The 72,089-nt window shown below is 44.2% G+C and overlaps 2 long non-coding RNA genes across 3 annotated transcripts; both read left to right on the top strand.

The window, feature by feature from the left end:
* The first annotated feature begins 26,062 nt into the window (after positions 1-26,062).
* On the top strand, positions 26,063-29,793 carry LOC119815059. Its single transcript, XR_005285494.1, has 5 exons — positions 26,063-26,157; positions 27,899-28,308; positions 28,639-28,811; positions 29,305-29,537; positions 29,642-29,793. It is a non-coding gene; the product is annotated as an uncharacterized LOC119815059 (long non-coding RNA).
* A 219-nt stretch (positions 29,794-30,012) lies between these two features.
* On the top strand, positions 30,013-36,628 carry LOC119814906. Of its 2 annotated transcripts, none has more exons than XR_005285475.1 (5): positions 30,013-30,155; positions 31,855-31,928; positions 32,250-32,338; positions 32,430-33,864; positions 36,227-36,628. It is a non-coding gene; the product is annotated as an uncharacterized LOC119814906 (long non-coding RNA). The 2 variants fall into 2 exon arrangements; XR_005285474.1 differs by lacking the exon at positions 36,227-36,628 and adding an exon at positions 34,368-35,168.
* The last annotated feature ends 35,461 nt before the right edge of the window (positions 36,629-72,089 follow it).

Raw genomic sequence — 72,089 nt, 5'->3', positions numbered from 1 at the left:
TGGGATCACCTGGAACTGGAGGCGAAGGTAGCTGTGAACTTCTCAGATGTGGGTGCTGGGACCAGAACTCCCATCCTCTGCAAAAGCAGTAACAGGTTCTTTACTGTGGAGCCCTCTCTCCAGCCCCAAGAGTTGTATATTTCTTAGCAGTAACGTTGGTCACCAGGAGACAATGAAGCAAGTATTTTTATAATTCTGAGAGAAAATTTTAAGATTTATTTATTATGAATACAGTGTTCTGTCTCCATGTATGTCTGCATGCCAGAAGCGGGCACCAAATCTCATTACAGATGGCTGTGAGCCACCATGGGGTTGCTGGGAACTGAACTCAGGATCTCTGGAAGAGCAGCCAGTGGTCTTAGCCGCTAAGCCATCTCTCCAGCCAGAAAATTATTTTTTTCAACCTAGATCTTTACTCAGCCATATTATCAGTCAAGTCTGGGGAATAAATAAAGATCTTTCCAGACAATGCAATGATTTTAAAAAGTGTCTCCTCCAAATATATATAACTTTTCTCTGGGTACTGCTGAATGATGCATTTCACTAAAACAAAACAGGAAGGCAAAGGCCTCAGGGAACAGGGTGAGCCTAGGGAAGCATGAAAAGCAAGTCCTAAGATGCCATCCCACATCCGCCCAGGAGCAGACCAGCCTGGAGGAGAAACACTCCTGCGGAAGCTTTCCGATTAAGCCTGGTGGGAAATCTGTGATGCTTGACTGCATTGAAAGGAGCTTGAGCATTTTTACATTTTTCTTTCAGGTTCTGAAAGAATGAATGGTTAATAACATTAAAAGTGGCAAATCAAAAACTGGGGTATTTATTCCAAGAACAAAAACTACAGACCAGGAAATACAATTGTAATATGAATAATTCACTTAAAAAAAGCCACATGTATAAAGTCATAAGGCTAGATGCATCTGCTTAATAAAAAATATGAAATGTTAATAACGGGAGGCTAAGGGGAGGGAAATACAAAACTGACTCCTCTGTTAGGTCTCACTTAACATTTGAAAATCAATAAATTTCAGTATAACTGTGTATGAAATTTTTTGAGACAGGACTTCTTGAATTCCAGGCTCATATCAAACTTGCTATAGAGCTGAGGATGACCTTGAACTCCTGACCCCTCTGATTCCCTTTCCTCAGTGCCGTGGTTATAGTCACACATCAGCACACCTGGTTTATGTGGCAATGGGGATCAACTCTGGGGCTCTGCCCATGTTAGGGAAGCATTTACCAAATAACAAAAGTCCTCATAACTGTCTGATTTAGGAAAATGAACAGAAGCAAGGAAGCGTTTCAGGGGATGCTTCAGGCTTTGGGAGCCCCTCCTCTACCTTCAACCTCCCCATTCCCCAACCTCACCCCTACTTTTAAAAAATCATTTTGAGCATGACCATGGTAGTAGTTCTACAAGACCCTGCACTTTGATAATCATTTAACATGTAAAGAAACAGGAGAGAGAATGAATGTCTCGAGTATCTATCTAATGTGATATATATATACTCTCATATTATATGTACACATACATGGCATCACATTATACATACACACACACACTCAGCTATCTAAAAATAATACAATAATAACTAGACTATTTTATTTGAGATATCACAAATAAAATTTGTTTTTGGCATATGACAAGCATTGCCATCACGGTGAAGAACTGACTCAAATTTTAAAACTGTGAACTACATCAATGTCGTAGAGGCTCTGGAATCTCCATATGGAACTGGGAAATTTAGGCTCCTTTCTTTTACTTACTGGCCAGGTGTCTCTAGCCCTCTCATTTCTTCTATTTTCCCCAGATGTCACTACAGTGAATAATATCCAAAAAGAACTGCTTCCTGCTAAATGCTTCTCAATTGCAAGTATGTCCCAGTGCATTTATTAGGAACGATTCCATCTATTTTATTAAACTATAAAAGCTTTAAAAGTACCAACTGTGTCTTTGCTCCTGAAATTTCCCACACACTATGACCACTAGTGCTCCGCTTTTAATGGCTACTACGTAAGTGATGCTTATCTGTCGATTGTTATCACAACAGAGATGTCAGTAAATATTCTTATAATTCCCTCTTTAGAAATGAGAAAATTCCTTACTCTCAAGGAGGATTCTATTTTTATAGAAAATTTATAATTAAGTTGGAGCTAAAGAACAATGGGAATGTTTTCTTCCTGAGCAGCTTTAATGATTTGCTGTTCTATAAAAAGTGATGATTTTCTTTGTGAGACAGGTCTCACTCTGTAGACCAGGCTGGCCTTGAAATCACAGAGATCCTCCTGCCTCTGGCTCTTGTCCTAGTTAGGGTTACTATTGCTGTGATTAAAAAAACAATGACAAGCTGTGTGGTAGTGGCGCACGCCTTTAATCCCAGCACTCGGGAGGCAGAGGCAGGTGAATCTCTGTGAGTTTGAGGACAGCCAGGGCTGTTACACAGAGGAAACCTGTCTCTAAAATCTAAAAAAAGAAAATTACCAAAAGCAACCTGAGGAGGAGGAAAGGGTTATTTGGCTTACACTCCCATATCACTGTTCGTCATCATAGGAAGTCAGGGCAGGAACTGAATGAAACAGGGCAGGAACCTGGAGGCAGGAGCTGATGCAGAGGCCATGGAGGGTGCTGCTTACTGGCTTGCTCCCTTGCTTTGCTCAGGCTACATTCTTTTTCTTTCTTTCTTTCTTTCTTTCTTCCTTCCTTCCTTCCTTCCTTCCTTCCTTCCTTCCTTCCTTTCTTTCTCTTTTTTTCAAGACGGGTTTTTCTGTGTAACAGTCCTAGCTGTCCTGGAACTAGCTCTGTAGACCAGGCTGACCTCGAACTCACAGAGATCCACCTGCTTCTACCTCCAGAGTGCTGGGATTAAAGGCCCTTTTATGTGCCTTTCCTGCAGTCCCTCTTTCTTGAAATTGTTTGTCCAAGGTGAGACAGGCTGTTCCAATAGACTCTCCTTTCTAGGATAACAAATAAAGCTGGACAAAGAAGCCCATCTGTCTGTCTTCTAGGAACCCTCCCTGTTTCACCTACCAAGGCCCTCTAATGATCGTGAGCAACCAGACCTGGGTGCTGGAAACCCAACCAGGATCCTCTGCCATAGCAGGACACGCTCTTAACTGCTGAGCCATTTCTCCAGCCCAGTAAACATCAAAAACAAAACAGAATCCCTTGTCCGCTAAGCCAATTCCTTTTATAAATGTTACTGCCCTAGTTAGTTGGGGAGGAAAGGGCTTATTTGGCTTCTACTTCCACTCCATAGTCAGTTTATCACTGAAGAAAATCAGGGCAGGAACCTGGAGGCAGGAGCTGATGCAGAGGCCATGGAGGGGCACTGGTTGCTGACTTGCTTCCCCATGGCCTGCTCAGCCTGTCTTTTTATAAGCACCCAGGACCATCAGTTCAGGGATGGCACCGCCCATGATGAGCTGGGCCCATCCTTATCAATCACTAATTAAGAAAATGCCCTAGAGCCAGATGTTATAGAGACATTTTCTCAACTGAAGATCTCTCCTCTCAGATGGCTCTAGACTGTGTCAAGTTGATACAGAACTAGCCAGCGGTTACTAAGAGCAGAGTCGTATTTATAAAGAAAATCTTGTTGCTTTAGGCACAGAGAATTGGGTTCTAGTTTTACATTACTGTATTAAAATCTAGCCTTAGACAATCCCTTAGGTAAATTTCTATTTTGAAACATCTATTAAAAAAAGAAAAATAAGCCACTTCAAGTTTATTCGTGAAATTAGCGTAAGGCATCAGCCGTCTGCAAGCAGCCAGATGGTTGGGGTGAAGGAGCTGGCTCGCTCATGCCCATTCGCCTTCACAGTGGATGGCGGAGCCCTTCAGTGTTAGGGCTTTACAGGGGCCTGAGCATCTCTGGACTAGGGAAGGAATAGGAGCAAGAGCTCCAGCCTGGATCTGGGCCTGGGGTAGAGCTGCAGCACTGGTCTTGTTTGGGGACTTTGCCTTTGGTTCGCAGTCTTTGACCCTTGGTATTTGAGGTATAAACACAGTTTCCAGGCTTGGGGTGGGCAATGAAACCAACTCCATGGAGCTCACAGTCATACCATTTGTAATCTTAGACTTCACCTCAGGCTGTACAAGGAACTCAGTATAGTGCCTACGGCCTTCATGTTCCTTACCTGAGCCCTCTTCAGGTTGCTTTGACCGTACTTGGAAAAATGAATTTTTCTGAGGAACACTTGGGGTTGAACCCCATAAGAAATTAATCTTGCCAGTCAGTGGTGGTGTATGCCTTTAATTTTTTAATTTCAGCATTTAAGAGGCAGAGGTAGGCAGATCTCTGTGAGTTCAAGGCCAGGCCAGCCTGGTCTAAAAGAACTAGTTCCAGGACCAAAGCTACAGAGAAATGTTATCTCAAAAAACCAAGAGAGAGAGAGAGAGAGAGAGAGAGAGAGAGAAAATGAATATCTTTGTGATCAGGGTTTCTTGATGCTATTTCTGTATTGTACATTTGCAGGGCTGGTTGTATGTAGTGTGGTTTTGGATTTGATCATGTTTACATGGAACTCACAGCTCTTATACCCTATGGAGGGAAAGAGCTATTTTGAAATATCTTTATAAAGTTTTTGAAAATAGCATCAATACCCATAAACAGATGTGTGACCAGGTGCGTGTGTGTATTTTCTCAATTACTAAGCAAAGCTATAAAGTGACCATTAAAAGATGTCAGCCGGGGCTGGAGAGGTGGCTCAGAGGTTAAGAGCATTGCCTGCTCTTCCAAAGGTCCTGAGTTCAATTCCCAGCAACCACATGGTGGCTCACAACCATCTGTAATGGGGTCTGGTGCCCTCTTCTGGCCTGCAGGCGTACATACAGACAGAATAGTGTATATATAACATAATAAATAAATATATAAAAAAATAAAAGATGTCAGCCTGCCAGGTTTGCTGTAAAGATTTGTCACTTGAATTGATTTAATAAAATGCTGATTGGCCAGTAGGCAGGCAGGAAGTATAGGCGGGGTGACCAAACTAAGAAAGCTGGGAAGTAGAAGGGTGGAGTCAGGAGTGACCAGCCAGATGTAGAGGGAAGCAGGAGATGAATGTGCCATGCTAATTAAGGTACTGCCATATGGCAGAGCATAAACAAAGAATATGCATTAACTTAAAATGTAAGAGCTATTTGGTAATAACTCTGAGTTATTGGTCCAGCATTTATAATTAATACAAGCCTCTGAGTGGTTATTTGGGACCAGGCAGTTGGGATAAGAAACATCTGTTTATCCAAGTTGATGTTACGTGCCTTAAAACCCAGAATTTGGGAGGCAAAGACAGGTGGATCTCTGTGAGTTCAGGGCCAGCCTGGTCTACATAGTGAGTTCCAGGCCTCTCAGAGCTACATAGTAAGACTTCGTTTCCCTAAATGAGCCCTGATTCTGTTAAAAGCCTGACAAAATTAACAGGAAGCAGAACACATTAAACTATTATTTTTTTAATGCTAGCCCTCTTTAAGTTTTTATTAAAAGCAGATCAATATTCTAAGAAAGTCTAATTGCTTTGAATATAAAGTATTTGAATATTAGCAGGATTTTCTTTAAAATTACATTAATTATATAAACAAATATTTTGTATAAGATTTATTTCTCTATAAACCTCATAAATTATGAATAGCATTTATAGATGTGACCATTATGTATTTATTAAAAACATAAGCTGGTCCTGGTGGCACAGGCCTGTAATCCCAGCTGCTGAGGCAGGGGTCACAAGTTCAAGGCTCACTTGCTCATACAGTGAGTTCAAGTTTAGTCTGAACACCTCAGTGAGACTTGTCTCCAAAATTTTTTTAAAACGTATTTTATGTTTATGTATATGTTTGTATGTCTGTGGGTGCATATCATTTGTGCAGTGCCTATGAAGGCCAGGAGAGGGTTTTGGATTCCCAGGAGGTGGCATTGCAGATGATTGCGAGCCACCCAGCATGGGTGCTGAAAACCAAACTCAGGTCCTCTGTAAAGCAGTAATTGCTTTTAACTACTGAGCCATCTCACCAGTCCCTCAAAAAGTTTAAAAAGATTATGGTGCTAGGGAGATAGCTCAATCAAAAAAAGTGCTTGCCTGGGTTCAGTGCCCAGAACTAACATGTAAAAAGGGTGCCAGGTGTGGTGGCCTGTGCTTATAAGCCAGCGCTGGAGGAGGAAGTGACCCTCTGGGGTCTGTGGGGCAGCCAGACTGGACTACTTAGCAAGCTGTAGGCCGGTAAGAAATACTGTGTCAAAAAGAAAAAAGGCTAGCTTACACCTTTAGTCCCGGTGCTGGGGAGGCCAGCCTGGTCTACATAGAGAGTTCCAGGCCGGTCAAGGCTATGTAGTAAGACTCTGCCTGAAGCAAAAACAAAAACCAGAGTGAATAGTGCCTGAGAAATGATATCTGAGGTTGATGTCTGCCTCCACACACGTATGTACATGTGCATCTGCCTGTGCACACGTGATTACCTCTCATATGAGAAGAGGGTTTGAATCTAATGTGGTGGTATAGCATTTATATGGTATGCTAAAAAAAAAAAGAAAGAAAAGAGAAATAACAAAAAAGTATTTGAAAAACCATACAAAGTAAAGTCTTCAATATGTCTATCATGCTGCTTCTGTCAGGGACTTAATATCATCATACTATGTAGTATGTCATAAGAACATTTTCTGTCGCAACACAAATGTTGTGTCTAATAACCCAATGAACACAGAGTTCTAGCTCAGACTGTCTTTTTGTTAGCAATACTGGGTTTGTCTATCTACTGGCAATGAATTAATGTTGAGGGACAGCTTTATTATTCCAAGAGTTAAATCAGCCCATCTCAACACAGACAAAATAAATCAATATTTCACATGGAACAAATCCCAGAAACTATGCAAAAGTTTCTGTTTTTATAAGCCAGTCCTAAGTTCATTTCTTAAAATTATATTTTATTTGCTTGGCAAAAAATTGTGAGCATTTCTGAACTTTTCTTCTTTTAGGACAAGCCTTGATTTTCTTGCTTTCTGACTCCATGCTTGTGCCTCCAATGCTCTCACTACGGTTTCTGCTTCTCGATAAGGAAGCACACTTGACCTTGTCTCGGACATCCTGAGCATACACAGGATAACTGCAAGCCCTGCTGACTGCTTCTCTGTTTTGAATGGTCTCACGAGGACGCAATGAAACCATCCAAGTCTGCCTAGGCCCACACCACATGCAGATTTGGGTGCTTTCCCAGCCTTCTTGATATAAAGGTTGCCAGGGGTTCAAGACACTTAGCTTTGCTAGATCTAGGCTGAAGTGTAGGAAAACCTACAACAGTGTGTCAAACACAGGGCCATTCTGAGGGCCTCTAAGCATTGTCCCTGGGAGACACTTTCTGAACTTTTAACAAAAGAGATTTTAGTTTTGTTTATATGTATGTGTGTGTGAGAGCGTGCATTTGTGGATTCTAGTGCAGTTCCGGCAGATGGCAGAAGAGGGTGGCAGATACCCTGGAGCTGGAGTTAGGAGCCATGTGCTCTGGGCATGGGACCTGAATGCCTGTCTTCTGAAACATCAGCATATGCTTTAGCCATTGAGCCATTTCTCCAGTCCCATGTTTTAAAAATTTGATCACCCTTTAAATGCAAGATGTTGGCAAGCTCTCTTTTTTATAAGACTTAATAACATGGTCCTTCTTCTAGAACATACAGGGTAAGTTCACCTAGATCCTGAATATGATTGTTTGTACAGAACATATCTCCTATAATTCTCAATATGAAAAGAAAATTTAGTATAAACATATTTGACAAAATATATATCATTTTCTATGTATAATAGCCTTAATTTTAGAATTTCATTATTATCAATAATATTTATTGATCTATTATTCCCAGAGAGTATTCCCAGAAAACAAACACATAGGAATAATCTAATAAAAGTGTTTTTAATGTACATTAGGAGCATTTTTGTTAATATAAATGTTATATCCTCTCATTTGCTTTTAAATTTGACTACTTAAAAATAAAAATTAATCTCTTTCTAGAATTTGTTTTTCAAGAAAGTGCTAATCAAAATCTATGTAGTCAATACAGAATTTGTAACTAATAGGCTGTGTGCAATGGTTTATGCTGTAATTCCACTTGAGAGGTAGAATTTAAGTTTATCCTCAGAGACATAGAGAATCAAAGGGTAGCTTAGACTACATAAGACCCTGTCTCATTACAAGAAAAATAGCAAACAAACTATATAACTTAACACAATTTTATTTTATAATTCTGAGGAATGCTGTTTTATATAAACAAAGTGAACTTTCAGTAAAGCATTTTAGACATTTATTGTCCCTCTAAAATACTTGCTTTAGGGACTGGAAGGACAGCTTAGCAGTTAGGAGTGCTTGCTGCTCAGTCATGAGGGCCAACCAGAGTTCAGACCAGCAAATACTTCTAACTCCAGCTCTGGGGAATCTTAACACCTCTTAGCCTCCTGGTGTGTACCTGTACACACATACACAGACACACACACAGACACCACCTCTGGTGTATACTTGCACACACACACACACACATACACACACACACACAAACACTCCTGGTGTATACCTGTACACCCACATACGCATGTACATTGTGATGACACACACATAGAAATAAATAGCTCTTTTTAAATTTATTCTTTGTCTTTCACATTATTCATCTCTATCCCATTCAGTTCCCTGTTCCTTTATATCCGCCTTCTGCCCTTGCAACCTCCCCTCCAACATAAAATAAAATTTAAGAGGAAAAAAAGTCATTCTCATCATGGAGGCTGCAGTGTGACACAGGGGGTCATGCAGTAAACCCTTTATCCATCCATCTTTACTTGCAAGTGTTTATTGCAAAGAGTCCTTGGTCTAGTTCCAGGCCTCTGATTTCAGTCCCAAAGAAACACACAGAAACTATATTAATTACAAACTGTTTGGCATATTAGCTCAGGCTTATTATTAACTAGATCTTTTTAAAAAATTTAAAAAGAAAACAAACTGTCTTTTTCATTTTACATACCAATCCCTGTTCCCACTCCCTCCCCTATTAACTAGATCTTACAACTCAAATTAACCCATAATCCTTGTCTGTTAGCTGTGTGGCTTGGTACCTTTTATCAGTGAGACATTCTCATCTTGCTTCCTCTGCATCTGGGTGATGACTGCAGACTCAGCCTTTCATTTTCCCAGAATTTTCCTAGTCTGGTTTCCCCACCTATACTTCCTGTCTGGCTACTGGCCAAACAGCGTTTTATTAAACCAATATGAGTGACAAATCTTACAATGTACAGAAGCATTGTCTCACAGCAGATATCTTCCTTAATCTCCTCTCCTCATTATTATTAACATTACATAATATCACAAGGTCAAAACTGGAGCTCACTTTTTTCCTTCTAAAATGTGTGGCCAGAAAATCCCTGGAGTCCACCCCCTAGGCCTGAGGTTATAGGAGTGTGCTGCTGTGCCCGAGGACCCAAACTCAGGTCTGCATTCTTGCTCAGCAAATGAGTCCTCTACTCACTGAGCATCTCCCTAGCCCATTTTCATGCTGTGCTTCAATCATGTTTTATGAAACATCAATAGAACCCTGCTACTATTTTAATAGATTTTAAAGAATTTAAGATTGCCGAAATTTATAAGGCAGTAGAGACTTATCAGTTTTTAAACACTCAATTAAATCTGAACTATTTTATGACAAATTAAGATCATCTGATTTTATTTTAAATCTTTGTTATAAATCATTTTACTTCTTGTAAATCCTGTAACAATTTTTTTATCAGCTTCAGTTTTTAAAATTAATATTTGGAAGCACAGAATCAAAACAAGCCCAGTACCAGACCATAAACATTCCGCCAGGAAGCTCAAAATTAACCTTTTAATATCTACATTTCCATTATGCCTGAATGAGACAAAGTCCTTAAACCACTAATTTTTTCCTATCCCAAACTCTATAGTTAATGCCTACCTTTTTTTTAAAACTAACCACCTTTTCAAAGGAAGAGATAAAATAAAAACCCATACATGTAACAGCTCCCTTGTGTTAATATAGCCCCCAAACCATTCCACACACACACACACACACACACACACACACACACACACACACACACAGAGAGAGAGAGAGAGAGAGAGAGAGAGAGAGAGAGAGAGAGAGAGAGAGAGAGAGAGAGAAATAGAGACAATAGAGACACAGACAGACACAGACTTATACTCGCTTGATGGAGGAGGGTCATCTGTCTATGTGTTACTTTCATTGGTTAATAAAGAATCTGCCTTGGCCCTTTAATAGGACAGAAAATTAGGTAGGCAGAGTAAACAGAACAGAATGCTGGGAAGAAGGGAAGTGAGGCAGTCGCCATGATTCTCTGATCTGAGACGGACGTAGGCTAGAATCTTTCCCAGTAAGCCACCACCTCGTGGTGCTACACAGATTATTAGAAATGGGTTAAGCAAGATATGAGTGTCAGCCAAGAAGATGCTAGAACTAATGGGCCAAGCAGTGTTTAAAAGAATACAGTTTCCATGTAATTATTTTGGGTAAAGCTAGCCGGCGGCCGGGAGCCTGGTGGCAGAACGCAGCCCGCATTTCCTACTACACTCACTTTAAGTTAAGCATCTAAGTAAATTTAAAAATACAAAAGTAAAATGGTAAGAGGTTTGTCACTCAGATTTTTCCAGGAACCCTAAGGGCGGATGTCCATTACAAATAAAAGCAATGCATTGATTCAGAGTACACTCTTAGATACACACTGTAAACTTAGAGGCAACTAATCAGATTGCTGGTAAGGGAGGGGTGCACACCAAGATAGCACAGACAATATATTACACAATTGAAATTGAAGTCTCCTCAATGCTCTTGTTTCTCTGGGTTTCAAATAGTTTATCAGAACCCCAATAGCTCCAAAGAGCCTCCAAAGACTAACACATTCCAGCCTTCCCTGATAAACAGCAAACACCTAAACAGTTCATTTGCTGAATTTGCTCAAGAGCTTCCAGACTGACAATATTACACCATAATGACCTAAATGGTTCAACACAGCCCACTTGACTCAAATGAGCGTTCAAATCAAAGGAAGACAAAGCCCAAGGTGCACTGAGTAAGGAGAATTTAACAAAGGTGAGACGTTAGGGCCTGCAGAGCCCAAACACTCACGTCTCGGGTCTCTGATTCACCAGAGGTAGAAAGTAGCTGCAGCCAGCTGAAGTGGAGAGATGAGAAAGAGCCTCTGGCATAAAGTGATTCTGGCAGCTAGGTAGACTGTTGATTAATTCTTCTCCCTCTAGGATCAACCTGCTAAGTGTTGCCACCCAAACTGTCTTTTTCTTCTGGCTAGGTATGCCAAAATTATAACTGGAGTTTTTAGGTTCAAAACCTGGTCTTAGTAGCTCCAGCAAGTGAGGTTTGGTGCTTTGTCCTCAAAATGCCATAATAAAAAGCAGAGAAATGAGATCTGTTTAATGTGACCTCCAAGTCCACCTTCAGGGTGCTAACATGATGTTTAGCTTAACTAGAGGGCAAGGAAACTGTAGTGAGAATTCTAATTGGTCTTAATAATAAAAACCTGGAGTCAGATAGTTGGTAGATGCTGTAAGATCAGAGAGACAAAGGATCAACCCACAGCCACCTCTTCCCTTGCTAACTCCTCAGGGAAAAGGGGTCATGCTCTTGTCTTTGTCCTGCCTTTTCACTTCCTCTCTCTGCCCAGCCACATTATTTCCTGTTCCCTCCTCTTCCAGGTGCTGGGATTAAAGGTGTGTGCCACCACTACTTGGCCTCTGTGGTTAACTAGTGGCTAGCTCTGCACTCAAATCTCCAGAAAAGCTTTGTTAGAGCACAAACAAAATATCACCACATTCCCCCTTTTTTGTCTAAAATAAAAAGGTTATAAGTAATATAAGAAAAAAAACTATATACAATAAATACAATAGCTGGGCAGTGATGGCACATGTCTTTAATTCCAGCACTCAGGAGGCAGAGGCAGATGGATTCCTTCTGTGTCTAGGTTACCTCACTCAAAATAATGTTTTCTAGCTCCATCCATTTTCCTGCAAAATTCAAGCTGTTGTTATTTTTTTCTGCTGTGTAGTACTCCATTGTGTAAATGTACCACATTTTTCTTAACCATTTTTCGAATAAGGGACATTTAGGTTTTTTCCAGGTTCTGGCTATGACAAACAAAGCTGCTATGAACATAGTTGAGCATATGTCCTTGTGGCACGATTGAACATCCTTTGGATATATATATATACACCCAAAAGTGGTGTTACTGGGTCTTGAAGAAGGTTGTTTTCTAATTTTCTGAGAAATTACCACACTGACATCCAAAGGGGTTGTACCATCTTGCATTCCCACCAGCAATGCAGAAGTGTTCCCTTTTCCCCACAACCTCTCCAGCATAAGTTGTCATCAGTGTTTTTGATCTTGGCCATTCTTACAGGTGTAAGATGGAATCTCAGAGTTGTTTTGATTTTCGTTTCTCTGATGATTAAGGATGTTGAACATTTCCTTAAGTGTCTTTCAGCCATTTTAGATTCATCTGTTGAGAGTTCTCCATTTAGGTCTGTACTCTATTTTTTCTTATTAGATTATATGATCTTTTGGTATACAATTTCTTGAGTTCTTTGTATATTTTGGAGATCAGATCTCTGTCTGATGTGGGGTTGGTAAAGATCTTTTCCCATTCTGTAGGCTGTCGTTTTGTCTTGTTGACCGTGTCCTTTGCTTTACAGAAGCTTTTCAGTTTCAGGAGATCCCATTTATTAATTGTTTCTCTCAGTGCCTGTGCTGCTGGGGTTATATTTAGGAAGTGGTTCCCTGTGCCAATGTGTTCAAGTGTACTTCCCACTTTCTCTTCTGTAAGGTTCAGTGTGGCTGGCTTTATGTTGAGGTCTTTGATCCATTTGGACTTGAGTTTTGCGCATGGTGATAGATATGGGTCTATTTTTATTCTTCTACATGTTGATATCCAGTTATACCAGCACCACTTGTTAAATATGCTTTCTTTTTCCATTTGATATTTTTTGCCTCTTTGTCAAAGATCAGGTGTTCAAAGATGTGTGGATTGATATCTGGGTCTTCTATTCAGTTCCATTGGTCCTCCTGTCTGTTCTTATGCCAATACCAGGCTGTTTTCAGTACTGTAGTTCTGTAGAGTTTGAAGTCAGGGATTGTGATGCCTCCAGAAGTTCTTCTATTGTACAGGCCTTTGCTTTTCCTCTGTGCATGCTGAGATGCCTCTTCTTTGTCTCCTGCTTCTCAGGGTCCTGTTTTGCCAACACACAGTATCCCCGATCTTCTAGTAGATAATTCTAAACAAAAATGACATTTCAGTTGTTTCATTCTTTTTAAGAAGTCTTTCCTTTTCCTCTCCGGTTCCATTTTCTCCCATACCTTCAATAGGACAGCTTGTTTTCTCCACTGAACTCCCACAGCACATTATTTATGCTTCTGTTATCATTCGTGGTGATGTCTTCAGCATCATAGTTTTCTGCCCTAGTTCTAGAGTAAACTCAGGGTCTGACTGATAGATTTTTTTTTTATTGAACCTTTTTTTCATTTTAAAATTACATTTCATAATATTTAAAGGCTCATTTTAAAAAGAATTTCCTGTGTTATTTTTATTTTATATGTATGAGGTTTGTCTGCTGGTATGTATGTGTACCATGTACATGCAGTGCCTAAAGAGGCCAGAAGAGGGCATTAGATCCCCTGGAACTGGGGGTACAGACAACTGTGAGCCACCAGGTGAGTGCTGGGAACTGCTCTGTAAGAACAAGAATTGCACTTAACTAATGAACTATTTCTCTGGCCCCAGAAGGTTAATTTTGATATAGTTTTATCAGTGAGCATTTTCTCTTATCTGAATTAAGTCTTTTGCCCCAGAAAGGTTTGCTATTTGCTCTCATAAAAGGTTTCATATACTGCCAACTTTTTAGTTTAATGTATATATGCATGTGTGCGTGGGAGGTGGTAACATTCTTTTTGTTGCTGTTGTTTTTTGTTTTGTTTTTCAAGACAGGGTTTCTCTGTCCAGCCCTGGCTGTCCTGGAACTCAGTTTGTAGCTCAAGCTGGCCTCAAACTCAGAGATCTGCCTGCCTGTACCTCTCGAGTGCTGGGATTAAAGGCGCATGCCACTGACACCTGGTGGCCTTAAGACTATGATGACAGAGTCTTAAGAAAGGTGTTGCTTTCCTGTAGAGCAAAAGTGTGAGTCACATGTCCTTCTCATGTGAATATGATGGGAGAAAAAGTCTAATTCATTCTCTGACCGAAAGTCCATATTCTTCATGGGGATCCACTAATTTCCTGCTTCATTTTCTGTCCCTGAATTTTGCTGTTTGTTGTTTATTGGCTTTTTAAAAAGAATATATTTTTTTATACTATGACAATTTTTAAAATACAAGCATCAGGTTCTCAATTACTGCATAACCAATGTCCTCCAGTTCCTCACCCATTCTAGTTTGTGTTTCTCCTCCAGTTTTAGGACCCTCAATTTTTTTCATCCTTGGACAGAGAAAGTCAGACAGAAATATCCTGGACTTCTGCTTTCTTAAGAGTTCAGTGTGCGGGGCTGGAGAGATGGCTCAGAGGTTAAGAGCATTGCCTGCTCTTCCAAAGGTCCTGAGTTCAATTCCCAGCAACCACATGGTGGCTCACAACCATCTGTAATGGGGTCTGGTGCCCTCTTCTGGCGTGCAGGCATACACACAGACAGAATATTGTATACATAATAAATAAATAAATAAATAAATAAATAAATATTTAAAAAAAAAGAGTTCAGTGTGCACCTAAAATAGCGCTTTTATGATATTGTAATAAACAGTTGTGGTGCTTTTATGTAGCACGAGGGTTTTCAGAACAGCCAGATTTACATTTGCTGGACACAGCATGCAAATCATTTCTGTGCTGGCCAAACTGTTCCTTTTCTCATCTTTCCGCTGCTCCCCTCTGCAGGGGGAAAATGTGGAATGAAGATGTGAGGCCTCTCCAGTCACACAGACTTTGATGGAGTCTGAGGAGCCCCAACAGTGCAACATAACTTTTTTCAATAACATCCTGTTTATTCTTTGAGGATTTTATTAACATTTGGTTTTGCTTAATTTTACCCACATCCTTTTATTCAGAAATGAGCATTATGGGGGTTCTAATGGCTTCTTGAACATCAAATAGCTCCTAAAAGTAACCATGATGGATTGAGTATGAATGAAGCAAACAAGGGTAGAATTCCTCTTGAAATACATATGGATTTAATAATTAGCAAGAAAGCTCTTCATAATTAGAAGAAAATGTCTGGGGATGATGTTGAAGATCATGAGAATGTGCTGTGCTGTAGTACAGTGGCTGCCTCCCTCTGGAGCTCTGATGCCACACACAGAAGCAAATGCTCTCGACCGAAAGCGAAAAGTCTACTTTAGTTTCTGGCGGAGAAGCAAGGACAAAGGGTTTTTTTTTTTTTTTTACATTTTAGATTTATTTTTAATTTAAAATTATGTATGTGTGTATTTGTGTGCACACAGTGCAGTTACTCATAGAAGTCAGAAGGCAGCATTGCTTCCCCCACAGCTGAGTTACCGGAAGTTGTGAAAGCCCCCCAACATGAGCCTGGCAGCAGAACTCCACTCGTCTACGAGAGCAGTGGGAACTCTTTACTGCTGAGCCATCTGTCCAGCCCAGATTGCTCCTTCAAAAAGAAAAAATCTCTCTCCTCCCACTCCTCTCCCCTCTATTTTTACGTGTATTTCGCTGGTTTTGCCTGCACGTGTGTAAATGTACAGCTACATGCAGTGCCCTGGGAGGCCAGAGGAGGACGTCTGATCCTCTGGAATTGGAGTTACAGATTGTTCTTAGTCTCCATGTAGGTTTTGGGAACTGAACTCATGTCCTCTGGAAGAGCAATCAGTACTCTTAATTAGTGAATCGTCTCTTCAGCCCAGGGGAAGAATGTTTTTCAAGACAGGGTTTCTCTGTGTGGCCCTAGCTGTCCTGGAACTCACTCTGTAGACCAGGCTGGCCTCAAACTCACAGAGATCCACCTGTCTCTGCCTCCCAAGTGCTGGGATTGAAGATAGGCCACCAGGCTCCCCAAGTGTTTGTTTTAAATCTCCATTTCCCAAACGATTTTGTTCTATTGTTTTGCATTGCGTGTAGCCCAAACTGGCTTCAAACTTGCTATGTAGCCAAGGATGGCCTTCAGCTTCCTGTCCTCTTGTTTTCCCCTCCCATGTTCTAGGATTACAAGGTTGTGTCCCAGGCCTGTGTTGTGCTGGGAACCAAATCTAGGGCTTCCTGAATGCGAGGCAGGCACTTTATTAACCAAGATACATTCCCAGCATCATTTCCCAAATATTTAAACATCCAGAGTTTATTTCTATGAAAGAAATTTCTTTCACACTTGCTTTTAGGAGTTTCCACTATTGTAAAGAAGTCAATTACAAATAAATAAAAACAATAGAACATTCAGGGTCTAAGGGACAGAAAGACAGCAAAGATGCCTCCACCCCTCAAGCATGTGGGCTTAAATTCTGAAGAAAACTTCTTGCATGGTGGACTTGGGTCGGCAGCGGGAGAAGCCCCTGTAAGGAAACAGAAGAAGGCGGCTTAGAAGCATCGGAGAACTGTAGGTACCACGGTGCCAAAGTCCTGGAGAAGAGACAGGTGCACCGAAGGATGGCCCCACAGCCAGAGCCTGGGGACTGTGCCAAGCTCCTAGGCTTTATCCTGAAATGTCATTACAGCTACTCAGCGCTTGTTTTACATAGATATATCGAAAATAACCATTAAGTGCACCTGGTGATTTGAGCGTAGGCCTGAGACTGACTGTCGACAAATGTGTACATCTGTGAAATCACTACGGTTCAGTCGCCAGGATTTGACCATTACCTCTACCTCTACACTTCCTCTATCTTTGCTTACAGCCTTCTACCTCTACCTCTACACCTCCAGGCAATCAGTACAGATGCGTCTTTTCTGAAGAGTCTACTAAATGGAACCACACACCGTCTTTCTGGGTCTGCCTTCTTAGGGCAGCTTCCTGTTCTGGAAGCTTACTCAGGTTGAAAGGCTGACTCCCTTTGAGCAGAGCTTTCGTTGGATTTGTGTAACAGACACTGTTTATCTCGGCGCCCACTGACCACACACTTGCGTCATGTCCAGGCTCTGGCTGTGAGAACATGCTATGAACATTTGTGTGCAGACCTTTGTCAGTGCTCACTGCCACACGTGTTGTAGCTAATAAGTCTAGAAAGACCCCACCCCACCCCACTAGCCAGAGGAGACTGTGGGGCTGACAGCAGGGGAGGAGGAACTTTCCTCAGGCCTGGATAATCACAGTCCCTCTGGCTCCTAAAAACAGCAGCTGGTGCGAAGAGCTGCCTGTGACCCACAATGGTGTTCAGAGTCCTTTTTCTGTAGCGGCGGTCGGAGGATTTTGGGAATAACCAAAAATAGTCCTTTTAGAATAAATCAGTTTTAATAAAGGGAGAAAATGGAATAAACTTACAGGGCCAAGGTTCCAGGGAAGAGCTGCGAACCAAGAGGAAAAAGAAAAAGACCGGCCTACCCCAAACCCGGTTCTTTTAAAGGTATCCTCCGCCCCTGGGGTGGCCACGCCCCTCATACAAGGGAGTGGTTAGCCGCCCCAACATTTTTCTGAAGGGAAGATTTGTTTCCCCACTTGGGTACTGAGATGCTGCCATTTAAGCCTGAAGCTGCCGTGCCTTTCTACCCTGGTGACATAGAGGAAGGTTTACTGTTGTTGTAACTGTATAAGAGAATTAGTACTCCGCAGAGGAAAAACAGGCTGGAGAGAGAGGAGAGAGAGAGAGAGAGAGAGAGAGAGAGAGAGAGAGAGAGAGAGAGAGAGAGAGAGAGAGAGAGAGAGAGAGAGAGAGCAAATCCCTGCCTCCCCAGGAATCCCCCTGACAACAGCACCCTTATGGAGACAGAACTGGGAATCCAAAGCAGCCAATGAGTAATAAACCGGAGGTCACAGGGAAGGACATGGCAGACACAGCTCAGCTCCTAAGTCGTGTTCTCAATGTTCTGGATTCCACGGGGCCAGCCCTTCCTTAAACTTGAGGTGAGACAGGTGCTAGCTTGAGGTGGTAGCATAATGAGCAGAGGCTCTTCATCTGTGAGGACAGAGAAGACAGCAGGGTTTCCCTGACACCTTCCCTTCCGTGCATGCTGAGTTTGGCTTGACAGATGTGTGTGGACAGTGCCCATTCCTGTGCTTGTGATGGAACCTGAGGAGAGGCAGATGAATCACAGTCTGCCTTCCAGAACCTCACACATTAATGGAGGAGGGGAAGCTCATGCTGCCTAGGGTGAGGGCAGTAGAGGCTGAGACTTAGAAGATTAAGTGAGAAGCAGACAAGAGCCGAGACACATTCAGTGCTCCAGACAATATGAAAAAGGTGGGGACACGCTGGAGATGCCACTTGCAAAGCAGCACCAGTTGGGAAATCCCACATGTCACGCTAAGCTTATGCTGTAGACGTTGAAAACGAAGCCAGGGCCACCTTAACAAACACCGTAGACTAGGCAGGGGGCTAAACAGTAGAAATGGTTCTTCTCACTAGTGTGAGAAGCCTCTCTCTCTGTTCAGTAGACGGCTGTGCTTTCCATGTGTCTCCATACTGTCTTCTCTCTGTGTGTCAATGTCTGCATTTCCTATCTCATAAAGACGTCAGTCAGAATGGGGTAGCATTCACCCTTATGACCTCTTTCTAGCTTAATTATCCTTTTAATACCCACTCTTCAATACTGACTCATTCTAAGATACTGGGGGTTGGACGGCTGTGTACAAATTGGGAGGGGCACAATTTATAGCCCATAGCACGAGCCATTAAATGAGTTTAAGAGGGGAAGGATATGAACAGATTCTATACTTCTGACACACTCCTGGTGACTGTGTGTAGGATGGATTGAAGGAGACAAGACCAGACATCTGAATGCTTGTTCAAGGCTTTGGGGATTGTCCAGGCAAGATGGTTATACTACAACCAACATGGGAGATTCTAGGACCCTAAAAACATTTAAGGAATTCTTGCTACAAACATGTATAAAATCCCGCAGTAGCAGAATCATCTCTATGTCCTCTCATTCAGTTGTGAGACAGTCAACCTGGAGATACCACCCATGACACAGGTTGAAGGCACACTTCTAAGGGCCCCCAATAATCTCACAGTTCCGATGCTAGTTACAAGTCCTAAGTTGTTTTCCTTGTGGTTCTGATGAATCAGCTGTAAATGGAGGTTCCCACATTCCTCTGCTTGGGTTTGATTGGTTACTGCCAGCAGCTCTCGGAATCTAGAAGACCCTTAAATTCACCACTTTGCGAGGACAGAACAAAGGGACAGAACCTCTGTGCTCTATGCTCACATCAAGATCACACATGTTCCACTGTGCAAAAACCCTCCGGCAATCCTTCTGGCTTTTTGCCTGGGCATGGTTGTGAGTGCACAGACTAGGGACACCTAGCAAGGCCTGCATATCCACATTCTTCTTGCCCTCTCCTCAACATTCCTTCCTCCTGGATTCTTCTGGAATGAGGAGGGTCTGATGACCTATTGTCAGACAAGGTAGGTTAGAGAATTTGATTATGATGAATTGAAGGCAGGAAAGTGGGGGACGATTAGAGTTGCTGTAGTCCTCCATGGGGAAGAAAATTCTAGCATCTAATACCTCCCCTGGGAAGGGAGTTGCTAACAGAACTCATGATCAAGAACAGAAATAAGATGCTCTCACACGGCGGTGGTGGAGAGATCTTGACAGCCTACTCCAGATACTCCTGATTAGCAGATCAATCACTGAAGCGTAGACTGCTTCTGAGCAGCTGCTGACGGCCCGAAAGATGCTTCTGCTCACTCTCTGCGGAAGGGAGAGAGAGGTGGTGTGAGGCCGGAGAGGTCCAGGAAGGACCTCTCATTGCCGCTTTCCCAAAGCCTTCTGAGCTCTTAGTGAGGATCCTGTTTTGTAGCTTGTCACAGTTCTATGTTCACTCTTGTTTTTGTAATGCAGATTTATTTTCAGTGTATCATAATGGCCACATCTTTCATAGATGGGATTCTTGGAGTCTACTGATGGGGCAGTTAGTAAATAGATGGCTAATTTGGGAAGTTTTATTTTTTGAACCTCAGTTTCCTTATATGTAAATGAGAATGAGCATTTGCCTTGCAAGTGTGTTGGAAGAATAAAATGAGATAGAGAATGAAGTTTTTTTAAAAAATTGTTTTATTTGACATGAAGTCCCATTTAATGGCGTGAGGCTCTCCATGTAGTTACCAATGGCTTTGAACTTACCTTCCTGCCTCTACCTCCCAGATGTTGGAGCCAAGTGGGTCCTAACACATCCAGTTTATGTGCTATTATGGATTGAACCCAGGGCTTCAAATATGCTAGGAAACAATTCTACTAACTGGCCTATATCCCCAGCTAATAATAAAAAATTTTTTATTGGGTTTGTTAATTCCAAGACAGGGTTTGTCTGTGTAGGCCTGGCTGGTCTAGAATTTCTTCTGTAGACCAGACTGGTTTATCTGCCTGCCTCTGACTCCAGAGTGCTGGGATTAAATGCATATGCCACCACTGACAGGCAATAAAACTATTTTAAAAGGCTATATAATTGATATTTCTTGTACTTGGCTACGCTAAAAACTGCATTCTGTCCTTAGGAAGGAATAGGAGGCAGATAATTTTTACAGAACAAACTAGGGGCTGCCATCTGTTCAGTTGCCTACAGTGAGTGCTGGCTATGAACTCTCACGAACCTCTTTCTCCTGGTCCCAGATCACAGAGCTTGGTTGGGTCGTAGTTGTATCAATACATGAGAAAACAGGACTCTTCTCTGAGATATTTGAATCAAATTACTAGGAAAGGAAAGAGGAAACGATGAAGCTTGATTTCAGTAAATGCTGACTCTGGGCAGCGTGTGCGGTGCCACTGAGACACAAGGAAGGGATCGAGTAGACAAACGCAGAGGAAAGGATGGAGAGCAAGACAGAATGGTGATGTGAAAATGAAGCCCAAATCAGACCAGGCTGGAAAAGCAAAAAGGCTTCCCCAAAATGTTATTTCACACATAGTATTCATGCCTCATTTTCTTAAGTTTAAGAACCTCGGGGGAGAAGGGAGAAGCTGTTCTTTGTAACATACTTGGGTTTTATGCTTGGTTATCATCAACTCATTATTAATAATATTGTTGTTTGCAAGGAGTGACCCTAAGAAATTTTGACAGGTTCATCACCACATACAATATGTTAAAAATCTGCCTGCAAGCATGGTCTAGATGTGCCTCCTCTTTTTCTGTTCTATAGCCTGGTCTGTTAGCTTATGATACAGCTGGGACCCTGTAATGTCTTCTTTACTGCCTCATCTAAATCTAAAACAACTCTTCATTGTACCTAAGAAGCAAAGGTTGTGTATTTTGCTATTCTTATTGCCACCTTCACAGAAGTATTTTGGCAAATATATCAGGACATCAGAGCCAAGCTCTATTTAATGGCCCTAACCTTAGATCAGCTACCTCCATACAGAAATCAGGTGTGGCTGGGAAAGTAAGATCATTTTAGCCTAAAGAGACAGGCAATCAGAGAAAGAGTGGAACTGTATCACTTGTTCCTACTTGAGGGCTCTTTGTTCAAGACTGCACAGCCGCACATGTCAAGAGAACACAGGCCCCGTGCTCCCTGAACATGACAGCAGGGCTGCTCTTCTCTCTCAGCTCACATCTGGGCATCCCCGCTGGAAATCTCTTTGTGCAGACCACCTTCTCTGCAGATGTGGATGAGGTTAAGTTTCTAAGCAAGTGGGGAAGGCCCAGAAACAACACTTCAAAGTACAGGCTGTCAACATCAAACTAAATGGAGAGAAACTTCCAGCAATTCCACTGATATCAGGAAGAAGACAAGGTTGTCTACTCTCTCCATATCTATTCAATATAGTTCTTGAGGTCCTAGCTAGAGCAATAAGACACCAAAGGGAGATCAAGGAGATACAAATGGGAAAAGAAGAAGTCAAGCTCTCACTGTTTGCTGATGATATGATAGTTTACATAAGCGATCCCAAAAATTCTACCAAGGAACTTCTACAACTCATAAACATTTTCAGTAATGTAGCAGGATACAAGATTAACTAAAAAAAAATCAGTAGCCCTCCTGTACATGGATGATAAAAGGGCCGGGCAAGAAATCAGAGATCAACGCCCTTCACAGTAGCCACAAATAGCATAAAATATCTCAGAGTAACTGTAACCAAACAAGTGGAAGACTTGTATGACAAGAACTTTATATCTTTGAAAAAAGCAATTGAAGAAGACACCAGAAAGTAGAAAAATCTCCCATGCTCTTGGGTAGGCAGAATTAACATAGTAAAAATGACAATCTTACCAATAACAATCTACAGATTCAACGCAATGCCCATAAAAATCCCAGCAAAATTCTTCAAAGACCTCGAAAGAACAGTGCTCAACTTCATATGGAAAAGCAAAACACCCAGGATAGCCAAAACAATCCTGTACTATAAAAGAACTGCTGGAGGCATCACAATCCCTGACTTCAAACTCTACTACAGAACTACAGTACTGAAAACAGCCTGGTATTGGCATAAGAACAGACAGGAGGACCAATGGAACTGAATAGAAGACCCAGATATCAATCCACACATCTTCGAACACCTGATTTTTGACAAAGAGGCAAAAAATATCAAATGGATAAAAGAAAGCATATTCAACAAGTGGTGCTGGCATAACTGGATATCAACATGTAGAAGAATGAAAATAGACCCATATCTATCACCATGCACAAAACTCAAGTCCAAATGGATCAAAGACCTCAACATAAATCCAGCCACACTGAACCTTACAGAAGAGAAAGTGGGAAGTACACTTGAATGCATTGGCACAGGGAACCACTTCCTAAATATAATCCCAGCAGCACAGACACTGAGAGAAACAATTAACAAATGGGACCTCCTGAAACTGAAAAGCTTCTGTAAAGCAAAGGACACGGTCAACAAAACAAAACAACAGCTTACAGAATGGGAAAAGATCTTCACTAACCCTAAATCAGACAGAGGTCTCATCTCCAAAATATACAAAGAACTCAAGAAATTGGATACCAAAAAATCATATAATCTAATAAAAAAAAATGGAGTACAGACCTAAACAGAGAACTCTCAACAGATGAATCTAAAATGGCTGAAAGACACTTAAGGAAATGTTCAACATCCTAAGTCATCAGAGAAATGCAAAGCAAAACAACTCTGAGATTCCATCTTACACCTGTAAGAATGGCCAAGATCAAAAACACTGATGACATCTTAACGCTGGAGAGGTTGTGGGGTAACGGGAACACTTCTGCATTGCTGGTGGAAATGCAAGCTGGTACAACCCCTTTGGATGTCAGTGTGGCAATTTCTCAGAAAATTAGGAAACAACCTTCTTCAAGACCCAGCAACACCACTTTTGGGTATATATATATCTCCAAAGGATGATCAATCATACCACAAGGACATGTGCTCAACTATGTTCATAGCAGCTTTGTTTGTCATAGCCAGAACCTGGAAACAACCTGGATAAGGAAATTTTACACAATGGAGTACTACACAGCAGAAAAAAAAACAACAGCTTGAAATTTGCAGACAAATAGATGGAAGTAGAAAACATCATATTGATGAGGTAACCCTGACCCAGAAAGACAAATATCATATACACTCACTCATAAGTGGACATAAAACAAAGAAAAACCAGCCTATAATTAACAACCCAGAGAACCTAGACAACAAACAGGACCCTAAGAGAGACATACACAGATCTAATCTACATGGCAAGTAGAAAAAGACAATCTCCTGAGTAAATTGGGAACATGGGGATCATGGGACAGGGTAGAAGGGGAGGGTGAGGATAGGAGGGAAGTGGAGAAAAATATATAGCTCACTAAAAGCAATAAAATTTTTTTTTAAAAAAGTCAAGCTGGGGGTGGATAGCTGATCTTGTTGTTTGGTCGTTGGGTCCTCCTGGCAGGACCAAACAGGCAGTAGAGACACTTGGAGAAGGTGGGGTATGGCTGTGAGGGACTGGAGGTCAGACAGTGACAACAATGAGAGCCTTAGCAGTAGGAGATGGCTCAATGCAGGTGGCAATGGCTGGTATTTCTGAGACATGAGATCTCAAAGGCCTGGAACTAGGACAGCACCAACTGTACCAGGGTTTGGAATCCACATGGACAGAGACACAAATTAGAACTAAAGTCATCAAAGGGGCCATGAGAGCTAAAGGAGTCTAAACATACTCAGAAAAGTTACTTCGGAGTTGCCCTAGCTCGGAGGTCTGCTCTGAATTTTCATTTGCATTCTCAACTATTTTGGTTGTTATTTGGTTTATTTTGAGAGAATTTCCCTTCTACTTCCTTTAAAATGTTGGCCCAGAACATCAGGTTTCATTGAAGAAATCACACGTGCCTCCTCCTTCAGGGGTGCTGATTCCAGGACCACTGATGGATTTTTTTTCCTCTTATCACTTTGAACATATCAACCCACTGCCCACTAGGGTGCTAGTTCTCTGTATGGTGGGAAATTGGATGAAGAGTTTATGAAGAAACTGTGACAAGGTCTATTCCTCTCAGCCCCATAGACGTTAGTCATTTGCCCTGGAGTGTCCTGGGAAACAGAGCATTGCCACAGCATCCCAGAGTCAGTCAGAAGCTACCATGTTATTCTGATCAATCTGAGTCTACTAAGAAAGGAACTGATTGCTTTGAGGATGGATGTGATGGGCTCCATAAGCCAAAAGTCATGACAGCATGTTAGGGTCTGTGAGAAGTGGATCATGCTATCCATCCACTAATAGATGAGTATCAGTGTGCGCCAGTTGGTCTTTGTCAACTTTGGAGTAATCTGAAGAAGAAGGAACTTAACTATCTAATAGGTAAGTCTATGGGGAACTTTTATTAGTGATTGATGTCCCTGGGCTGGAGGTCATGGCTGTATATTTTTAAAAAGCTAGCTTAGAGAGTCAAGGAGAGCAAGTCAGTAAGCAGCTTTACTCCATGTATCTGCTTTGGTTCCTGCCTCAAGGTTCCTGTCTTGAGTTTCTGCCCTGACTTCCACTCATGGTAGCTTCTGATAGGAAAGTGAAAGGGAAGTAAACCTTCCTTCCTCAAGTTGCTTTTGGTCATGCTGTTTCCTCACAGCAAGAGAACGCAAATACACAGTGTCCATACCCGGTGAAGGTCAACATCTGGAGCCTGTTATGATTCAAATGATTCCACCTACTATGATTATTAAAGTGGAAAGGGTTTCTATTAGGGTTTGGATGTGTAATACCCAAGGAAGGATGCTGTGTTTGGACACTGATCCCTAGCATGTGGCTATGTTTCAAAGTTGTGGAAAATCTGGTAAATAAACCCCAGAAGGAAAATGGAGGCCACGGGGTGTTGTAGAATATTATTTTCAGGTGTGTGACTTCTGGTTAGTTGCATTTGTTTAACTCTGTGAAGCTCTGATGCTTTGCCTGTCTAAAACACCTGGTGGGCTAATGAAGATTTTAATGGCCAAAAGTAAGGCAGGAGAAAAGATAGGTTGGTCAGTCAGGCAGAGTATAAATAAAAGGAGAAATCCTAGAGGAAGGAACAGAAGAAAGAGCAGGAGAACAAGGAGAGGAGGATGCTAGGGGCAAGCTATCCAGTTAACCAGCCACTGAATAAGAGTGAAATTAAAGATACACAGAGGTTTAAAAAAAAAGGAAAAAGCACAGAGGCAAAGGTAGACAGAGTAATTCAAAGATAAGAAAAGGCTAGGCACTGAAAGTAAGAAAAGCTATTGTGTGTAATTTATTTGGGAGCTGGGTGACGGCCCCCAAAAAACAGAAGAATAAAAAGAGCAAAAACAACAACAATGGGAGATACAGAGAATGCTAACCAGGTGTAACCAGCCTCCTCACGCCCCTACTGTCCCACTGACCGCAGCAGTGGGGACAGAATGTGGAGAAAAACAGTGATCTAAGCCAAGCCATCATTGGTCCTTTTCTTGCTATGACCTCACAATGACAGACCCCTGTTCCCTCACAGCTCTGGCTGAGGCTGCCTCTTTTCCTTACAGTGCAGAAATGGCTCATGAGTTGGGAAGTGGTCGGAGCTCTGCGCTGGTGAAAGAGGCTGCTTAGACTTTCAAGAGCTGCTCGACTCCAACATAGTGAGTTTCCCTCCAACTTTGTTGACTTTGATTTGGTGTTTTTGTTCTTGGTGTTTTTTGTCTATTTCCTGGCTTGATTTATGAGCTTACTTTCTCATGTTCTTTTTTTTTACTCTCTGTTCATTTTGCGGGTGTAAGGGGAGGAGAATTCAAGACAGAAATGCTCTGTGTAGCTCTGGCCTACCTGGAACTCACTCTGTAGATGAGGCTGGCCTCAAATTAAAAGATTTTCTTTTAATCTGCCTTCTCTACTTCTCTACTTCTGCCTTCTGAGTGCTAGGATTAAAGGCATGTGCCACCAAAGCCTGGCAGTTTTTATTAAGTTATGCTTTTGGGGATATAATTTTTAATATTATTGTTTTATGTGTATGAGTATTTTGTTTTCATGTCTGTGTGTGCACCATGAGACTCGCACCTGTGGAGGTCACAAAGGGGGAGACAAATTAGCTAGAACTCGAGTAACAAGTGATTATGAGCGCCGTGTGTGTGTCGGGCATCAAACCTAGGTTCTCCAGAAGAGCAGGAGGTGCTGTTAAACACTAACGCATCTCTTCAGAACCTCTGTCTTTAGTTTTACTTCTTCATTTACTTTTGCTATGTGTTCCTTGGTTCGTTTCTCTTTTCTTATTACTACAAGCCTTTCCTTGTTATGGCGTACTGTATCATAGGAACAATTTAGTCCTGGAACATCTGTAATGCATTCTGATCACATGATCATGTGATTAACCCATGCTGCTATGCTTTCTTCTCCCACTCTTTCCTCCACATTCCTAGGAGCCCCCTCTTATGTTGAGGATCCCCTCCTGCTCCTAAATACCACATATGAGAGAAGAAAAGTGCCACATTTGAAGGACTGGCTTTTTCCATATAGAGCGATCTTCTCCAGTGCCAACCATGTTCTTGAGAGCCCCACAGTTTCATCCTTCTCTAAGGCCGTCCTTCTGTATGACTGTGGCACTCTTGCCTTTAATTGTTTCAATGTTGTGTTGTCAGGCTAAATACATAGAGCTATCCTTGCAAGGATCCCTGTGAGCATATTTTAACCATGAAGTATGGCCTGGCTAATATGAATTTGGTGAAAAGTATTAAGTATTATTAAGGACTTTTATATCTATGTTCATCATGGAAATAGCTCTATTTTTCTTCATTGTGTTTTCCTGATTTTGGCATGAATGTGTTTGGAACTGCTAAGTACCTTTCTATTTTGTGGAGTATTGAGGAGCACTGACATTTGTTTTCAAGAGATTGGAAGGATTCATCAGTAGGTTTGCCTGGTCGTGGGCTTTTCTATACAGATTCTTTCCTCATAAATATTTCAATCTTGTTCTTTATCATATCTTCTTAGTTGAATTTATATCAAGAAGTTTTCTCAGTTACATCCACACTTTCCAGTCCATGAGAAGGACTCTCAGGGTTTTAAAAACAGATTTCTTTGGGGCTGAGTTAGGCTGGAGAGATGGCCCAGCAGTTAGGAGCATGTACTCTTCTAGCAGAAGACCTAGGTCTGCCTTACAGCAATCCCATGACATCATAACTTCCTGAAGTGCCACATCTAAGGGATCTGTTGCCCTCTTATGTTCTTCCAGGTCATAGAAATAAAACTATACAAAAAGACTTATATCACTATTTAAAACTATATGTAGTACATGTGAGTGTACATGTAGGCAACCTCAAGTGTGTGTATGTGTGTGTGTGTGTGCACTTGCGATCATGCATCACCCATGAAGTGACCATTACCTAGGAAGCAGTCATGACTCAGGATGGGACCATCATGCAGAAAGCGACCACTACCCAGGAACTGACCATGACTCAGGAACTGACCATGACCGAGGATGAGACCATTACGCACGAAGCAGCCCTGATCCAAGAACAGACCGTCATGCAAGAAAAGAGTAGAACTCTGGAGGAAGTGTCTATCACCCAAGAAGACACCATTATCCAGGAAGACACCATCAGCCATGATCAGCCCCAGGATGCTGGGCCAGCTTCCTCCCAAAACTGGAGGCACCACAGCTGGAAGAGGGTCAAGAAAACCATTGTGAACTGCCTCAGACACCTGTGTTGCTGCCTGCCTCCTGCAGAGAGAAACCATGCTTCCTGTAGGAACCAGGCTCCTCAGAAAGGGGATCTTGGAGGCCCCCACAGAACCACGTGAGCGCCTTTCTCACTTCATCTGATTTGTACTTTTCCTCCTGTCCTTTGTGATAAATGATGCCTGTGTCCACTCGTAGCACACTGTGAGCGTAACAACCTGTCACTTCAGAAAGAACAGGTGTCCCCTCAAGTGTGACCCCAGGCTTGTTGAGCAACAAGTGGGCAGCAGAGATGCTGAGCCAAGTAGGGAGAGGTGGGGGCAAAGCCAAAGGAGGCAAAGATTCCTTGGAGGACCAGCCGGGTACTTGGGCGCTGCAGGGCAGTGCACTGAGTCTTGTGTGTTTTGAAGTCACTAAGAGTCTCCTTCCTGTGTCTTTCTCTTTGAAGCCCTGAAGAGTTCAAGCCCCAGCTCCATGGCTTGTGAGCCACAGGTTGAGATGGTCTGGATGAGATTCGAACAGCCCCTCTGGGGAGCCAGGTCAGATGTCCAGGACAGTCTGGCCACAGGCCCCTTCTGCAGAGGAAGAGCTGTCCACTCCAGAGAACATCTATCTCTCCAGGTAAAATCCAGGCAGGAAGGGTAGGCTTCCCACAGGGTCTAGCTCAGTGTGGAGGGCTGAGGTGCAAAGGTGCCCTAGGCTGTCTTGTGGAAGGATAGTGCCTTGCCCTCTCCCCCCTGCCTGGGGAAACATCAGAAATTGCGCTCTGGGTAGTGCCTGACCTTTGCCCCCTGTTTCTTGGCAGAGAACATAGTCTTCTCCATGGGGTGAGACTTCTCTCCCCAAGGAGAGTATTCCTAGTCAGCCTGCCCTAAGCTGGGTTGCCAGGTTGAGAATGTGTCCTGCAAGTAGCCCTGTAGGACTCCTCTAGAGGGCAGGCTCCTGCAAGAACCTTTTGCAAGATTCCCCAAAAGTCATTAATTGCTTGAGTCCTCAGACCCGAAGCTTGGGAAAATCTGAGCTGGGGAGTAATGCCAGGGCAGCGACTCCCCCTCTTCACCAGTTCTGTCCCCCAGCTATTCACCTCCCACCTCTGCCTGCTTGCTCCTTCAAGGCCACTATTCACAATGAGAACTGGACCCAGCACTCACCACCATGTGCCACACCCCAAGGGACTCTGGTAGGTGTCATGATTAGGAGTGAAACTAGGAAACCTAATGAGGGGTCAGCAACCTGCTGTGGTCCCTGCCTTGAGCCTGCCTGAGCCTGCCTGAGCCTGCTCTCAGCACTGAAAAGCCTTAAGATTGCTCCTGTTTCTCTGAGCCTTGCAGAATGCTTCTTGCGAAGGTAAGCAGGCTTTTCCACTTCTTTTGGAGGGGCTTCCGGGAAGCTGCCTCGTTCCATGCCGCAGTCACGTTGGTAAAATCTCATCAGGTGTTCTTCCTGCCTAGGCCGCATCAACATGTCACAGCATGAGATCCAGAGAAGACTGTGTGACTGGTGTGGTGGTCTGTCTCTCCAGCTGTCTTCCTAATTAGAACGTCTGATGACAACCATCCTGGGATACCTTCTGTGTTCAAGAATGTGTCCCTGTGTTCTCCCCCCCCACGGTGAGAACACATTTCTGCCTCTTATCTGCTCTGTCCTCTGAGCAACACTAAGCTCATAGGACAGATATTTCTGTACCCAACCTGCGAAGAAAGGAGTGTCTTATTCCACTCTGGGGTGGGAAGAGCACCCCAGAAACCCACACTTCCCAGCCCACCGTCAACAACTCTGGGAAAGTACATGCCACGGGATCCTTTTCTGACCTCAGACACAGGACCAGTCTGAACTACTCAAACTGAGGAGAACTTCTCAGGAGACTCTGGCCAGCCTGGGAGGCTGATCGGGCCTGACATTGTGATCCCCTAAGGCTACTGTATCGTTCACCTGCCCTCTACCCACTCGAACACGCAGCCACTGGTGAGTCTCTCTCTCTTTTCTGTGTCTCTCTCTGTCTCCATCTCTGTGTGTTTTTCTTGCACATGAACAACTTTCAGGCAGGTCAACTTCTCTGTCATGTGAATCACCCAAGGGAATCACCAAACACACACTGATGCTGGCCATAAACAGAAACAATAATGCAAATATAATATAAAAACTTCAATTGATTGTAATAGACACAGCAAATTAAAAACAAACAAACAAGCAGACATAATATCTTGGATGACCCACCCTAAAAATTACAGACCCACAGAAGTATGCTAAGGGGACACATTCTATCTGCAACCATAGATGAGAATTGGCTCTCATTCCCTGACAGGTGTATTAAGTGTTAGGAGCACACTTCCATCTTATTTTCTGACGTTTGGTTCTGTCTACTTTGGTTAGTAGGAACAGTATGCTATGAACTGTTTTTTGTTTGTTTGTTTGTTTGTTTGTTTGTTTTTTGATGGTTTTAGTGTTCACACAGAGTTTTGCCCTGTAACTCAGGCTGGACTGAAACACAGTGTGTAGTCCAGGCTGGCTTTATAGTCCTGAAGATGCTGCTGCCTCAGCTCCTCCTTAGCTGCACAAAAACACTGTCAGCATTGTGGTTTAGTCAAGGCCTCATATAGCCCAGGCAGGCCACAACGATGACTTTGAGCAGGATCCTCATTTTCTCGTCTCTAACTGCTTTGAGCCACTCTGCCCTGTTAAGTAGGAAAACCTCCAGTCCAGGGTAGGCATGAGTGAGCTCCAGGCTGAGAGGAAACCCATCTCCAAAAGAATATGGAGATTCTAAATATTCTGAACTATCAGATCTGGAGACCAGGGCTGGCGAGATGGGTGGACGGGACTGTGCGACAACAGGATGTGCCAGCATCCTTGTGTCATCTTCGCCTGCTGGGGAAGGGAGCAGGTGTGGGAGCTTGCTGGCCTGACATCAGCGAGACACCCTGTCTCAAAAATTAAGGTAGGGCCGGGCGGTGGTGGCACACGCCTTTAATCCCAGCACTCGGGAGGCAGAGGCAGGCGGATCTCTGAGTTCGAGGCCAGCCTGGTCTACAAGAGCTAGTTCCAGGGCAGGCTCTAAAAAAGCTGCAGAGAAACCCTGTCTCGAAAAACCAAAAAAAAAAAAAAAAAAAAAAAAAAATTAAGGTGGAAGTCGGTGGTGGTGGAGCACCCCTTTGCCTCGGGATGGGGAGATAGATGCAGGCAGATCTCTGTGAGTTCAAGGACAGCCTGGTCTAGAGAGCCAGTTCCAGGACAGCCAGGTAAACGCAGAGAAACCCTGTCTCAAAGAAACAAGCAAAAAAATTTAAGGAATAAAAGCATTTGGTGAATATTCCTGGTCTACATGTGTGCTCAAAGGGTGAGGACACATAGACAGACAGACAGACACACACACACACAAACACACACACGCACACACACACAAACACACATGCACGCACACACAACCACCCCCCCACACTTATGATGATGCATATATCATACACAAATGCATACCCGCCTTTTGTAGAGTTCTTCAACCCTGTCCTTGTCTGTTCCCCTTCACTGCTGACTGTCTGTACTGTGTTCTCATGGTCTTTTTTCTTTGTGAAAGCACATGACTCTTAAACCCCACAGTGGCATAACTATTGGTTCCTTCTATTGAAGAGTCCTTCCTTTCTTTTTCTCTCTCTTGTTTTGACTCCAGTTTACTCTATGCAGTCCTGGCTGCCAAGGATGTAGATCCTCCTGCCCTCAGCCAACTGAGCACAGGGGAGAGAGGTGTGTAACTTGTCTTAGCGGGTTTTGGGAGTTTGACTTTCTAAATCTTCTATGTAGGGGTGGATATCCTTGATCTTTTAATCCGTCTGCCTCCACCTACCAAATGTAGGGATTAAAGGAATTCCACACCAAGCCTGGTTTATTTGGTTCTGGGGACCAAACCCAGGTTTCTGGATGGTGGGCAAGAGCTGCCCCAACTGGAGCTCGGGCAGGCTAGCCTCAGACTCACTGTAGCTAAGAAATACCTCCTAATGGAGTTGCAGATTTTGCCCATTGACCCTGATTTTTCTCTTGCTTTCTTTCTCTTTTTTTCTCTTTTAGCCTTTCTAGATGACCTATTTTTCTGACTTAGAGTCTTTTGAAGTTCCACACACGAGGTGTAGCTGGACATCACTCTTCTTCTGAAGCTAGTGAGCTGTGTTTTGGGTGGGAGGGAGGGACAGGAGGCTGTCCCAGTCCCATGTCATCTCAGAGTCCCTGGCCTCTTCCCTGTGTATCCAGGCAGCTTTGAAGGTGTGTTCTGACCAGCAGCCCTCAGAACGGTCTTGTCTAACTCCCTATGCAGCTCCGTGAGACAAAATGGAAGTCACCAGCCCAAACCAGCCCAAGTCCAGACCTGATGAAACTAGGAAGATGGAGCCTCATCCCCACTGCTTGATGGTTTAGTCACCTCCCCCCTTGGGGCAATCTCCTATCCCTCGCATTTAGACAGTTCTAGGGAGTTTGTGGATTTGTCTTAAAACTAGATGCTAGAGTTAGGGTGAAGGTGCATGCCTATAATCCCAGGACTCTGGAGGCTTAGACTAGAGACTAGCCATAAATTCAAGGACAGCCGGGCCTCCATGAGGAACAGTAGTCTAGCTTTGGTGGCTCTCTCTGTAAAACACAGAAAGTGAACAACAGGACTAATGCTCAGTGTGCCCAGTGTACACAGTGGCTCTGGCTCTGGGTTCTTTAGCATAAAATAAAACCAGGTGGAGCATGCTGGGAATCCCAGTATTGGGAGGCAGACACACGGGGATCAAGGGAGTCAAGGTCATCTTCCAACACAGAAAGTTTGAGGCCAGTCTAGGAGGAAAGAGACTATATTTTAAAAACAAACGACACCTACCCTCAAATCTTAATGCCCCAATCTGAGAAAACAGTGACATAGCAGCCCTTTCCAGCCACATATTCCTTGTGAATCAAAAGATCTTTCTGAAAGAAAAAAATCAGGCATCCAGATGTGCAGGGTTATTTCCTGTGACTCACGTCTGGAATTTGCCTGAGCATTGAGTTCATCCTTGTGCACAGCACTGAGGAGCTGTTGGGTAAGTACTCCCTGCTGGCCCTGTGGGAGGCACTGACAGGAAGGTTTGGAGAGCATGGAGACCCCCCACCTGTGCCAATAAGAAAGGCAGGAAAGACTGGCTGCTGGTCCTGCCACCCGTTAGAAACCCTGATGTTGAGCTGCCCCCTCGTGGCACTTCTGTACCAGTTCCGTGTTAGTGCACCTGGTTTGCTGGGGTCCCTGCTTCAGCTCCTGCCACAAACTGGGGTGACTGGGTGTGCTCGGAGGTGGGATGGGGGGAGGCTTCCACTGCTCTGTATCCATCTGACATGATTTTATCCTTCTTTACTTCATTCCATTTCTACATTATCCTAATAAAAGGACAAAATGTTCTGCCCAGGGGATGTCCCTGAAGAAACTTCATAGACCACATTGCTGGTTCTTCCTGGCCCTGCTGTCCATAACGAGAAATGATTGCCACTAAGCAAGAGTGTGAAATCGACACCCTGGGCGAGATTCAGAAGCACAAGAAGCCCGAGACAGTGACTGTCTGTCTGTACAATGCCTGTTTACCTTGTTTGGTATGAGTTCATTGTGCAGAATGCAAGGAAAAGGACCGGCAGGCTTGCTGAAGCTGGCCACCCCGGCACCTGGAGATGGAGATAGGTGAATCTCCGTTTTTGTTTTGTTGTTGTTTTTCTTTTAGAGACAGGGTTTTTTTGTTTGTTTGTTTGTTTGGCCCTTCCTCTGTAGACCAGGCTGGCCTTGAACTCACAGAGATCTGCCGGCTTCTGACTCCTGAATGCCAGGATTGTAGGTGTGTGCCACCCTTTGAGGCAGATGCATCTCGACCTCACTGGCCTTGAGAAAGCCTGTGTTAAAACACAAGGTGTCCAGCACCTGTGAATTGACATTTGACACTGAACACCTGTGCTACACACACATACCTTGAGCTTGCAAGTGTCCGTGTCTGTGGACACTGATGCACACGTACACAAGTGTAAGATATAATGTGTGCATGCATCTGCACATACTTAAGTCAAAATAGTGTAAGGAAGCACAAGGTCAGCCTGGGGTGGTGTAGACCTTTAATCCCAGCACTTGGGAGGCAGAGGCAGGCAGATCTGTGATGTCGGCTTGATCTACAATTACAGAACTTCTTGTTCTAGGAATCCTGGCTTACCCACAGAACCCGGTCTATACAAAAATAAACAAGAAAACAAGGTGAAGGGAAAAGAGGAAGCAGCACAAAGTTAGTTGAAGAAGCAGATAGAAGATCTGACCTCTGCAGGAGCATCCTGGTGGCCAGACCTAGGAGAATGAGACAGGATGCTGCTGCTGAGAACACTGGTGGTCCTTTCTGGATGCTAGATGGTTGGCAGAGCCCAGCAAGCCAAGCTTTGGGGAATCTTATTACTTCTGAGTAGAATTCAGTTGGTGGGCTGACAAGGTGATCCCAGCTTTGTCAGCACTGTGGGTCACCTGGATGTCTCACCTCTCTGTAGTACGGGACTAGGCTCCAAAAAAGAAAATAAGGATAAGTTGAATATGGTAGCACATGTCTTTAATCCCAGCACTCAGGAGGCAGAAGCAAGAGGATCTCTGTGGGTTAAAGGCCAGTGCATATATGGAGTTTCAGGACTACAGAGAGACCCTGTCTCAAAACAATGACAAAAAACAAAATCAAAGATTGGTTGAGGGAAAAAAAGAGAGAAGGAGTTAAAGACATCACACACTAGTTGAGTGTGTATACACTAACATGACCACACATGTACATACACTACACACACACACACACACACACACACAAGCTAGGTTGGTGGCCCATGCCTATGCTTGAGTTCTTCCCAAGGTCCTGCACATATAATCCCATCACTGCAAAAATAAGTAAATAAAAGTAATAATTTAAAGTAGGGACAGTTAAATAGAACTCCAGCAGCACAGACACTGAGAGAAACAATAAATGGGACCTTCTGGAACTGAAAAGCTTCTGTAAAGCAAAAGACACGGTCAACAAGACAAAACGACAGCCCACAGAATAGGAAAAGATCTTCACTAACCCCACATCAGACAGAGGTCTGATCTCCAAAATATACAAAGAACTCAAGAAATTGGACAACAAAAGATCACAAAATTCAATAAAAAATAGAGTACAGACCTAAACAGAGAACTCTCAACAGAGGAATCTAAAATGGCTGAAAGACACTTAAGGAAATGTTCAACATCCTTAGCCATCAGAGAAATGCAAATCAACTCTGAGATTCCATCTTATACCTGTAAGAATGGCCAAGATCAAAAACACTGATGACAACTTATGCTGGAGAGGTTGTGGGGAAAAGGGAACACTTCTGCATTGCTGGTGGGAATGCAATCTGGTACAACCCCTTTGGATGTCAGTGGCGATTTCTCAGAAAATTAGAAAACAACCTCCTTTTAGACCCATTAATACCACTTTTGGGTATATATCCAAAGGATGCTTAATCATGCCACAAGGACATATGCTCAACTATGTTCATAGCAGCTTTGTTTGTCATAGCCAGAACCTGGAAACAACCTAAATGCCCCTTGACTGAAGAATGGATAAGGAAAACGTACATTTACACAATGGAGTACTACACAGCAGAAAAAAATAACGACAGCTTGAATTTTGCAGAAAAATGGATGAAGCTAGAAAACATTAGAGTGAGGTAACCCAGACACAGAAAGACAATTATCACATGGACTCATAGGTGATTTTTAAACATAAAGCAAAGAAAACTAGCTTACAAACCACACTCCCAGAGAACTTAGACAACAATGAGGACACTAAGAGAGTCTTACATAGATCTACATGGGAAGTAGAAAAAGACAAGATCTCCTGAGTAAATTGGGAGCATGGGGACCTTGGAGGAGAAGGGGAGAAGTGAGAGGCAGGGAAGGGAGCAGGGAAAAATGTAGAGCTCAATAAAAATCAATTAAAAAAATGTAAAAAAAAAAAAAGCCCAACGTACAAGCTGTATCCTTTCTCTTCATGTTCTGGCGTCTACAGACTCAAGCTCTGTCTTCTCTGGAAGCTGGTGCCGGTTTCCTCCCATCTAGAAAAGCTGTGGCTCTTCAAAGGGATGTGGAAGTTCGTGTTGACTGACAGCCATCTGAGGAGAGGTGGCCTCTCTTGAAGCCAGCCCAAACATCTGCCAATGTTCTTTGCCTCCTCCAGGATAACTGGGCCACTGACAGCGCCCTCCTTGGTCCTGGGGCTGAGTCAGAGAGGCACCAGAGGACAAAGGCAGCCCCTTAAGAAGGCCTAGCAGAAAGTTGGTATTTCTGGATTTATAAGCCATCTGTCTTGTCTTTCTTCCCCAGCCTTGCTGAAATCTGAGTACTTTGGAAATATGTCTAGCTGTGATGAACAGGAGAACCTGGCTTTTCTACTAAACCCCTTCCAAATGTGTGCAGGAGCCAGATATCTGCTCTTTATTCTTTTTTTTTTTAGTTGGATTTATTTTATGCATTTGAGAATATAAATAGATATTTCCTGTCCTGACTGCCTGGTCCCAAATAATCACTCAGAGGCTTATATTAATTATATATGTTCAGTCAATAGCTGTGACTGTGTGTATGTACAGGCAACTTTCTGAATTGAGATTTTTTTAAAAAAAAATGCTTTTATTTATATGTATACAGTGTTCTGCCTGCTTGTATGCCTGCACTCCAGAGGGCACCACATATCATCATAGATGGTTGTGAGCCACCACGTGGTTACTCTGAATCCAGCCCCTTGATTTAAGATTTTAAAATCTCAGATTCCAGGTTGTCCTAATGGTTCTGGAGAGATGACTCATCAGATAAAGTGATAGCTGCTGACTCTGATGACCTGAGTTTGACCACCAGGTCTTACATGGTGGAAGCAGAGACCTAACTCCCAGAAGCTGTGCTCAGACTTCTACACATGTGCACACATACATAAATAAAAGTAATAAAAATTATTTTAAAATACAGACTTTCACCCCTAAATGAGAATTCAGGTTGCCTGAGGAATAGGAATAATTAAAGTTTTGTTAGGAAACCATTTGAAAAATCTGGTGTATTTACAGCTTGTTCAATATAGCTCAAAGGCAGAGTTGGAAAATGTTAATTAAAATATTTTTCTAGTTTGTAGAGCATGTTCTTTAAGGGGTAATTTGGTTGAAACAGATCTCATTGCCTTGCTTTAGCAGTTCTTGGGTCATTGTTTGTTCTTCCCTGGAGTTCTTTCCTCTCCAGATCTTTCAGAGACCAATTGGGTCAGTTATCTCCCAGGCAATAATTCAGATAATTTGCATGCAGCTGTTTCTCCGGAATCCTAAGCATTTTCAGAATCCCCTTTGCCTTCTACCTAAAGCTCTCTACTTCCAGGAACCATGTAGGATTCCTGACGAAATTTGCAGAGAATAAGGGTTCTTGAGTCCAAAGCGTTTCAGAATGGCTGTTTTATGTGATTAAGAGGCAGTATGTGATTAAGAGGCAGGAGGCTAGTCTTGCCCCTCTCTGTGCTCTGTTATCATAAACATACAATTCTAATGGCCACTAATTGCTTATTATTTATACAGGTGTGGAAAAGGTGGGGAACAAATGCCAATAAATGAAAGGTGTGTGTGTGTGTGAGTGTATGTGCGCGCGCTTTCACATGCATGTGAAGGTGTGTGCCTGTAAATGCACACATGAAGACCAGAAGCCAATATTGCCTATCATCCTCTGTCTCTTCCCATCTCAGTTTTTGAGACCAGGTCTCTGACTGAACTTGGAGTTTGCCCTTTTGACTGCACTGGCTGGCTGGCAAGTCCCCAGGAATCCACCTGTCTTCGCCTTTCCCTGAGCGAGGGTTGGTCGAGATGTGTGCTGCCACACCTGGTTGAAGATCAGCTGGGCTTTGTGAGACCCTTACTATAAAAAACAAAGACAGGGGCTAGAGAGATGTCCCAGAGGTTAAGATTACTGGCTGCGCTTCCAGAGAACCTAGTTTGGTTCCCAGCAACCACACAGAAGCTCACAGCATCTGCAGCTACAGTTCCAGGGGTTCTGAGCCCTTCTTCTGGCATCCTCAGGCACCAGGCACACAAGTGGTGTGTGCAAAACACCCATACACATAAAAGTAAAATAAAATCCAAAGGCTGAAAATTGTGCTTTAGAGGATATATAAAATGTCAAGGCAGACCTCAGAATGAGAGCCAATAGTTACAGGTTAGTATCTTCTAAAGATCTAGTATGTAGAATACACAGATTAGCATAAAGGCAAATATCCCAGTGTAAACAGATGCAAAAGCTCCCCACATCATACCCAGAATAATGCACAATGCTATACTCATTAGGACTATAATAACTTTTTAAAGCACCGTAGCAAGTCTTGGCAAGGATGTGAGAAGGAGGAGCCAGTATAAGTGAAGGAATCACTGGAAAGGAAAGGAAAAGGTGGAGCAGTCATGGTTGGAGGTGTCTGCACCTTTCTCTCAGAAAGGAATAGATTGGAGAGTCACAGAATCAGAAAGTTGTAAATAAAAATGTAAAACAAATGAACCTGACTGCATTCAATAAACCCTCTACCCCATACTGAAAAATGCATTGTTTCCAAAGATATCTAGATTCTTCATCAATACAAAGCACATGTTTGACCATAAAACCTCAATACATTTAAAATATTGGAATAATACAATGCCCCTGTGCTACCCATTTCATCACCTAAACATTGTTCTAATACTTTTACTGTAATATGATTAAATTAAATAATGAAAATTAGCCAAAAGACTCTCCAAAAATTTGGAATTAAACAAATGTGCTAACTTAGGGTCAAAATGACCCATGGCCTTGAGTTTTTAGCATTCCCCTCTTTCCTAAACCTAAGCATACTTGTGAACCTACCTGAGAACTTTGTTTACTGAAAAAAAAAAAACTTTAACTTTTTACCTTACTACAGACTGCACTCTTTGGCTGCATTAAATAGAAGAGGCCACTGCCTGGCAACCTGGCAACCTTTAGAGATAAATCTGGAGAGCCACCGCAAGCACACGCACAGCCACGGTCAGCCCAGCTGTGCCTCTCCCTCGAGTCCACACTTGTCCTGTTGGGTCTCGCCCTCACCCATGCCATCTCAGCACTGCTCTCCCTGCTTTTAAAATACCCAGCCTCGCTTCGGGTTTGCCTCACCCTGAAACCCATTTCTTCCCTGAAGCTGTGAATTTCAGTTTTGCCTGGGTGGGGAGCTGCGGTGTGGTACAGAGCTGCGTCTCTGTTACTGGTGACAGTTTGACTGTGACTCCCTCCAGCACGAGAAGCAGCACACTGCGTGGTACTGTTGAGCACCCAGTGTATAGCCAGGCGTCATCTTGAGAAGGGGACCTATGGTTTGAGACTGAGCTACTCCAAGGATCTGAAAACAAAGAGCAATCACAAGTCAGGGAGCGTGGGGACACTTGCCCACAGTGTCTGGGTGGGAGACAGCCACAAGAAGCAGTTGTTGGGGTGGGGTGGGCTATATGCAGACCACTGAGAGGTTTGGGCAGCAAAAGGGCCCAGACTGTGGACAACATTGTGGTGTGTGGTGAGGAGGAGTCCCATAAACTATGGATTACAGTGGAAAATGGGAGTTCTAAGATCATAGCAGGGATGACTCAATTCCACATCTGTTTCCCTTCCATAAAGGGGTTTACTGGGGGCTGGAGCTGGAAGAGCAGAGACTACCAGGCAGAGCTCTTGGCTTCTGCACTGCAGAACTCAGTGCTCTGTTTGCTTGTCTCACCGTCCAATGCATAGTAGGGACACCCTTTGGCCTAGAGGTTTGCTGCTCCCAAGTACACAAACTAAAGGTTGCTGGACTAGATGGGACTGTTCCTGCTGTGAATCTCAGAAGGGGTCAGCAGCAGCAACCAGTACACACACACACACACACACACACACACACACACACACACACACAATAAATAAATAAATAAATAAATAAATAAATAAAAAATTTAGGTGCTGGAGAGATGGATTATAAGTGGAGATTGTCATTTGATTTCCCTACCTCCAATACCTGAATAATCACACAGAAACTATATTAATTACAACACTGTTTGGCCAAGAGTTTAGGCATATTCCTAGCTAGCTCTTACATCTTAAATTAACACATTTCTATAAATCTATATACCACCTCGAGGCTGTGGCCTACTGGTAAGGCTCTAGTGTCTTTCTTTTTTGGCAGCTACATGGCATCTGCCTGACTCTGCCTTCTTTCCTCTTCTTTCTCTGCTTGGATTTCCTGTCTTGGAATATTCTGCCCTTCCATAGGACAAAGCAGCTTCTTTATTAACCAATGGTAATAAAATAATAATATTAACTGAGTAATCAGGAACTGTAAGCAAGTGATTTCCAAAAAAAGTGAGTAATAACAGAAACAGCTGGCTGCCTGGACAGTCATCCAGAGTTCCTCTGCAATGTTGAGGCATCCATCTTTGGTTTATAAGCCTAACATATTTGACAGATTTTTCTGTGAAGCAGGAAATTCTGAAAGGCTGTCCCTCCTTTTCTTGACAATGTTTGGCAGTCACTTTCTTTTGTGTCCTGCTTGTCTAATTAGGACAGCAGACTGTCAGCAGTCGAGGCTAGGCATTTTCTTGCTCAGTGGCTTACTTTTGCCACAAAGAAAGTAAACTCCATGTGGAGTTTCTTTGATGCCCATTATCTTCCCTGAAGTAGATTGATGCTGCCAGGAGCAGATATGTCTCATTGTCATAAAAAAAGAAGAACCTAGGTTAGTAAAACATATTAAATGCCATATTCTGTAGATATCTGAACTGTTTGAAGATGATCTGTCTATCTAAAGTGTATCTTTGTTTGACCTTCCTAATACGACTACAAGTTCAATTATAATAGGTGACTAATTACTAGCTTGTATTTCCTTATTATCCTAAACAGTTGGTAATAATTTTCAAGGAGTAGATTGTTAAATGAGCTGTATAGGTACCATACCTTGAACATTAGAAATGTATATTTAGTATGTCTTAACAAAATTAATCTCAAATTTGTATCAATATACAAAATTTGTATAAATATCAAAAGTCCAATCCAATCTAAAACATTTAAAACTAGTAGTTGCTTTTTAAGAGTAGATTCAATAATCTACCTTTTTATATCTTTATTCCCCCTTTTTCTTTTCAGAATAAATTCAATAATCTACCCTTTTATCCTATCATATTTATCCATAATTCACTGAACAAACAAAAACCACCCACCCCTTCTTGGGAATGTGGGTATCATATTCTTAAATTTACTTCCTGTTGTCTGGGGGCAACAGTATCTTTAGGGGATCCTGAAAAAAGTTTGGGTAAATTGTCAAGTTCTGGGAAAGGTAGCTGTGGCATTGTTTTGTCTAGTCGCTGTATAATGGGAAAGTGCAGGGCTTGTCTCAAGTCCTGGCTAGAGTAGTCTCTGAGGCTGGATCATCTCAGCTAGCCACCTTGAAATTGTCCTAAGCAGTTTATGAAATGTCATTACAAAGAGCTGCTATAGAACACAAGGAGACAATTTTAAATAGCCATTTTTCCCCTTCTAAAAGCCCACCTACTGACGGCTGTTTTCAATGAGTCCTGATGGCCCTGGAGAGCAGAATAATCAGCGGAGAGAATGAGGCCTGGGATTCTGTCTACAGAACTATTCTGACCCAAGGAGGAGTCGCACCCTTCACCTCCCTCAGCAAGATCCAAATGGCAAATTACAACAGTTCCTATTTGGGACTTTTCCTCCAAACCAATACTCCCTGGAAATGCCCTTGAAGGAGAGGAAGAGACTCTGTAAGAGAGGTACCATGTGTATTGGTTGGGGGCAGTGGGCTGGTAAAGACTGAGCAGCTGACTCCCCAGCAGGCAATTACAACAGGATCCTCTCTACCTTTGCTGAGGCCAGGCAAGGAGTGGATCGAACCCTTCCCTGTCCCAGTGCCCAGCCCTCTGCTTTTTCCTCAGATTAGCTGCCTGTGAGCAGCTAATGGGCTCCACCCATGGCCATTGGAGCCAGCTGCCCAGGTATTTAGATTGGATGCAGACTCTAGCTGAACAGCTCTTTCTGATTTCCCCCAAATGTGAATAAATCTTCCCCAGCCAGCAGAAAGCAGTTCCTCTCAACTCCCAGTCTCACCCCGTGCACACTTTCCTCCAGAGTTCAGCCCTCCTGAGTCAGTCAAAGGTGGCAAACGGCCCTGAACATATTCTCTTCTAGGGAACTTTTCTCCTGTGTGGTTAGCGTCCTGGCTCTGGTTCTCAACCACTTAGGTCCGGTCTGAGCACTTGGCTCCTCTGCTTCCCGAGTTCGACTGTATCCCCTGGCAAGTTTGCCCGATGCCCAATGCTTACCACAGGCATCAGTGCCTGAGAGAGAGGAACAGTCCCCGTGTGAGCAACACAGGACATGCTGGAATTCTTTCCACTTTGAGATCCCTCCAGACTGCCTGTGGACCCTGAAAGGGCCCCTGTCAAAGCCCCGACACAACGAGTATCGCCACACTGGACAGAGTAACACTTTTAAAACCAGCTGCCTCCATTTGGCCCACGTTTCCTCTGTCTGACTCCGCAAGGCTCTAAAGCAATAGCGTCCAGTGTTCAGATTCCTGAATGCACAGAATTCTGCTTTGGAAAGAAAGGCTCAACCTGAAGGGGGCTGAAATTAAATACTTCAACCAGCAATTTACTTCTAAGTTAAGAGTCGGTCTCTTTTCTTCATCTGCCTGACAGGATATAGGAGGAACCTAATCAAAAGGCTATAATGGCCCCCATTTCCAGGTAATTGCCTTTGCATGGGCTGTCCTGCAACAGATTGTGCCCAAAGCAAAGCCATCAGTGCCGGTGCGCCCATGAGTGCACCCATGAGTGGAATCCCGGTGACTTCAGAGGACGACGCACAGACACACTCTGTACCTTCAGTGTGGGTCCCACTCTCCCCTTCATTTCCACAGAGCAGCTGGAGGTTGGCTGGATTCCTGCCGTCAGACTTCCAGGAGCGCCCAGGTGGCTCCTTCCCGCCTGGGTCTGCTCTTCTGATGGTCTATGCTGTTGGCTCTGCGACATGGCTGACCCCTTCTAAGGGATCTTCCCCTCTCCCCTTAGATCTCATGCTCGGCATTCCGCCCCGGGGGTAGGCTTCACACCTTCAGCCTTCTTTCTTCTGGTGCTGTTTTGACTACCTGCTCACAAGAAGTGCTCAGCGGCCAGCTGTCTTTACAATGATTTAAGTGCTTTTACATTTAGGGAGTTTGCGCCCAAATAACAATGGAAGGTGCCATCCGGAATTCCCGTAAGCAGAATGCTGCACCAGGGCAAACCATCTAAACACCTAAACTGGGGGAGGGTTTTCTACAGGAGCAACAAAGAAGCAAAACTAGATTATGATAACAAAAAAAGAGGGAGACTAAACACGAAGAAATAAGAAGCTCATGCACTACTTCACGTCCATCACACAGTATAAAAACTGTGAGACTAAAATCTCGAACTTTCTTCTTTCCCCACTGGGTGGGGCTCATCTGTCACTATGCAGAGCTGTCCTTCCCTCTTAGGTGCTTTTGCATTCAATAACAGATAATTCCAGATGGAAACAAAGGATCCAAAAGCAAGATGTAGCTTTAAACTCTATGGTTTTATCAAGAAATCTGTGATTCTTTGGTGGTCTGTAGGGATTCTTAGTAGTTCTACAAAACAGATGGAAAACACTATATTGAGTGATGGGATTCTTTTTCCTCAAATGGTATTTTTATTGAAAGTCAATCAAAATTTAAAATCTAGGCATGGTAGACAATACCTTTAATTCCACCCAGTACTCTGGCAGTAGAGGCAGGAGTGTTTGGAATATAAGGTCAATTTGAACTACACAGTGAGTTCACAACCAGCCTGGGCTACACGAGAGTCTGTCTCAAGAAAATCAATAAACAAACTGAATTTAAGTTAATCAAAATTTAAAGGTACTCCACAAGTTGTTTTTTGTTTGCTTTTTTTTTTAATTGGTGCCCCCCCCCCCAGCTGCCTTTTTTTTGCTTGTTTTTGAAACAGTGTTTCTCTGTGTAGACCTGACTGTCCAAAACTTTTGTAGACCAGGCTGGCTTCTAATTCACAGAGATCCACCTGCCTTTGCCTCCTGAATGTTGGGATTAAAGGTGTGTCTACCAACAGCCTGGCTTTTTGTTGTTGTTATTTTGGTTTTGTGTGATTGGTTTTATTGTTGTTTTGAACCATGGTCTCATGGAGCCTAGACTATATAGGTGAGGATGACTTACCTTGAACTCTCGATAATGCTCTTGCCTCCATCTCCCAAGTGCCGGGATGTGCCCAAGTTTTTAAAAAAAATTGTTGAAGGAAGCCATGAATAGTCGGAGGAATTCGACAAAACACCTCAACGGTCTTTGCTTTGTGCTTAACTGGTAAATAGGCAAGACTCTGGCTTTGCTCATGCAGTCTAAGGACTAAAATGTTGAAACTCTCCAGTACAAATGAGAAAATTGAAAACCGCATCTTTTGAGGGCTGGAAGTAAGGTCCCTTATTCATTCCTAGTGTCACGGATTCCTAGTCCTGCCTAGAGCTTGCAGTCAGAAGCGGCCACTGGCAAGAAGCCCCTGTGAGCGGTGCCACAGCTAAGCCGCCTGTCCTCAGGTTTCTCCTCCAGGGAGCAGGCGCTCAGGTGTGGGCTGAAGGGCAGTCAAGTGACTGCCTGGGAAGATCTGGTTTTCCTCATGCTAGACCCACAGCAAGTTAACCCCAGGAGAGCTGGGCCGTGGGAGAAGAGTTTTGTGAGCAGCTTAATGACCGTGGGTGTTACCCACCCGGAACAACAAGGCTGCCAGGCACTCAGATGCTCAGATGTCATGAGATAGATACTCAGCTATCAGTATGAGCAGCAATAGCTTCCATAGAAAGATTTCAAAACAGGCAGGGTTCCTTTAGCCACAGGTAAGCCCTTTGAAATTCATATATCATAGTGCATCATCAGACGTCATTTACGGCCTAGTAATAGTACTTCTGCAAACAAAATACTATTTGGACAAGGTGTTTTTACCCAGGAGAGAAGGAAGCAATTTTCTTCACACATCCTTGATGAAATGAAAAACAACTGGTTCACTCTCTGAATTGAACAAAAAAGGAGGAGGAAGAGGAGAAAAAGTAGAAACTCAAACTTAATATCTGGGTGGAATTTAGTACATACCGTCTGGGACCCAGGCTCCTGAGTGCTTCGGCTAACGGCTCCTTCTTTCAAGACTGCAGAGGCTCAAGGACTCAGCCTGGTGGGAAATGGTACTCTGATGCCCGTTCCCGCAAGTTGGTTTAAGTAGATTGTGGGGATGCTGTAGCCCTGACCAAACCTTGCTAAGGGGGAGGGGAGCAAACTCCATGTAGGCGTGCTCACTTGTGTGCGGGTGGACACCTAGCAAGGAGGCGACTTGTCATTTGTGTCTCCAGACCTGGAAGTGCTCTTGTGTGTTGTATGGCGGCTTCGCCTCATGCAGGCAAAGTCCGTGAACGTGCTCATGCCTTCGACTCCTGTTCTGGCGCGTGTTTCTGAATACCAGGGCACGGTAGAAAGAGGACCAGAGGCCCAACGTGCTGGTCTCAGATCTAACTGCCCCTCGGAGACTCTGACTTTAAACTGAGCTATCTGCCTCTCGGAGCCTCAGTGCCCTGTCAGTAACATGGACGGACAGCATACATCAGTGGAGCTGCTGCAGAGAGTGGAGCTGGTGGCATCTGGTGTGGCCTGAGGCACATGAATGGCTTCTGAACCTGGGGGAGCCCAGTGAGGCAAAGGAGGACCCCGGTAGGGAAAAGAAAGAACCCATGATTATACTGTGAGCCCAAGCGAGGAGTGCCATGATCCTCTTGTCCCCCTTTCTTGCTGCCAACTACAGTGAAAGTCAGAAAGCAGGCATTCTAATCCTTACTACAGCGGAAGGAGAAACCCCGCGAAGTTTATTTCACTTCACACAAAAGAGCAATGATTCCATTCAAACACACACAAATAATATTATTGTCATGCTTCAAAACAATGACATCTACCCAGCTACACACTGGGAAAGGAAGGAAGGGATAAAAACTATAAAGCATGAAAGAATAAGTTCATTTCAACCTGGTCAGAAACAGTCCTGCCAGCCTAGCACTCGGGAGGCGCTGTCCGGTTTCAGTTACTACTTCCAACCGAGTTATCTGTAAAGAAAGAGGCAGAATTTTAGCTTCTGGGCCTGGAAAAGTGAAATATGAGGAAAGCTCCAGTTGAAGGTGTTGTGCCAGGAAATTGCCAGGGAAACGGGGATGTGTGCAGGAGCACAGGGAAGTAGGATGGTACCAGCTTCATCCTGTGGCAGAGAGGTGGCTCAAACCTATAGTCCCGGCTGCTTCAGAAGCTGTGGCAGGGGTTGAAACTTGAGTGGGATAATTTACCTACTCTCAGGAGAACTTCAGAAATGCCTTCTGTGGGGGAATCCAACACTGTTACACTAGCCAGCAAACCTCAACATGAAATTGGGTGCAGGCCAATTGCATTCAAATCATAGCAGAGGTTTATCTAGAACTTGTACCTGTTGCAGCAGCTGATCAGAATGAACTATTACTGGGTGGTGGTGGTGCACACCTTTAATCACAGCACGCCAACCTGGTCTACAGTGCAAATTCCAGGACAGTCAGGGTTGTTATACAGAGAAACCCTACCTCAAAAAAACAAAGAACCAAAACAAACAAACGAAGCTGACAGTGTCCCAGTAAGCTTACTCCAGATGCCAGCCCTTGGGTTTAGTGTGTGGTCCTTAAAGGATAACGAAGAATATCAGGAGATACGTAAAGATTGGCTTCAGCTTTTCTAAATTCCTTGCAAGAACTAAGTTTCTAGAACCAGGCCCATGTCTTTGTTGGACGAAATTGAAGAGCCTGTTTGGAACCAAAAGGTATCAGGAGTTTGCCCCCTTTTCTGTTATATTATATAGTAGAGCAAGTCAAAGGATATAGGAAGCACAGAAGGTCTTGTCTTGATCTTGGGATCTTACGGTAACTCCAGTCTTGCACCTCTGGGGAAACTTAGGACAGTCACGTATACAAATCCCATGCTCACTTTCAGTAGGAATGCCCTAGTTTGCTTTCTGTTGCCATGACAAACATCATGACTAGAAGCAACTTGGGGAAAAAAGGATTTATTTAATCTTAGCTTACAGTCCATCATGAAGGGAAGTCAGTGTAGAAACTCAAAGGCAGGAACCTGGAGGCAGGAGCTGGAACAGAATCCATGGAGGAACGCTGCTTACTGGCTTGTTCCCCGTGGCTTGCTCAATTTGCTTTCTTATAGAATTCAGGATCACCTGCCCAAGGGTGCACTGTGTAGAGTGGGTTGACCCTATCATGTCAATCATTAATCAAGAAAATGCCTCACATGCTTTCCTACAAGCCAATTTGATATTTCATGTTCAAAGCTGATAATAGTTTTAAAACCACACGCGGCATCCATCCACCTCATAGGAGGCGAGAGTTTATCTGAAACAAAATAGGAGTGACTACAGTCTGGGAACACGGATTTGTGTTATCCCCAAAACACATGTGCTAAACAAGGTAACAATTTCATGAAGTTCCTACAGCAACGAAACAGAGAAACTCACAAATGAAGACAATTTCTAAAGACTTTAGTGGGTTACAGCAAAGCCTTGTGTCCTGTGCCTCGGATGGTAATCACACCAGACGTTAGGTCACACACACAGAGGTGGGCAATAAACAGCGAAGATCTTTGGCTCTGGACTCCCGACTTTCCATCCACCCCACAATCACAGAAGTTCTAGTCAGCCAATCAGCTGCTGTTAGACGTTCAGTATAAATGTCGCTTCTTTCCAGGAACTGAAGCTCATGGTTCCTTTGTCATGCAAGCATTGCGTTTGTACATGTGACTTCACGCCTCGACATGGGTGGCTCATGCCTAGGATCTGATCAAACGGGGCTGAGCGGGCAGGAAATCAGTCTTTAGGGATCGCCCGGCCTTCTGGGTGGGCATGAGGACATGGATTGTTTCCCACGTGTGTACCTTTTGCGTGGAGCTGATGAAGCCGATGGGTTGAAGTGGGTGGAGCTTGGCTGCTCTAGACCTGGCCTGCTGTACGCCGCTCCAACTTGCTGAAGACAATCTCTGCTTCCGTAGCAGTAAAGGTGGGAACTCATTAGTTCTAACATCAGTGCTGAAGTCCCCAGGCAGAGATGCTCTGTGGATAAAAGTGCGTTCTCTGCCTGAGTTTCATTCTACACAGTAGAAAAGCAAGCGAGGGGCTGTTTGCATATTATTTCTGAGATGAGGGTTTATCGGTTTATTAAAGAAGACATTGTGGGGGAGGGGGCATCTGACCAGGAAGATGTAGGGGAGCCTGATGTTTCAGAGAACAGACAGCCTCACCCTTCCAGCCTTTATTGTTTGAACCTTCGGCTGCTCTGTGCCTCAGGGGAGTCCAACTGGCCCAGGGGTCCAATAGGAATCTAAGGACAGCGAGTCCGTGGGGTAGGAGGCCTAGACCATTCATAAATACAGGCCTGCCAGTCTCTTCATTCCAAAGAGCGTGTCCCCTGGCTGGCCCTCCTTCCTCATATTTTTCAGGCCCTGTGATCTTTACTGTACAGCAAACCATATGGTTTCGATATGGGCTCCGGGCTTACTGAAAGCTTTTCATGTCTCCAGCACCAGGAAGCTCTTTAGCCCCTTTAAGCAGCCACTTGGGCATCTCAGATGACTCGCCAGCTGGGTGGGAGAGCCCACTGGACAGCAGCGTGGGGAGTAGAGAAAGGATAAGAAGCTATCCACGTGGGGAGGTTCAGCTGGGGTTCACAGAGGGGACACCTGGCTCCTTTCCCCCCTCCATGCTACAGCTAGATGTCCATCTGGTTCCTGGCGTGAGAAGGCCCCTTCCTGGAGAGAGCAGAACCCCTGGGAAATCAGGGAAGGAGGTATCATCTTAATCAGGGACCATGCAAAGATCCAGCCCTAGAAACTGGCGCTCCAGTCACCAAACCCAGATTCAGGGATCAGGTACTTGTCGGATGAGCAATAAGATCCATTGAAAGAGAACTGTGATTGGAGCAGTGAGAAAGTAAAAGATCAGTCACTTCCCGGGAGGCATCGCAGCTATTACGGGCACTGCGAAAGGAAAGCAGCCAAGCAATCTCTGTGTAGTCGCGTGCTTCACAATTCCCAGTCCCTTGTTCTTGTTCAGGGCCGGTGTGCCTGTTCACCCCTCTGCTTGGACGGCTTGCTCAGCATACTCCCAGAAGCTGAACCCTGGCCTCTAGGGTTCCTTCATTCTTTGCATCATGCAACCTCCTTTCCTTCCTAGAACACGGAGTTGTTGAAATTGCCTTGTTTGTTTACTTGCTTCGGTCTCACTCTCTCACCATAGCATAAGTGCTCGGCAAGTGTCCCATCAATGCTGCTGCTCAGTGTCAACAGGGTGAAAGACATGCGGAACAGGGGCGTGAGTGAGAGGAGGGAGAGAACTGGAGACCTGGCCCTGGAAAACCCGATGAAATTGCAATGGGATTCATATGGCCAGAAGGGCTATAAATGATAAGGGGAGGAAATTGGAGCCAGTTACCTAAATCTCCTGAGAAGTAGAAATAGAAAGTGAAAATAAAAGAACAACCACATTTTGCCTGATGTCTTCCAGCTTTGCTCATATCCAGCAGGGTTGAACACTGAACGTCCTTACGTGCCCAGTGTTCTGCTAAGAACTACAGCTAAAAAGACAGGCGAAGTCACAGCCTTAGATAATGAGGCGAAAGTCAACTTGGGGCTGGATCTTCCCTGAATTTTTAAACCCTACCCTGAACTCACCATCTGATCGGGGACACGTATGAAGAGTTCAGCTACGTGAAAACAGGAAAGGAGCCATAAGGGATGTGAATGAGCCTCGAGAGGGACGTATCAATGGAAACTATATGAGAGATTTTTGATTGTTTGGGGGATTTTTGAATCCAGGCTGGCTTGAACTTGCTATACAGGTAGCCTTGCACTCCTGATCCTCCTTTCTCTGTTTCCCAAGTGCTGAGATTGCAGGTGTATACCACCATGCTTGACTATGAAATTTCATTTGGGATGTAAAGATGAGTTTTAAAAAAAAAACACAAGGAGTTTGTTTAGGGGAGAGACAGAAAATGTATTTCAGATGCAGTGACCACTTGAAGGAAGGTGTGGAAACCTCAGAATACTTGCTATGCCCAGAGAACAACAAGCAGCTGTTCCAGAAAAGGGAAAAAGAAATCAACAGACTTCTGTTTCTAGGAATCATCTCAGGCCTAAGGGAAAGAAGGGCTCTTAAAATTAGAGGAACACGGGCAAAAGAGAAATTTCCCATTTGGGCTTCAAAATGGTGACAAAGAGACGTGTGTCCTTGTGTAGCTAAGTCCCAGGGCAGAGGCCTTTCACAGACCTTTGGGATCACATGACATTGAATGGAGCACCTGTGTGCTCAGAGAGGCCGGTCAGTGTGTAGGCGTTGCTGTTGGGGAGCCTCCACCCCAGGCCATCCCTGCTCAGGACGTCCTAGAGAAGAGTCCTGCTATAGCCACTGGGAACAAAGCACCAAGGACTGAGAATGTCTTTCCCGAAACAGTTAAAGCTCCTGAAAGGAGACTTTTCTACCTGCTGTTCGCAGAGAGCCAGGAGCATTTAGAGAACTAGGAAAATGGCATTTCCACGGTAGACTCGTTATCAGTGTTTGCCGCCAGCCTCCACTCCTACCTTAAATCAGTTATGTCTGCTGGCTCACAGCTGCCTCCAGTCTTATTTGTTTAACTCTGCCTCTCAGGACTGGAGCTGGGCCTGTCCCAGGAGGTATCCATATGGGTGTGCAGTCTGCTGTGTGAGTGAGCCTCTCCAGGCCACAGATTCCAGTTCCTCCCTCGGCAACTCAGTGGGGACCTGAGATAAGGGTGAACTCAGACCAGGACTTCACCTGAAGAGAAAGGGAAGGAAACTGGGCAGAACTGACACAGAAAGGGGGGGGGGGGGTCCTCAAACTGCTGCAAAACTCATCCATGAGACTGCACTGCCCCCAGGTGGCCATAGAGCTCTGCACTAGAGACTTACAGTGACGGTCTCCTAGATGGCCCTCTTCCCAGACTCCAGAGAGGGAAAAAAGGGAAGAGCCAAGACCTTGTATATTTCTTTCCGGATCTGTGCTGTTACCAACCGTTTTCCTCCTTCCCTCTCTCTCTCCTCCCTCTCTCCTCTCCTGCTTCCCTCTCTCCCTCCCTCTCTCCCTCCTATCCTAACTACCTACTGACCTACCTTCCTTTCTTCCTTCCTCCCACAGGAGGCAGTTTTCCCCTTCCACATGTGGGTTCTGAGGATTCAGGCTGTCAGGCTTGGCAGCAAGCCCCTCCACTGGCTGAACCATCTCACCACCCCATCAACAGTTCTCCTCTCCGTTTTCTTAAGTGTGGATGTGTGTTATGCATATGCATATATGCAGGTGTGTCTGCACATGTATGTAGATGTGCATGGAGCCAGAGGTAACTTTTGGGTGTCTTCCGCACTTGAATTAGTATTTGGGTGCTGGAGATCCAAACTCAGATCTCCGTGCCTCCCCAGCAAGCACTGAACCCACTGATGGGGGGCGGGGGGGAGGAGAGAGAGAGAGAGAGAGAGAGAGAGAGAGAGAGAGAGAGAGAGAGAGAGAGAGAGAGAGAGAGAGCGCATGAGCTCTTGGTTAAGAGCATAGCTAGCCTATGATAATGGATTAGAAAGGTTGTTGGAGGGGATGGAAATGGCTTAGTGGTTAAGAGCACTGGCTGCTCTTCCAAAAGAGCCAGGCTCAATTTCCAACCCCCTGTCAGGGCAGTTCACAACTGTCTGTAACTCCAGTTCCAGGGGCTCTTGCACCTTCATGCAGACATGTATGCAAGCAAAATTCCAATGTACATTAATTAGATGAATAAATGAATCTTAAAGAAGGAGGAGGAGGAAGAAAGGTTGGACCAGTGACAGTGCTGGCCCGAGCTCTTCAGGGACCTCATGTCCTGCTCAGCCTCCTTCATGTGTCCTGAAGACAGCAGATCAATAGTCCCCGCTGAGGAAGGTCAGACACAAAAGTAATACAGCAAGAGTACCTGCTCTTTCCTCACTTCTAGGGCCCATGGGAGACTCCAGGCCCCCCTGATCTTATGAGAACATCTGTGGTACAGTGTGGCACACGGCAAGAGAGAAAGATGAGCGAGCGCTGCAAGATCCCTGTGGTGTCCTCACTCTCTCTAAATTCCTGGTCTCGTGCAATCTGCAATATTTCAGTCTCACTGAATTAGGCTCTGATTGTTCCCATGCTTCCTTGGATTCCTCATGTGGGTTCTGAGGGTTTGCCCCATACTTAGAGGAAACAGGTAGACAGACGGCCATGGAGCAGCCGTTATGGGTACAAGAGGGAGAAGCTGTTGCAGGGAAACCTTGACTCTGGCCTTTATTGATCAAATGACCAAGTGTAAGCTATTGGTTTAAACACACACACACACTCACACACACACACTCACACTCACATACTCACACTCACACACACTCACTCACACACACACACTCTCACACACACGCATGCACGAAACAAGCAAATAAATCCAATTTTCTGAGGGGCTGAGATGGCTCAGTTAGGTTCTTGCCAAGCAAGGAACACCCACATCAAACAGGCAAGGCCTGGAATCCCCGTGCGGAGGAGACAGAGACAGGACAATGGCTGGAGCTCTCTGGCCAGGCAGGAAAGAAAAGGTGACAAGTGACAAAGGAAGACACCCGATGTAGATCTAACCTCCACAGACACACAGGTGTGCACCCGGGCAGTCCACACAAACACATATGCAGAACACCCAGCGCCAACCTTCCTGAGCTCCCGTTTCCTCGTCTGGAAAATGTCCCCCCTGGGTTGTTATATTCGAGCGTGCTCAGAAGGTTCAAATAAGTGGCAGGTTTCACAGCGTGGTCATTATAGATTCGTCCTCTACAATCGCTTGTCTTATCTTTTTCAAAAAATGTTCCACCATTCAAAGAATCTTATTAGGTTCAAGATTTAAAAGCCCTGTCCATTGTAATTTCTTTAGGGAGAAATATGATTCACATCCGTTATCACTCTGTCATGATCCTGAATCAGCTCAGGTCAAACAGGGCAGGAAGTGGTCTTCCTGCGTGACCACTAAGATTGTGTGGCCAGGAATGAGGGAAAGAAATGTTTGGCAAACTCTGGCATAGGGATTTTAATTGCTGTCTCCATTGCCGTCATCAATGTCATTGTTACCGTCGTCCATCAATCTGGTTTGTGTGAAAGTGAACGTGGACATGGTCAGAGGACGACTTTTGGGGGTTGGCTCTCATCTACCACTATGTTGAGGTAGGGTCTCTTTGTGCTTACTCTAGGCTAGCCTACTCAAGAGGTTCTAGGCTAGCTCACTCAAGAGGTTCTGGCTGATTTTCCTGTCTGACCATGGGATTCTGGGACTATAGATGCGTGCCACCACATCTGGCTTTTTATTTTTACACTTATTTGTTTGTGTATGGAAGTGGCGGTGCGTGTGCTCTCGGGAGTGCTATGTGCACGTGTGAGAGTTGGTTCTCTCCTTCCACCACGTGGGTCCTGGGTGTGGAACTCAGGTTGTCAGGCTTGGCCGCAAGTGCCTCTACTCACTAAGCCAGCTTGCTGACCCCTCACCCCACATCCAGCTTACTGTGTGGGTTCTGGGGCTCAAATTCAGCTGGTCGGGTTTGCGTGACATGCACTTTTACTGGCTGAGCTTCTTCTTGGCACCATATTCTTAATTTTTAATAATTTATTATTGAATTTATTGTTGTTTTTGCTGTGCTAAGGGTTGTACTTAGGGTCCCATTCATGCCACCACTGAGCGATGTGCCCGGCCTCACCTAATACATATTATTGTTTACTGGATAGTTTTAAACTCAATTCTTCCAAAAGTTAAAGATATTCAAGTAAAAATGGAAACAAACATTATATGTCTGTGTCATTTTTCATAAGTAGAACATAATTCCAGAGAAAACAAAAGTTACTAAATTCTAAAGATTTATTTATTTGTTATGTATACAGTGATCTGTCTGCATGTATGCCTTCATGCCAGAAGAGGGCACCAGGTGTCATTACAGATGGTTGTGAGCCACCATGTGTTTGCGGGAATTGAACTCAGGACCTCTGGAAGAGCAGCCAGTGCTCTGAATCTCTGAGCCATCTCTCCAGCAAAGTTACTAAATTCTAAATAATTGCTGCTACCAGAAGAAAACATTAAGCACAGGTCTATTTTCTGACTTAACAGGGAAGTAGGTGTTGGCATCTGTCAATGGTGGATGAACTGGAAATATGATGTTTTCTAGATGTAATCCAGGCTGGAGAGCAAACTGCTTTCTCATGAGGATTTTCCTTGGAAATCACCTTCTGTATCTTTATTTATTTATTTATTTATTTATTTAAATTTTATGTGCATTGGTATTTTGCCATGGGTGTTGGGTCCCCTGAAACTGGAGTTACAGACAGCTGTGAGCTGCCATATGGGTCCTGGGAATTGAACCCGGGTCCTCTGGAAGAGCAGTCAGTGCTCTTAACCATTAAACCATCTCTCCAGCCCCTGCCTTCTGCATCTTATGCATCTTTTATGTGATCTGCATTTTTACAAACAAAAGATCTGATGCATTAAAATAAATCAGGCCTGGGACATAGGAATAGTGGCATACACCTTTAATCCCAGCACTTGGGATGCAGGGACAGGTAGATCTCTGTGAGGCAGGTTTAGAAAAGGTGAATACCATAGGAAGCCACAGGCAATGGATGATTTCCTTCCTCATATTTTAGGATACAATGTTAAGGACAAAATGAGTTCTCTTCCACAGTCATGACCAGGACTCTTCTCTAACACCACTCCACCCGGAAGCTCAGAGATTATAATTTTTTTTCATTCTTCTGATACTGGAGATTGTACTGGGGGCCTTGTGTGTGTGGAGCAAGTGTCTTACACTGACCTGTGTGCTCAGCTTGCTAATAGGTGTTAATACTTTGTCCTTGTGGCCTCCTTTCCATCCCTTGAACACATACCAAGCTGTTTTAAGCTGGCCGACTTATGGAATGTGGGATAGTTTTTTTCTTGATGATAGTGGGGATCAAACTCAGGGCCTCCGGCTTACTAGGCATCCCTTCTACCACTTAGCTCCATCCCCAGTGCGATGAATTTAATCTTACGTTATGGAATGGAGTACTGCAGATGATACATATGGCTTTTTATCTGGCTCTCAAGAGCTTAACAACTCATCATAAGAACATGATATTTCTTGGTCCACAGCAGATGTAATAATTTATATGATGTAACTTTTGAAGTGAGGATCTTGTTTTATCAATATGTATTCTTTTAAGTGTATACTCTATGGTTTACAAATGAAGTTGCTTATTACACTCAATTGAATTGGCATGGTTATCCCAGAGCATAACACTAAATTAAAAAGGATTGAAAATTGTTCACAAGTAAGGTGCATAGTGACACACATACACACACATACAGACAGACAGAGAGAGAGAGAGGGAAGCTGGGCTAGATATTTTCTATGTACCAGTTTTGCTCACCCAAGTCTTATCTGCGGACTTTCATTATATGTTACAAACTTATCACTGTCTTCAGGTGGGAACATGCTATTGGATAACTGGCTAGAACTGGGCTGAACATAATGATCTTCTTCCTAGAGCCATGCCTAGTTAGCAGCAAATGCTATTCCTCCACCCACGAGACAGATTAGGACAATGGTCGTCACCAGATATTCAGTACTGCCCCAGGAATAGGACCCCACGGCTCAGACCTCCTCTGCATGGGAAGAAGGGCATAGGAGAATTTAAGTGGCAAGGCAGCTGTTGGATCTCTCCTCTGTGTCTTCTCATTGGATCTTATGGAATAGTTGCTGATATAATGCCTTGGTATGATTTCTTTTACTCTGTAAGAGCTGAAATGGAAGAGTTCCTAACTGAGAGAAAGGAGTGGTTTGGTCTTGGATGGTTTAGGTGTTTATAAACCGATGATGAAGGGTCCCTGCCCTTGGTCAACCTGGTTTAACTGTGATGGTCAAGTCACATCTCATTCATCTTTGTCTCCCCACGGCTGAGGAAGTCCAGTAAATCTTATTAATGAGCACATTTTATCAGATAAAACACTGCAAGGACTTGAAGCACGAAAGTGCTGATGCCAGGAGTAAGCTGGAGAAGCCCCCAAGGAACAGATCAGCGTGGGCTCGGATAGGGAGGCAGGGGTCTGTGGGATGCGGAAGGCTTGCACCACTGGGACAGAAATGTATTAAATATGGAAAGGTCACAGACTTCTGACCACTTAGCTCAGTGAGCCTCATTTTCTCATCAAAGCAACACAAATGTGTGGTGCTATTTTGTTTTTTACTTTATTTAATTTTAATTTAAATTATTTTTTTAGGCAGGGTCTTTCCATATAGCACTGGCTGTCCTGGAACTCATGCTTTCCGGGTGCTCGGCTTAAAGGATGCCATGCCTGGAAGTAAAGAAAGTAAACTTATAGGCAAAGGAGAAGTGAGGTCCCTAAGGGAGGACTAGTGCAGAACGAGAAAACACAATATACAAGGGAACTTTTCCCTTTGAGTTTATCTTTCCTTCCCTAGCATATGTAGCCATTCCACCGGCTTTAACATTTTCCTGACAGAGTTCTAGAGATCACAGGGTTGCTCACTTTCTAGTCTTCAGTGTGGTACACTTCCTGTCTTCCTACCTCACAGCAAGCATTTTCCAGAAAATGTCAGTAAGGACGTGGGAACCATCCAACCACTTCCCTGGGCACTCGATATAGTTCAGTGGGGAATCTTTGAATGCTCTGGAATCTTTTAATCCTCCTCCTCTATGTTTTTTTTTCTTTTTCTCCTGGTTTAGTTAGTCGCTTTGTTTTTAAGATAGGACCTCATGTAGTCCAAGCTGGCCTCAAACCAGCTACGTGGCTAGAATGACCTAATTCACCTTTCTCTGCCTCCCTGCAGTGGGTCCCAGGCATGCAGCACAATGCCCAGTCCCAGCTTCTTCCCTACCCGGGTCCTCCTTTACCTCACTGGGCTCCCCCAGGTTCAGAAGCCATTCATGTGCCTCAGGCCGCACCAGACGCCACCGGCTCTGCTCTCTGCAGCAGCTCCACTGATGTATGCTGTCCGTCCATGTTACTGACAGGGCACTGAGGCTCCGAGAGGCAGATAGCTCAGTTTAAAGTCAGAGTCTCCGAGGGGCAGTTAGATCTGAGACCAGCACGTTGGGCCTCTGGTCCTCTTTCTACTGTGCCCTGGTATTCAGAAACACGCGCCAGAACAGGAGTCGAAGGCATGAGCATGTTCACGGACTTTGCCTGCATGAGGCGAAGCCGCCATACAACACACAAGAGCACTTCCAGGTCTGGAGACACAAATGACAAGTCGCCTCCTTGCTAGGTGTCCACCCGCACACAAGTGAGCACGCCTACATGGAGTTTGCTCCCCTCCCCCTTAGCAAGGTTTGGTCAGGGCTACAGCATCCCCACAATCTACTTAAACCAACTTGCGGGAACGGGCATCAGAGTACCATTTCCCACCAGGCTGAGTCCTTGAGCCTCTGCAGTCTCGAAAGAAGGAGCCGTTAGCCGAAGCACTCAGGGGCCTGGGTCCCAGAAGGTATGTACTAAATTCCATCCAGATGTTGAGTTTGATTTTGTACTTTTCCTCCTCCTTCTCCTCCCTAACCGTACTCAAAGAGTAACAGTTGTTTTCACGTTATCAAGCAATGTAGGAAAAGAGCGCTGGCTCCTTCCCTGGGCAGGTCTGCACCAAAAAAATGAACAAGTCGTTTACAGTGTCCGGGTGACACAGACAAGCATCTGAATTCACAATTAGCACTTTTTACATTCAGCAGAATCACCAGGTGGGTGAACTGTAATGCAAACTCTTCAGTAAAATCCAGTCAGCAACCGGCAAGTCCGTTGTAATTTACAGCTCCCAGAAGGGTTTACCTGTGTGGTTGTGAACCCCTCTGTTTTGAAATCCTTTTAGAAAGCTACTGTTGCACAAATAGATCAAACGGTAAAATGTTACATGTTACTTTGTTAGAAAGGCAGAGGCTATGAATGAAATTTTCTGGGGGCATCTGAGCATCCGAGTGCCTGGCAGCCTTATCGTTCCGGGTGGGTAACACCCACGGTCATTAAGCTGCTCACAAAACTCTTCTCCCGCGGCCCAGCTCTCCTGGGGTTAACTTGCTGTGGGCCTAGCATGAGGAAAACCAGATCTTCCCAGGCAGTCACTTGACTGCCCTTCAGCCCACACCTGAGCGCCTGCTCCCTGGAGGAGAAACCTGAGGACAGGCGGCTTAGCTGTGGCACCGCTCACAGGGGCTTCTTGCCAGTGGCCGCTTCTGACTGCAAGCTCTAGGCAGGACCAGGAATCCATGACACTAGGAATGAATAAGGGACCTTACTTCCAGCCCTCAAAAGATGCGGTTTTCAATTTTCTCATCTGTACTGGAGAGTTTCAAAATTTTAGTCCTTAGACTGCGTGAGCAAAGCCAGAGTCTTGGCTGTTTACCAGTTCGGCACAAAGGAAGCAAAGACCGTTGAGGTGTTTCGTCCAATTCCTTCTGACTTTCATGACTTCCTTCAGTAATGGTTTTGGAACTTTCAAATTCTGTTGAACTCTTCAGTGGGAAACAGGTTTTAAAGGAAAACAAAGCCAATCCAACCACTGCTCTTTGGGCGCCTTGCATTTTGTCCCAGCCCACAGAATGATTCGGAAGAATCTCCGCAGACCTCCAGAGATCCTGTCTTAAATTCAGTACCCTTCTTTTCATCTGGAATTATCCTCATTGACCATAGAGAGCAATTATTGTTGAATCCTGGGTCAGGCCCTGGCTAGTGAGAGGTTAGCACAGCTGGAAGAAGAAATGTCTTTCAGCAAATGTTTTAACTAATACTGTATTATCTGTGCTGCTGTTAAGTATCTTAGAGGAGGCAGAATTGTTTCCTTTTTTTCTTGCCAAGTCTTTTCCGCCTTCCTTAGTATTTAATTTAGTTTTGTTTCTTTGTTTCTCCTATAGAAAATCCTCCCCTAGTTTAGGTGTTTAGTTGGTTTGCCCTGGTGCAACATTCTGCTCATGGGAATTCCGGAATGGCAGTTTCCGGTGTTATTTGGGCACAAACTCCCTAAATGCGTAGGTACTTACATTACTGTAAAGACAGCCGGCCGCTGAGCACTTCTTGTGAGCAGGTAGCCAAACAGCACCAGAAGAAAGAAGGCTGAAGGTGTGAACCCTACCCAACAGTGGAGCTCTGGAACTCTACCCTGACTGCAAGCTGTAGGCAGGACCAGGAGTCTATGACGCTGGGAACCGGAAGCTCAGCGAAGAAGGGATCTTACCTCCAGTCCTCAAAAGACAGGGTTTTCAATTTTCTCATCTGAATTGGTGAGTTTCAAATTTTTAGTCCTTAGACTGCGTGAGCAAAGAACTTGAGGCATATGGAATGCAGAGCCCTACTGAGAAAAATGGGGAAAGGCGAAGAAGATCCCTTAGGAGGGGTCAGCCATGTCGCAGAGCCAACAACACCGACCATCAGAAGAGCAGACCCAGGCGGGAAGGAACCACCCGGGTGCTCCTGGAAGTCTGACGGCAGGAATCCAGCCAACCTCCAGCTGCTCTGTGGAAATGAAGGGGAGAGTGGGACCCACACTGAAGGTACAGAGTGTGTCTGTGCGTCGTCCTCTGAAGTCACCGGGATTCCACTCATGGGTGTACTCATGGGCGCACCGGCGCTGATGGCTTTGCTTTGGGCACAATCTGTTGCAGGACAGCCCATGCAAAGGCAATTACCTGGAAATGGGGGCCATTATAGCCTTTTGATTAGGTTCCTCCTATATCCTGTCAGGCAGATGAAGAAAAGAGACCGACTCTTAACTTAGAAGTAAATTGCTGGTTGAAGTATTTAATTTCAGCCCCCTTCAGGTTGAGCCTTTCTTTCCAAAGCAGAATTCTGTGCATTCAGGAATCTGAACACTGGACGCTATTGCTTTAGAGCCTTGCGGAGTCAGACATAGGAAACGTGGGCCAAATGGAGGCAGCTGGTTTTAAAAGTGTTACTCTGTCCAGTGTGGCGATACTCGTTGTGTCGGGGCTTTGACAGGGGCCCTTTCAGGGTCCACAGGCAGTCTGGAGGGATCTCAAAGTGGAAAGAATTCCAGCATGTCCTGTGTTGCTCACACGGGGACTGTTCCTCTCTCTCAGGCACTGATGCCTGTGGTAAGCATTGGGCATCGGGCAAACTTGCCAGGGGATACAGTCGAACTCGGGAAGCAGAGGAGCCAAGTGCTCAGACCGGACCTAAGTGGTTGAGAACCAGAGCCAGGACGCTAACCACACAGGAGAAAAGTTCCCTAGAAGAGAATATGTTCAGGGCCGTTTGCCACCTTTGACTGACTCAGGAGGGCTGAACTCTGGAGGAAAGTGTGCACGGGGTGAGACTGGGAGTTGAGAGGAACTGCTTTCTGCTGGCTGGGGGAGATTTATTCACATTTGGGGGAAATCAGCAAGAGCTATCCAGCCAGAGTCTGCATCCAATCTAAACAACTGTGCAGCTGGCTCCAACGGCCATGTGTGGAGTTAGGGCTGCTTTGTGCTCACAGGTGGGTAGCTTGAGGAAAAAGCAGAGGGCTGGGCAGTGGGACAGGGAAGGGTTCGATCCACTCCTTGCCTGGCCTTAGCAAAGGTAGAGAGGATCCTGTTGTAAATCGCCTGCTGGGGAGTCAGCTGCTCAGTCTCCCCCACCTCCCGCCGGCTCCATACACACGTATGTTGTTCTTAAAGAATTTCTTCCTGTACTTTTTGGGTATTTTTAGGAAGTATCAGTTTGGAGGAAAAGTCCTAAATATGAAATGTTCTAATTCACCGTTTTGATCTTGTTGTGCATATGCTCGGAGGCCAGGTGGGACATTCCTGGCATTTGAAATTAGTTTTGCGCTGTCTCTCTACCTTCCATTGCCTGTGAGACTTTTCTGTACTCACGGACCTGTTTTGGCTTCCATCTCTGTCTTCATGAACTGGTAAAGTAAAAGTGAGCCGCCTCGACTGGCAGGGACTCTTGTAGGCTGGATGAGAGCAGAACGAATCTGTCTCAGCTGGGAGAGAGGGGGCATGGCCCCATGTTCTCAGCAGCTACTGCTGGTTTTGTTTTCGCAATCATTGATTTTAAAGCCATCCTCCTATCCTGCCACCTCCCCCTCCCCCCCCACACACTCCCTAAATGTTCTGAACATATTTAGATTTCCTTTTTTGTTTTTACTTTGAGAAATGGTCTCATTTGGCCCAGGTTGGCCCAGAAACTCCATGACCTTGAATTCTTGGTCCTCTGGACCAGTGTGTGGATTAAGGTAGGCCACCCAGACTCGGCTATACTTTAAGTTAAAAAAAAAAATTATTGAGAAAAAGCACACAGAGTGTTCATTCAGCTTAATGAATTTTCACTGTGACGACGCCCAGAAAAACAGAACCTGGGTCTAGAAACAGGAAATGACGAGCACGGAGAACCTATCCCCTCTGGTCAACCCGAAGAAGGCCTAACACCACAAATTAAGTTTTATCTGTTCGGGGTGTATGTGTGTGTGTGTGTGTTCATGTGTGCGCGCATTTTTTAAATAAATGGCTTCATGTGCTTTTTGCAACATATCAAACCATCTTATTTTGTGCTTTATATATTGAAATGTTCAACTCAATTTTTCATCAGTCTTGGCAACCCATGTTTTGGTAGATCAGTCCCTCTGAATGCGGCATCCGTGTGGAGCCATTGGCCCGCACACCAAATGTCTGGGAAGATCAAATGATTAATGTACATATAAGACATTCCTTCTCAGTCATAATTTCTGACTTCTGCAATACTCTAAATTCTAGGTGGTTTTTTATATTTCAGTATTATTCATTCATTCATTTGGGGTATGGCTTTTGAGTTTAGGGCTTTGTACATGCTAAGCACTCTGGCCTGCCTATCTTAATACTTCAGAATCAGTCTTTTATTCATGATCATTTTTTCTCAGCTCAGGTATCAGATTCTTCTAAACAAATTCTAGGGTATTTATGTGGATGAATGGCCTAAAGAAATCTGTTCCTCTACTGTGTTTATATCCACGGAGGAATTACCTCCACCCTTCTGCTCTCAGAAGGTGGTTCATTCTTTCAGCCAGCCTTATTTACTGAGTACCTTCTATTATAGTGGTTTTATTCCAGACCATGGGAGTACACTGTTTTATTTTGAGACAGGTTTTATTTATGTAGCTCATGCTGGTGTCAAACTCTCAATGGTCCTTCCGCCTCTCCTTTCTGAACATTAGGACTGCAGGATTTCTCACTGTCTTCAGCTTACAAAGCAGTATTAAAGAAAGAAAATGCTGGTACTCTCAGTTAGAAAAGCACCTGCCCCGTGACTGAACATGCACATAAAGGTCTCAGTGCCAGAGAAGTGAAGACAATGTGATCTCTGGGATGGGCTGGCCAGTCTAGCTGAGTCAGTGAGCTTCAGGTTCAGTGAGAGACCCTACCTCAAAAAACAAGGTGGTGCATGATTGAAGAAGTCACCTGATATCCATCTATGGCATGCACATACACACACACACACCACACATGCATGCTTTCACGTGCATAACATACACACTTGCACAACATGCACACAGCTTGCACACATGCACATACACCGAAACATACATATAAACACGAAAGGAAAGAAAGCATTGAAATGGAATGTGTAAAGACATATATAACTCGTGTACAAAATTCTCAAAAAAGAGAAAACTTTAAATTAAGAAAAAATTGAAGAACAAATAACACAGGACAAAATTTAACAGATAACAGCAGGGTTAAAGTGGAAATCAATGGGGTAACATCAAAGGTTAACTGGAAGGTACTTGCTTTGGAGGGTGCAGGAAAATTCTGTGAGGGGATGGGTGGGAATAAGACTCGAGGAATAAAAACCAGCTAAGTTTGCCAAGAGCCATCGAAATCTTGTTCCCAGTTGCGGAAACAGCAAGTCCCAGGGCTGTGCGTGAGGTGGAAAGGCCAATGTGGCTATAAAAGTCAGCAAAGAGGTTAGAACGCATTGTCCCGGGAAAGACAGGTGGAGGCCAGACCATACAGGCCTGTATAAGCCTTGGTGAAGAGTTTGGACCTTAGCAATAAAAATCATAGAGTTTTCAGCGGTGTTCCCACGTGGAGATACAGTTCACAGGCAGGGGACAACAGGAGACAATGTGGATGATATGTGCAATGTGTGATGTGTTCTGACAGCCGCCCTGCCAGGCAGGCTTCCAAAACGGCTAAAGTTTTTATTGTTATTTTGAGACAGGTTTTTATCATGTTGCTCAGACTGACCCGAAACTTCTGAGCTCAAGGGATCCTGGTCTCCAACTAAGCAGCACAACAGGCTGCTCCTGCTGTCTCTGGCTGCGATACGTTTTTATACTCCAGCAGACGTGTGAGAAGTCTCTGGCCAAGTATGTTGGCACGTTCCAGGGCTCAAGAGACTGGGGTGAGAGAAAGATTTCGCGGCAAGCCTAAGCTGTATAACAAGACTCTGCCTCAAAAAACAAAACATTACAAAAAAATCAGGCAAACAAGCAAACAAAAAACCTGAAATTCTCACGGACATTTGGTCATGAGAGATTTGGGGGTAGAAGTGTTTTTGGTTTTGGTTTTGTTTTTTAAAGGTATTCTATGTGGATGTAAATGGTACCTACTTGGCTTTGATTCTTTGCATTTCTGTATCTTTCTTTACTGTCCCTGTCCCAAGGTTCAGTATTTAAAGAAAATTGTGTGGGTGCATATATACATTCACGGTGTGTATGTGTCAGTGTGCGCACACGTGTGGAGGTCAGCAGACAGCTTTTGTGGTCAGTTCTCTCCCTCCACCTCTACGTGGGTCCCGGGATCAAACTCAGGTCTTTAAACTTGTACATCAAGGGTGTTTACCACCTGAGCCCTCTCACTGGCCCTTCTTGTTTTCAAAGACAACATCTTGCAGTGTCCCCGGGGTAGGGATAGGGTTCAAGCTCCTCAGTTTAAACTGTTCTCCTGCTTGAGCCTTCTGGATACCCAGGACCACAGACACACAGGCATGCACTGAACTTTTTAAGACTGTGCTGTTTGTCTTTTTTATTATTGAGTGGATGTTATTTGTATATAAAGCTTTTATTTCATCGGACATGCGTGTTGTAAATATTTTCTCCAGGGTATATCTTTTGAATCTGAGAGCAAAAAAAAAAAAAAAAAAAAAAGAAAGAAAGAAAGAAAGAAAGAAAAAGAAAGAAAAAAAGAGAAAAAAAGAAAGGAAGGAAGGAAGAAAGAAAGAAAGAAAGAAAGAAAGAAAGAAAGAAAGAAAGAAATTAAGCAAATAAACCCTTGTAATTAGAAAGAATTTAGAAATTCTTGAAACAGTAATGCACAATTCTTGGGTGAGTTGACCTTTTTATCAGGAATACCTTGTTTCTGTTAGCTCCTTTGCTCTACTTTGGCTGCTACTGATACAAACATTCCATTTTGTTTTGTTTTGTTTGACTAGTGCTTTTATGCCATACAACTTTAGTCTAGCTACATGCCAAAATATTCCTCTTTACCTGTCACTGTGCTCTTGTGTCCTTGGGTCACCTTACAGGTGTTTGCAGAGCCGCTCGGCTTTCCTGTGCCCTGGGTACATTCTCCTTTTCACCCCAGGTCCTTACCCATGAGCTCTCTCAAGAACAACATCCAGTTTGGTCTTGCTTTTTTATCCAGTTTGAGTCTGGTATCATAGAGATCTATTGCTATGCAGCAAAGGACTGTGAATTTAGAAGCTCTGAACTCTCAGTCCTTTGTCCGAAGTCTGGCCTGGGGTAGCCTGGCTCACTGCTATGGGGCCAGCAAAGCACAAATTAAGGAAGGTGCTGGTTGCTGGCATTCTCATCTAAAGGAAGGTTCTACTTCCAGTTCATTCTGGTTGTTGTCAGAATCCAGTTACTATGACCAAAGGGTTTCTCTCTTCTTCATTGGCCATTGGCTGCTCGTTAGTGGCTTCCCTCACCTCAAGGAGGCTGCATGAATCTTTTTGTGGCCCTTCCACAACATCCTAGCAACAGAATCTCCCTCTCAACCAATTCCTCCAACATTTGAACCCCTTTGACTTCTACCACCAAAGGGAGAAAAACTCTTCTTTTATAAATAGCTCATGCCACCTGTGTAGCATGCCCATTTTAGGATCAATTGAATGGTAATATAGATTACACATGCAAAGTCCCTAAGGGGCAAATGTCACTGGGCCATCATTGAATTCTTCCTACCACACCATTCCTATTTTTTAATTAATTTTTTAAACTTGATTTTATATGCACTGGCGTTAAGGTATCATATCAGATCCCCGGGAACTGGAGTTACAGACACGTGTAAGCAGCCATGTGGGTACTGGGAACTGAACCCAGATCCTCTGGAAGAACAGCCAGTGCTCTTAACCACTGAGCCATCTCTCCAGCCCCTCCCCACCATTCCTATTGTTAAATTTTTTTTGTCTTGAGATAATTTAGAACATTTGTGCTTGTGTGTGGTATATGTGCACTTGTGTGTGTGTGTGTGTGTGTGTACATGTATGTGCATGGGTACATAGGCTAGGTGTTGATACTTTCCTCTTTTGAGCGCCATCTTACTATTTGAAACAGTCTCTTTGCTGAACCTAGATCCCACGATTTGGCTAGGCTGGCTGGCCAGCTAGTGAGCTTCAGGGATCCTCTTGTCTCTGCCCCATCAGTTCCAGGGTTACCAGCTTTTATATGGGTAGTGGGAATCTGAACTCAGGTCCTCATGCCTTTTTAGCAGGCATTTGACTCCTGAATCATCCCTGTGGCCCCTAGTTTATTATTTATTATTTAGAGAAAGCTACAAAACATTCATTTCTGCGTATCCATGGTCTCAATTTTTCCTTCGTTCTCTGTGTGTGCATGTATGTTCCTGTTTGCATACATGGTGTCATATGGAGGTCAAAATACAACCTCAGGGGTCAGACTTCTCTTTGCCTCTTGTTTGAGACAGGGTCTCTTGTTTGCATCTGGGTACAGCAGGATAACTGTCCCATAATTCTGTGGATTCTTCCATCTCTGCCTTTGGTCTTGTTGTAGGAACACTGGGATGACAGCACACACTACCAAGTCCAGCTTTTTCTGGGTTCTGGGAATCAGAATGCAAGTCCTCGTGTTTGTGTGGCAAGCACTTGAACCACCGAACTCTACCCAGCCCTGCTTTTGTTTTTGTTTGTTTGCTTTCAGCTCTGGGTATTGAACCATGGGTAACTTTGTATTGTTTTGAGGGCAGCCCAGGCCGGCCAGGGACCCAGGCTTCTCCAAGCACTGCAGCACACTTGGCATCACTTGCTGCAATATTAACAATTACAGAACCATGGTGCAATGATTAAAGCTGGGCCATTTGTATGGAGGGGGCAGTACAGTCAGTGACAGTCTGTCAGCTCTCACCAGTTTTCATGCCAACATTGCTTTCACGGTCTGAGCGCCGGCTGAGGTTTGCACGTCTGAGCGCCGGCTGAAGTTTGCATGTTGCCTTCAGTTGCTGCGGTTCCTTGTCATCCTCTGATTGGTGACTGCCCCTTTGTTTGTTTGGTTTTATCTCTTGTGACATGGATCCTTTGAAGAATATTAGCCACACATTTTATGAAACTTTTCTAAGTTTAGGTTTCTCTGATGCTGCCTTATGGTTAGGTTAAAGTTATTTTTAGCAAGAACAACACAGAAGTGGTGGTTTGCCCTTCTCCCATGGAATTCCTAGCTTTGTGTCTTATTGCTGGTAATGTTAATTCAAAAATCCCAGGTAGTGTGGTATTTCCAGAGTTTCTCAGCTTTTTAATTACTCGTATAGCCTTTATAACGGACGGATATTTTGTAGGAATATTTTCAAATGCACAGTTTTCATTATGCTCTCACCTTCTAAATTTAGCCTTGACTGACGGTTTCTGCCTGCACCACTGCCGTGACTTTCCCACTTCACCTATTTTCTATCTCTTCTCTTCTTTCTGCTTTTATATTTTGGAATTATACTTAAAAAAAGAACTGCCATTTTTTTCTCTGTTTACTATAATGCCATTTGTTTTCACCAGCACAACAGTAGAAACTTTATTCTGTAGTCTTTGTGGTTTCCTATGAACTCAAGGCTAGCCTGGTCTACATAGTGAGTCCCAGCTCAGTCAAGGCTATGTAGTGCGACTCTGTCTAAAAAAAAAAAAAAAAAAAAAAAAAAAAGAGAGAGAGAAAGAAAAGAAAAACACCAAAAAAGAGAGATTATTTTATGTTGTGTGTATGAGTGCTTTGCCTGCATGTTTGTGCACCCTATGCATGCAGGACCTGCAGAGGCCAGAAGAGGGCACTGCATTTTCCGGAACTGAAGTTAGGGATGGTTGTGAGCCGCTGTGTGACTGCTGAAATGGAGCCCAGGACCCCTGCAAGAGCGGCAAGTGCTCTAACCTCCGAGTCATCTCTCTAGACCCTTTAATTTTTATTTTTAAATGAGTCATTTATTTTTGTGTGTGTGTATCTAAGTTATGTATGTTTACCAAACGTGTGCAGGTATCTATGGAGACCAGAAAAAAAAATTAGGGCCTCTGGAACTTATGAGCCAGCTGATGTGGGTGGGTGCCAGGAACCAAACCAAGATGCTCTTAATTGCTGAGACATCTCTCCAGCCTGAAAGGAATTTTAAAATAAGAAACCATTTGACATTACCTGAAATAATGCATTTGTTTTTCTTTTCTAAGATCTATATATAACTGCTCACCTATTCTTATTTTTAGAAAAATGAGTATAAAGTAACATTTTTTTTTTTAGCCCAGTGGTGTTTTGGGGCCACAAAAACAAAGGAATTAACGCTGTTCAGCAAGTGAAGACCCTGAAAACCTTTTCCTGGAGATATTGATTTGCAAGTATATACACCATAGGACACAAGCTTCAGTTCAGAGAGAAAGGCATCACGTACAATACCTGAGATTAAGGAGAAACAGCTGTGTTAAAGAGCTGTTTGGCACAAACTCCACGCTTTTAATTGTGTGGAAGAGAATTGGGCCCCATTGATTTCTGAATGATTTAGAAACAAATCTGCAGGGAAAAGAGACGATGACCGGAGAGCTGGGGCTGTGAGCTCCCAGCCCAGGTTATCCTAAGGTGAATTGTCTGCAAACTAGAAAACACTGAGTTAACGTGTTACAGATGTCTTCCAGCTTTATGGAAAATGCTGAAACTTGTCAGATTGTTCAGAATAGTCTCTAATAAAACTTTATTTTCTTCACAAACAGACTTTATGTCCTCGGTTTTGTTTTTGTTTTTTTTTGGTTTTTTTTTTTTTTTTTTTTTGCTGTTGTTGTTTTCCTTTGTTTTGTTTGTCTGTTTTTTGAGACAGAGTTTCTCTGTGTAGCCCTGGCTGTCCCAGAACTCGATCTGTAGACCAGGTTGGCATCAAACTCATAGAGATCCGCTTTCCTCTGCCTCCTAAGTGCTGGGATTAAAGGTGTGTGCCACCACCACCCAGCATGTCCTTTATTCTTTGGCTTAAGAGTCTCATCACTTACATGTCAGAAGTTCTGGGAATTTAATCTTAATATTAGCTCATAGCTTTAGATTGTTTTCTCATTAAATTCCGTATTTTTCTCTCTTCTCTTGTCTATTTAACCTAGGGCCTTATGCGTCCTGGCCAAGCGCTCTACACCCAGCTCTTGGCTCTTTGTCATAGGGTCCAGGTCTTAGTTTCCATTGCTGTGATAAAACACCATAACCAAAAGCAACCCAGGGAGGAAAGGGTTTATTTGGCTTACACATCCTGAGTCACGATGCAGACCATGTAGGAACCTGGAGGCAGGAGCTGATGCAGAAGCCATGGAGGAGTGCTGCATACAGGGTTGTTCTTTATGGCTCACTCAGCCTGCTTGCTCTATGTATGTATGTATGTATGTATGTATGTATGTATGTATGTTTGTTTGTATGTATGTGTGTATGTATGTATGTTTGTATGTATGTATGTGTGTATGTATACAATGTTCTGCCTAATGTATGCCTGCATGCCAGAAGAGGGCAGTAGATCTCATTGTAGAGGTGAATTGAACTCAGGACCTCTGGCAGAGCAGTCAATGTTCTTAACCTCTGAGCCATCTCTCCAGCCCCACAGCCTGATCTTATGAAGGCGTTTTTCTCAGTCGAGGTTCCTGCCTCTCAAATGACTCCAGTTGTGTCAAGTTAACATAAACTAGCCAGCACAGGTCCCTTGTGTAGTTTAGGCTGGCCTTGGACTCCCAATCTTTCCACATGCTGGGGCTACAGGCATACCACCCCACCAACTGTTTTCACTGTCTTGAGGCTTCTGTGAAGGCCTTGTGAAATATAAGGTCTCCGCGGCCATGTTTCAACCCTGTCCAGGAAAGCAACCACCCCAGCTTGCAGAGGAGAGAGCACAAAGCAGGAGGTGGGATAGATCTGACCTGCTAGCTGGTGTAGTTTGCTGACCCCTGGCTTGTCTGATCAAATGCAGTGTGTCAAGCAGCATCTAAGGGCATTTCGTCTTCTGTCTGAGTCTAGTCATCTGTGACTTAGGTTAACCTTAAGATTAAGTCTGTAAGAATGAGTTGTTGCAACCCAGCGGCTCCTCGGCCCACAGTCCCTTGGTCCCTTGCAGCAGCTCTTTCTAATTTCACAGATGCCAGCAGGAACCCACTGAGACATTGTCTGGGAGTCTCTAGCTAACACTTCCAGGTACCCGGATCTCCCACCCAGAGAAGTGAGTTTACCTCAAAGTGGGTATCAGTGGCCACATGTCCTGCTGCCTGCCTCTCTCCCTGTCTTTCGCCTGTGAATCAGAAAACCTGACAACATGCCTGATCTGTGAAACCTCCCCAAAAAGGCATAAAGAGACTCACACGTCCTCCACGTAGGCTCTGATTCTTCCCTTCAGAGACCCTGCCATGCTGTCTGTCCCGGGCGCTGGCTCATGAACTCTTCTCAAAGTCTACAAGCCAATTGGCAGCAAAAGGACCAGCATTCTCTGCGTGGGGCCATAATGCCTGTCCTAGGGATGTCATTGCTATGACGGAACACTATGAACGTAAATGGCTTGAGGTGGAATGGGTTTATTTCAGCTCACATCTCTCAAGCATTATCAAACTTTCGGTTAATCTTCCCCAGCATATTTTCTTTTTCTCTTTCCTTTTTTGAAAATGTGTTTTTGACAAGGTTTCACTGTGTAGCCTTGGCTGGCCTGAGACTCACCATGTAGACATTTTTGGTAAGTTTACCAGGGACACCTTCCATGTACAAATGTATAACTCTTTGATTTGGAGCTTCGTATTTAATGATGAGGGAATGCAAGCTGTTCCTCAGCTATGATGAGCAAGTCTTCCACACCGATGTACCTTTCAGAGACACTTTTCTCTGCAGAAGAATACATTGCGAACTGCTGGCTCCTATGCTCCTTTGAAAGGGGTTTAATAGCAACGCTGAGTTACCCTGTGTGAGTGACAGCAGAGCTCACATTTAGGATGTCCACATGAAACTTGCCTTTTGAATGTGTTTGGTTTATTCATACAAATATCCTTTATATTACCATGCTACTGTAAAGATTATGGAAGTCTCTTGAAAACAGGCTTCTCAAGAGGTGGGGAGCGTGTGGGTCAGGAAATGCTGCAGGGTTCCACTGGGGAAGTCCTCCCCAGTGAGGGTACATTGGGAGCAAGCTCAACCAGCGTTCTCTGGGAGGTCCTTCAGCTGTGGCAGGCTGGGAGGATGGCACTGGCCAAAGCTTTAGAAGGTCCTGGAGAGCACTGGTCAGTGGCTAGTACTGACAGGCAGGCCTGTTTGATATCAGCGACATTGCCAGAGCCACAGCAGCCAGTCTAAAAATCCTGTTGCCAATGGGGATCACTGCAGAGGTTTAAGAAGCCAAGTCTCCCAAACCGGGAAGTGTGATCTAGGGCTGATTCCAAAGTTCCACTTTTTATATAGTTCCCATGGGCATTAGCTTTGTGTTGTCCTGACTCACAGGCTAGAGTTTATTTAATAATAATGTATGAGAGCCACCTTGGGTGGTTCATTGACAAATCAGACCCTGCCTTAGACTTGGCTCATATTGGAGCGGCCTTGTGGCTCGCTCCCCATCTCGCAAGTGTTACATTATTAAGTGTTACATTATTCCTAGCCATATGAAATGGTTTTCAAGTTACACACAATGGTTCTGCTTATGTGCCCAACACCCTGTTCTCTACCAACTAGACATATTTCCAAAGTACTCAAATTTCAGCAAGGCTGGGGAAGACAGATGGCTTAGAAACCCAGAAATACCAACTTTCTGCTAGGCCTTCTTAAGGGGCTGCCTTTGTCCTCTGGTGCCTCTCTGACTCAGCCCCAGGACCAAGGAGGGCGCTGTCAGTGGCCCAGTTATCCTGGAGGAGGCAAAGAACATTGGCAGATGTTTGGGCTGGCTTCAAGAGAGGCCACCTCTCCTCAGATGGCTGTCAGTCAACACAAACTTCCACATCCCTTTGAAGAGCCACATCTTTTCTGGATGGGAGGAAATCGGCACCAGCTTCCAGAGAAGACAGAGCTTGAGTCTTTAGACGCCACGACATGAGGAGAAAGGATACAGCCTGTACTTTGAAGTGTTGTTTCTGGGCCTTCCCCACTTGCTTAGAAACTTAACCTCATCCACATCTGCTCTTCAAAAGCAGATGTGGATGGGAGAGAAGGTGGTCTGCACAAAGAGATTTCCAGCAGGGGTGCCCAGATGTGAGCTGAGAGAGAAGAAGAGCAGCCCTGCTGTCAAGTTCAGGGAGCACGGGGCCCATGTTCTCTTGACATGTGCGGCTGTGCAGTCTTGAACAAA

The sequence above is a fragment of the Arvicola amphibius genome, chromosome 5, assembly GCF_903992535.2.
Source record: "Arvicola amphibius chromosome 5, mArvAmp1.2, whole genome shotgun sequence".
NCBI classification, from domain to species: Eukaryota; Metazoa; Chordata; class Mammalia; order Rodentia; family Cricetidae; genus Arvicola; species Arvicola amphibius.
Note: the sequence above shows the minus strand (reverse complement) of the source record. Positions and strands in the feature narration are given on the sequence as shown.